This window comes from Kogia breviceps, chromosome 11, assembly GCF_026419965.1.
Source record: "Kogia breviceps isolate mKogBre1 chromosome 11, mKogBre1 haplotype 1, whole genome shotgun sequence".
NCBI classification, from domain to species: Eukaryota; Metazoa; Chordata; class Mammalia; order Artiodactyla; family Physeteridae; genus Kogia; species Kogia breviceps.
Window position 1 is genome coordinate 42,725,142 of NC_081320.1, and position 72,089 is coordinate 42,797,230.

The 72,089-nt window shown below is 46.6% G+C and overlaps 1 long non-coding RNA gene across 1 annotated transcript; it reads right to left on the reverse strand.

Annotated features, from left to right (window-relative positions):
* Positions 1-27,470: 27,470 nt before the first annotated feature.
* Positions 27,471-44,701, reverse strand: LOC136792074 (uncharacterized). Its single transcript, XR_010835241.1, has 3 exons — positions 44,610-44,701; positions 33,941-34,025; positions 27,471-27,528 (listed from the first exon to the last, which is right to left on the reverse strand). It is a non-coding gene; the product is annotated as an uncharacterized lncRNA (long non-coding RNA).
* Between the last annotated feature and the right edge of the window lie 27,388 nt (positions 44,702-72,089).

A 72,089-nucleotide genomic window follows, 5' to 3' on the forward strand; every position in this document is an offset into this window, starting at 1 on the left:
CCAGGGAGCCATGAACATACAGCCCACCCACCAGGGGAGGTGGGTTGACTCTCCTCAACCTCAGGCTGGTGTCTGGAAACATGCTGTCTATCCAAGACCAGAAATAAAGATGCAGCCCAATAACAAAACTGAGTCCCCACCCTGTTCCCTGTGTAGGTATGAAGTTCAGAACAACTCCATCCAAATGGAGAAGACCCCTAGACAAACTTGTTCACATAATATCTTGTTCACAGCTCTGAATCCCATGGTTCAGAGCTGGGGCTAAGGTAACCACAAAGTAGCCCTATAGGGAAGGGCATTGGGGAGAACACCCCCATGAAATACAAACTCTCAAAACAGATTATTCACTGAAAGAATAGAAGTTGAATGTGTAATTTTCAAACATGTGGAGACAAAAATGAACAAAAATTGATTCAACATAAAGTAGGAATGGAGGGGAAGTAAAGAACCAAAGGCAAATCATGATAAATAGAAATAAAATGATATTGCAGAAATAATTTTAAGTATATTGATATTCATAATAAATGAACCTGAGTGGGTTAAACCTTTATTTAAAAAAACAAAATTTCACAGTGTTTTGTTCATATGTATGCTATTTATGAAAGAAGCATCTAAAACTGAGACAGAAGGGTTCGAAATGAAGATATACAAAACACACACATGCACACACAGATGTAAAATGCTATCCAAAAGGGGACTAGTGAAATATCAGTTAATAGAAGAAAACATTAATTTTATAGAAATAAAAAAGAACATTTCAGAACATTTCCTAGTCTAAAAATGAATTATCCATTAAAACGATGTAACTATAATGCCTATGTACACAACTAACAATACAGACTCAAAATATGTAATTGACAGTATTGAAAGAAGTTGACAAATCCACAATCAGAATAGTCCACTTTCTCAGAAATGAATAGATCATACACTCAAAAATTGCCAAGATTATGAAATATTTGAATGATAAAATTATAGAAGATTTGATATAATAGAGCCATGTAGTACTTTGCACCCAATAAATAGAAACACATAACTTTCAAGTACACATGGGTCATTGTGATATTTGATCTGAACTGTATGTCAAAGCTAGTCTGACCAAATTCCAAAGACTTGGTATGATAGAGACCACATGTTCTGACTGCCACATAATAAAACTCAAAATAAATCATTGAAAGAGGGCACCCCCAGAAGCCCATATATTTAGAAACAAACAAGCAAAACGATTCCACTGCCAAATGATTTATAGGTTGAAGAGGAAATCATAATAAAAATTATGAACATTTTAGCAATGAACAATAATGAGAACATAACATATCAAAATTTGTGAAGCTGTCCCTAGAGAGAAATGTCTAGATCAATTGGTATTTATTAGAAATCAAGGAAGATTTAAAATAAATAAACTGAAGATTCACATCAAGAAGTTGAAAATTAGATAATTGAGCAAACCAAAAGGAAGAAAAAAGAGAATAATAAAGATGAAAGCCAAAAAATAATAAAATAAAGATAAATAACAAGAAATAGAAAGGACTAATGAAATAAGAAGTGGTTGTTTAAAAGCAAAAAGAGCAAGCCTCCAGTAAGGCTAAAAAATGTATTATACATTGTAATGGTAATAATATTGTTTCAATATTGTGATATTGTTACAATCAAGCAAACATAATTTCAAATACAGTAGAGTTATTTGGGGGGCTTCCAGTAGATACTTCTGTATTAATCATGTCTTTTTATTATCTATATTTCCTGATGCTTTGATATCTGGGGTCTTGTTTACCCCTGAGAGACTGCCCCTCAAAATTCCTAGAGATAGTGAAGGACTCACCTGCAGGCACCCTTCATATGCAAACCAACCAATTTAGAGCCCACACTCAATCTACTTCCTTTATCTACCTGCCCTGATCACCTCAGGGCAGGTACCAGACAACTAGGGACAGCACTTATGCCCAAGAGCCTGCTGAAATTATTCAAACTAGCCATTCCTAAGCCTTCTTACTCTACCTTGCCTATTCTCTCAGAACCACAAAAAAGTCTCTTGCCCATGCTCTTGCCTCACCTCTTCTGCCCCTAACTGACACTGTGCTTCCCCATGTGGCCCTGCTGGTGCAGCATGTTCCCTCCTCTTGGGAACTGTGAGGAACAAACTACCTTTTCAATGATAATCATCTCCTGATCTGTTGACCTTGCCATACCTGAAAAACAATAAAATTTACATTTTAAATAAATTTCCTTATCACTAATCCAGAAGGAGAAAGCAGAGAAGGTGGATCAAGTGGAAAATGTAAGAGATGAACAACATCTTTAATCTTAGGAACAAAAGGTCCGAGGGAGGACCAAGCATTATTAATAAAGGAAGAACCACACTTAAATATCTCCTGGTGAAATTTAAATGTCAAGGATAAAGTTCAAAATCCTTTAAGTTTTTGAGGGAAATAAATTTACATGTCAGGGTGAAGAGGATTGAATTGAAACCAGACTTCTCCTCTACAAACCTAAAAACACAAAGAAATATAAGGAACATAGTAATATCTACAAAGTTCCACGAGGGAAAAAAAGCCTACATTCTAAGACAGGAAAGCTATAATTCATTTGTGAGGTCAATTAAGAATATTTTTCAAACATTTAAGCATTCAAATGTATACCACACACTCAACCATCTAGAAAAATTTGTTCAAAGTAATGGCTCAGCTGAGCAAGAAACAAAGTAAAATTTAGGGTTAATTTATTTAAAGTCAATATTAACATGATTTTTAAAATAATAGAAATGTCCAAAATAATTACTGAAATAGAAAGTACATAAATATAAGAAATAAATTCATAATAATCTTTTTCTAAAATGTCATTATATCAAGAAAAATGGGAGGTAGAAGTAGGGAGAAATTTAAAAAGCATGAAATCATCCTACACAAATAAATACATACTATGTTCTTTTTGAGGTTGGTAAAGATGCAGTGTATTTTATATATATATATATATGGGGGTGTGAGATTAAAGGAACCAGAGGTAGACTAAAAATGGAAAGCATGACTTTCTAATTTCTAAATATAAAGAAATTTGCGAAGCAAACTTAAGCACATGGGAAAATGAAAAATAAAAATATAAGGAAGCATGAAGAGCAGAAAGCATTATTATCATACGAGATAAATGATCAAATATCCTGACTCCAGAGCTATGGGACTAAAATGACACTGGGAATTTCATGCTGGGGACTCTCCCTGTCTCTCATCACTGGGTCTACTTTAGTTTCCCCATTTGCAATAATCCATGTCCTCTGTTTCTCAGTGTACCTGTAGGAAGATGGCCATGGCAAGGGCAGCAAGTCAGTGTATATCTCCCTTTGATCCAGAGAGTGGCAAAATTGAGTGAAAATTCTTAGTCCCGGTTTCCAACACTCAGGGAGGATTCTGCTTGGCCCAGCATGGGTCAAGTGCCCATCTGGAGCAAACAAGTGTAGCCAGGGACAGCGTCTTACAGAACTCCACACGAAGTGGACCACCTTCCAGGAGACGGGTGGACAATCTGCTAAGTGTTCACTACCCAAGAACAAACAAAAAGAAAGCAATATTTATATCAGAAAATGTAGAATTCACAGCAATAAAAAGCACTAAAATGGGGGAAAATGTATCCTATATTGGTAAATTGTACAAACTAAATGAGAATATAAGAACCATGAATCTATGTATTCTGAATATAGCATCAAACATACAAGGACAGAAAGTTTAGAAATTAATGAGAAACTGAAAAAAACACAGTCATAATAGAAGGTTTAATATGCCTCACCATTTCTTTGAGATCAAATAGACAGAAATTAATAAGAATATAGAAGAGTTAAACATAATTATTAAAATTTTGACTTAGCCATGCACCACAACTACTGAGCCTGTGCTCTAGAGCCCGTGAGTCACAACTACTGAAGCCCACACTCCTAGAGCCCATGCTCTACAACAAGAGAAGCTACTGCAATGAGAAGCCCGCACACTGCAATGAAGAGTAGCCCCCACTCACCACAGCTAGAGAAAACCCACACGCAGCAATGAAGACCCAATGCAGCCATAAATAAATAAATAAATTTATTTTTTTTAAAAAAGAAACATATAAGATGAAGCCACTCTGGAGGGGATAAAACTTGTCTTAATAGCCCTAGAGTCAAACAGGAAATCACAACTACAGTTAATGATTGTTTCAGAAAAAATAGGGAGTTATAACAAAGAAGAAGCACAAAGCTCTAAAGAACAGAATACAGATAGTCTTTCATTTTTCTCATTAAACAGAAGAAAGAAATTTATTGAAACAAGTATTCAACTCAAAAGGCAAGCAAAAGACCAAAAAAGTGAACCTATGAAATGCTAAGAATTTGAAGATAATGAATTAGAAGATGATATATTAAAAATAATAAAAACTATAGATCTGAGAAATTCAAGAGCTGAATCTTTGAAAAGACTATAATTAGGATAATAAGAGTGATCATTTATTGGGTATTCAGCTAATGGCTAAGTACCATGCTAAACACTTTAAACACCCCACACATTCATCTCACGATCTCACCATGGGGTAGGAAGGATAGATATTCCCATCAGAATCGGGAAAATAATATCAATATATTACTACCATCCAATCCACAGATACAATTCGAGTTTTGCCTACTGCCTCAATATCCGTATGTAAGTGGATTCAATCCAGGATCATGTGTCGCATTTAGCTGTCATTTCTCTTTAGTTTCCTTCAATCTGGAACAATTCTTCAGTCTTTTCTTGACTCTTTTGACCTTGACACTTTTGAAGATACAGGCCAGCTGTTTTGTTGAAAATCCCTCAATTTCAGCTTGTCTGACGTTTCCTCATGTTACATATTTTGAATAAGAACATCTCATGCTGTGGCTCCTCATTGCCGCCTATCAGGAGTCACATGATTTCAATTTGACCTGGATCACTGAATTAAGGGAATATCTTCCACTGTCAAGTGACCCTTCTTCTCTTTGTAATCAATCAGTACTTTATGGGGTAGTACTTTGAGATTATATAAGTAACCAGTTCCGCATCCACTGCTATAACATACAGCAATGTTTCTTGGCTGAATCACTTATTACTAAGATGGTTGTCAAATGGTGATTTTTGAATTTTTTTTAATTTTATTGAAGTATAGTTGATCTACAATGTTGTGTTAATTTCTGCTGTGCAGCAAAGTGATTCAGTTATATTATACACACACATACTTTCTTTTTCATATTCTTTCCCATTATGGTTTATCACAGGATATTGATTATAGTTCCTTGTGCTAAACAGTAGGACCTTGTTTATCAAATGATAATTTTTTTTTTTTTTTTGGTTTTTTTTTTTTTTCTTTTTGCGGTATGCGGGCCTCTCACTGCTGTGGCCTCTCCCGCTGCGGAGCACAGGCTCCGGACGCACAGGCTCAGCGACCATGGCTCACGGGCTTAGTTGCTCCGCGGCATGTGGGATCTTCCCGGACCAGGGCACGAACCCGTGTCTCCTGCATCGGCAGGCGGACTCTCAACCACTGCGCCACCAGGGAAGCCCTATCAAATGATAATTTTTGAATTCCACCATTCCTTCTACTATAAATTAGTTGACATTCTACTCTTAAGGAAAGGTTTTTTTCTCTTTTTCCACTTGCATATTCTTGTATTTATTTATATCAATGTCAAATCTTGGATTCCTATTTTATTCAATGGTAAAAATCTGTTACTATTTTGTCAAATTATCCCAGATCTGGCTAGTGAGAGTCCTTTCAAACTGGTTTCTATGTCTTTTTTGACCTGTACTCATCACTCTCTGAGCACTTCTTTTCTGGCACAACAGGATGTTCCAGGCTCATCTTGTAATTTTCCTGCCCCAGTCCTGGAATCCACCATTTCTTCAAAACTCCCTGTTCTTTGAGTGGAGAAAGGTATTGGGTTGGCCAAAAAGTTCGTCTGGGTTTTTCTGTAACATCTTACAGAAAAACCCGAAAGATCTTTTTGGCCATCCCAATACTTCAAAACAAAGATCTAGGTATGAGGTGCCCCAGGTGTGTTCACTGCTATTAGGGCACAGGGCACAGAGTTGAGAAATCCATCTATATCCCTATCTATCTATGTATCTATCTATCTCTCTATCTACCATCTATCTATCTGTGGTAGGCAGCCTCAAGATTGCCCCCAGGTATTCAAGTTCTTGTGTAATCCCTTCCTTTCAAACATAGACTGGACTTAGTGACTCATTTATAACAAACAGAATATGGCAGAATTTCAAGTTCAAGTGTACATTACAAAAAGACTGTGACTTTTATCTTGGGCATTCTCTCTTACTCTCTCACTCACTTACTCTAAAGGAAGACAGCTGCCCTAATTGAGAAGCACACATAGCAAAGGACTGAGGATGCTTCTGATCATCTGCCACTGAGGAAGTGAATCATTCCAGCAACCACCATTCCAGCAGGTCTTCCTCTAACAGAGCCTTCAGATGAGACTACAACCCTGGCAGCCTTGTGAGAACTTGAGGCAGAAGCACTCCGCTAAGCCACTCCTGCATTCCTGATACACAGAAATTATGAGATAATACGTATGACCTATTGTTTTAAACCAGTAAGGTTTGGGATAATTTATTACACAGCAATAGAAAACTAAATACACACACACACACACATTTCTATATCTATTCTATATATTGAAAACCATGAGTTCACACCACACCTCCAATTCCAATTCAACACCACAGGATTAATTCTAGCTTTCTTCTTTTCGGTAACTGTGACTCCCTTCTCAGACAGTGAGAACCTGAATCACTTTAATATACTTATTTATTGGGTCAATTCCTCACCCCCATTTATAACCAATTTCCTCTCACCATCACTGCCACCCAATGTTGGCTTCCTCCACCTGCTTGGACCTCGACACCCCAACTTAGAGTTATGGACACCACCTGCCTTGTATGGACCCCAATCTTGTCCAGCCCTCCCCAATGACTTCTGAAAGAATTATTCAAGAAGGTAGAAAGGGAAAGAGGAGAAAAGTCTGAGAAGAAAACGATATAGAATATCAAAATCGATTTTTTTTTAATAGAGAAATAAGCTTCAAAGAACCTGAGAAACTATTAAAGCCTTACCCACCAAAAGGTGTTAGGCCCAGACATTCCAGCTCTCAAGGAATAGATCATTCCTGCACTATATAAACTGTTCCAAGACCAGAGAAAAAATTAGGTAGTATCGCAAATCATTTCACTAACCCAGTAAAACTCTGATATCAAAACCTGACTAAAGAAATTAAAATAAATAAATAATAATAATAAATTGAATTCAGCAATACATTTTAAGAGTAGTGCATGACCAACTAGATTTAACTCCAGGAATCCAGGGGTGGATCAACACTAGGAAATCTTTTCACTCTAAACTAATAGATAAAAGGAGTTATATGGAGATAGAAGTTGACATCATATGGATTTTTTTAAAACTCAGACTCATTTCCAGAAAGTCAAGACTTTTTTGGTTGCAGGTAACAGAATCCAAGTCAAGTTTACACACATAGGGCTATCTCATGGAAGTCAGTGAATCAGAACCAAAAAGAATAAATGTTGGGAAGGAAAAGGCAAAACTGTCTTTCATATCTGTCCATTAAGAATAAATACTCTAAAGTCAATAACTTTCCTATAAACCAACAATAACCAGCTTGAAAAACCAATGGGGAAAAATTCCATTTACAACATCAATGAAAGACTATAAAGTACCTAGAGGATAGATGCTAGTGATGTACAAATACTGAAGAAATGTAGAATAATTTATGTGAGATTATAAAAAGGAGACGAGTAAAAGGAGAGACGTGTTTTGTTAGTGGGTAAGAAGATGCATATTGTAAAAATGTCCATCTGCCTTAAATAAATCTATAATTTCAATGCAATCCCAATGGGACTGTTTTCAAAATTTGACAATACAATTCTAAAATTGAGGTGGAAGACTTAATGGAAGCCAGGAACAACTTGGGATGTTGCCTACCACATATTAAGCACTACTGAGTGCTTACATTGTATTGAATTAAGTGTTTCACATGCATTATGGCTTTTATTTTCTCCTCCTCAAAACTCCAAGAAGTACAATAACCTGCAACTTAGAGATGTTTAAAAAGTTCATCAGTAACAGAGAGGTAAAAAATATCAGGAGTTTTATTTGAACCCAAGGCTCATTACTTCAGAACTTAAAAGTTTAACTACTATACTAATTAAATATCTTACAAAGCTTAGAGTAATTTAAATGACCGTGTACAGAAAGAGGGCTCAATTGAACAAACTAATAGGAAGAAATATATATATATATACCTATCTTATTCCTAACATAAGAAAAGAATTACAGATTTATTTTTTCTTTCACTTCATTTCTTCCATGATTTATTATGATGAACAATATAAGGGAGAAATTGTTTATTGTATTACTTTTCTTTTCAAAGAAAGAGTTATTGAATATATTTATCAATTCTAGTATTTGTCTTTTTGTAATTCATTTTTTCTTTATTACTTTTCCCTCCTTATTTCCTTTGGTGTGTTTTGTTCTTTTTTAGTTTTGAGTTGAATGCCAATGTTTTTATTTCACAACGAAGCATTCTTGCCCATTCATTTTTCCAGCTGAACTTTGTATTCTCTTTAAGTTCTGAAAAACTCCTATGAGAATGTTTATCAGAATTTTATTAAAGGTATAAATTAATTTGTGGTGAAACGAGATTTTTACGTATTGAATCTTCCCAGCAAGAAGCATGTCTCTCCATTTATTCAAGTCCTCTTTTGTAAATTTCAGTACTGTTTCAGAGTTCTATTCCTATGAGTCCTGCACAGTTTTCAATAGTTTTCAGTAGTCACTAATTAGTAGAGAAATGCAAATCAAAACTACAATGAGGTATCACCTCATGCCAGTTAGAATGGACATCATCAGAAACTCTACAAACAACAAATGCTGGAAAGGGTGTGGAGAAAAGGGAACCCTCTTGCACTGTTGGTGGGAATGTAAATTGATACAGCCACTATGGAGAACTGTATGGAGATTCCTTCAAAAACTAAAAATAGAATTACCATATGACCCAGCAATCCCACTACTGGGCATATACCCTGAGAAAACCATAATTCAAAAAGACACATGCACCCCAGTGTTCATTGTAGCCCTATTTACAATAGCCAGGTCATGGAAGCAACCTAAAGGCCCATTGACAGAGGAATAGAAAAAGAAGATGTGGTATGTATATACAATGGAATATTACTCAGCCATAAAAAGGAACAAAACTGGGTCATTTGTAGAGACGTGGATGGGCCTAGAGACTGTCATACAAAGTGAAGTAAGTCAGAAAGAAAAAAACATGTGTCGTATATTAACGCATATATGTGGAATCTAGAAAAATGGTACATATGAACCAGTTTGTAAGGCAGAAATAGAGACACAGATATAGAGAACAAACATATGGACACCATGGGGGGAAAGTAGGGGGGCAGTGGTAGTGAGATGAATTGGGAGATTGGGATTGACATATATACACTAATAAGTATAAAATAGATAACTAATAAGAAACTGCTGTATTAAAAAATTAATTAATTTAATGTAATTTTTTAAAAACCCTACAGATAACATACTTACTGGTGAAAGACTGAGTGCTTTTTCCCTATGATCAGAAACAAGGCAAGAATGTCTGCTCTCACTATTTTTGTTCACTGTTGTACTAGAAGTCCTAGTCCCTGCAATAAGGCAAGAATAGAAGGCATATAGTTTAGAAATAAATGGTCTTTATTTGAAGATTATATGATTGTCTATGTAGAAAATTACATGGAATCTACCAAGAAAAAAACTATAATGTGTGAGTTAAGTAATGTTTCCAGATACAAATTCAACACACAAAAATCAATTGCATGTCTACATACTAATAATGAACATATGGGAACTGAAATTAAAAACATAATACCATTTACAATGATTCCAAAGAAAATTAAATACTTAGGTATACATTTACCAAAGCATGTACAGGGTCTTTGTACTAAATATTACAAAATGCTGATGAACTAAATCAAAGAAAATCTAAATAAATTTAAAGACATACAGTGTTCATGAATTAGATGATTCAACATAATAAAGATATCAGTTCTATTCAAATTGATTTATAGATTTAATACAATTCTTATCAAAATCCCAGTAAGATTTTTTTGTAGACATAGACAAGCTTATTCTAAAGTTTGTGTGGAAGACACAGGCCCTAGAACAGCTAAAACAACCTTGAGAAAGAAGAATGAAGTGTGAGAATCACTCACTCAATTCTGGGCTAAACATCTTCAAATAATTCTTTTTAAATGAAGAATGTGGATCATAGACTCTTACCCACAAAACTGAAAAATGGAACCATTTCCATGCTTTCTTTTGGCAGTTAGTGTTGCAGATGGGAAGTCTGAAGTCATCCTAACTTGCAGATAATCTTTTTTTTAAGTTCTTGATTCTTGTATAATATCTTTTTCTTATTAAATATAATTAGTTCCATGATATGTCTAGATGAGATCTCTTTTTATTATCTTGCCTAAAATATAGTAAAACACTTATGGACACATACTTGGATTCCCTTTTGGCTTCTAAGAAGCCAAAAAATTTTTTTGTTTTGACTGATCATTGCCTCTTCCAGTTATCCCGGTTTTCCTGCCACAGAAACACCTATTATTCTTTTTTCATATCCTGTACAAGTCAAGGATCTTAATTTCAAGCAATCCATACTAACTCTTGCTGCTTTAGTCATAAAAGAATTTATTAAACGGATATTGGGAATCTTACAAAAACATCAAGAAGACCAAGACCCAGGCTCAGAAAATGGGCAGCACAGAATGAGGTTCAGCAGCAAGCCAGAGTGACAGCCAAGTTAGACCACAGAACACATCCAGTGAGGGCTACAGAGATGCTACCACTGAACCCTGGGGGCTGCTCACAGCATTACCACTCTAGCACTGGACCCCAGACACTGCAGCTTGTGCCATGGCTTCTGCTGTCCTGGACCCAGTGCTGCCACCCTCAGATTGAGTTTTCCTCAATCTCTTCATCTTTGTGCTACAAGTTTCCATTTCAAAGTTCCAGATGTGTGTGCCTCACTGGCTGGCATAGGTCACATGCTGGTACCTTAGCAAGCAGCCTGAGAAAATGGGATTCTCGCCTTTTCTGATTCTACGTGTGAGACAGTTCTGCCATAAAGACACTTAACATGGGGAATTTCACAAACAGAGACAGGAAGTTCCACTAGGACCTTGTTTCTCTGTCCTCCATCTTCTCACTCATTATTTACATCTCTATATGCATTCGTGCATTTGGGGAGAACTACTCCACAAGTCTGTGTTCCACATCACTATTACAATTTTCCATAATGTCAGTTTTGCTCCTCACCTTCTTTAGTGTGGAGATATATATATATATATATATATATATATATATATATATATATATATATATATATATATATATATATATTTATTTATTTATTTATTTATTTATTTATTTAAGTTTAATTTTCATCCTTCCTTTGAACTTACAATTCCTGGGAGAGTTGACTACAAAGATGGCCGTCAACAATTTCTCCTGAACCTGTATGCACAATTATCTCCTCCCATCAAGAGGTGGAGACTATTTCCCTCCTCTTCAACATGAGATGTCTTGTGACTTGACATAACCAATAGAATGAAGGAGGAGTCCTATTATAAGACTTCCACACTTCACTCTTAAGAAGATTGACAGCTTCCACTTTCTCACTTTGGCGATCCAGCTGCCATATAATGAAACTCAAACCACATGAGAGAGAGGGGCCCCACAATTCTCTAGTCACCAGGTGCCAGATGCGTGAAGTGAAGCCACCTTGAACATTCCAGCTCCAGCTCACTTCCTAGCTGAATGTTACCACCTCATGGAGCAGACCCCACACCCTGTGGAGCAAAAGAATTGTCTAGCAGACCCTGCCCTAATTCCTTCCCACAGAATTGTGAGCAAATAAAATGGTGTGATTTAAGCCACTAAGTTTTAGGGTAGTTCATTTTGAGCAAAAGGTAACTTGACATGCTCCCACACCTTACCTGGTTTGTTTTTCTTCTTATTTTGTCGTTTGCTCATCTCATCTTATTTCCTCTTGGTCTTATCTCTCCTTATGATTGTCTTTAGCTGTTCATAGAGGCCACAATTCTTTGCAACTTAGTGAGGGTTCCAAACAATTTTCTAAAATTGAATTCTAGGTACTCTATGCACTTTTGAATCATCAAGATAAATTTTTCTTTCTAATGTTCTGCAGTTAATCTTTTTTTAATAGATCGTTGACTCTTTTCCATTTTTGTCCATTTTTGGCATAAAAGAGATATATTAAAATTTTGTTTTAACAACCAACAGAATGTGTAGAATTCCCCTGGTCCTCCTACTGTTTCTTTGAAATTAGCTGAGTCCCCTTCTCAGCTCTATAGCAACAGGACTGTTCAGGATTCTATATACTACAGAGATCTCAGCCCAACTCCCAGGGTCTGTTTCCCAGGCTTTATTGTAATACGTGGCTGCTGTGTTGCAAGGTGAAGTCTTGTTCTACTATCTGGCTTCCTGGAACTTTGAAACTATGATGCCCAGCATGCCTTGCCAGGTATGTTAAGTCTCTGTCCTCACCCACAGGTGTGCCCACATGGGGGTAGTACACCTCCTTGAATGCAAAGCACCACCTTTGAGGTCACCCTATATTGCCCTGTTGTTTAGCAGCAGTTACAGTCTCCAAATGAATGTATTATAGAAATGTTTGTAGGAAGGCAGAGCAAGCAGTACCACAGAGTAGTGGGACAGCTTCCTAGGTTTTTAATTAACTTGGTCTCAGAGTATTTTAGGGCAACCGGAGGAGGAGAAAAGTAGTGTTCTGCTTTATATTAAGAGAAGCACGAGTATGCCACTTGTTTCTGGGTTTTTATACAGCTTTATCAGTATTATGTTTAATAAGAATTCCTTCTATAATATGATAATATGTTGTTCATCAGCCTTGGTTTTCAAAGATGTTATATATTTTCATCCCTTTCTAAGTTTTTCTAAGACTTTTAGAAGGAAAGTGATAGAGGCCACATAAGGAACTGCAAACCCTGCCTCTATGAAAACGATTAGCAGTCCAGAATGCGTGTCTGATAGAAGTCCATATCACATCTGTTGGAGGAAAGGCATGAGTGGGAGTAATTCTAGGAAGACATTGTGCAGAAGGAATTCTAATTCCATTTTCTCAAAGGATGCAGGTGGACTATGGAGAAAAGGATTGTAAGGAAAATGTCCTGGATTAGAGAGAGAAGCTGGTTTGATGAAAAAGGTTTTCTAGTTGCAGTCAAAATACTGGATCCTCAAAAATTTATGGATCATCATAGTGCCAAATTTTAGGCTTGACCAATATCAGAGTAGAGATCTTGAATGCTACAATTTGAATGTTGAGGTCAATATCATGAGTTAAATTTCCAAATTATATATGATCCTGAATCCAAGTACAGAGATGGTAGAAGTAAGGAGCCAGCTAATACAGAGCATTGAGTGAAAATCCTCAGATTGAATCATGCAATGTAGCCCCAAGTTCTCTTCACCCACTGTTCTGGTTCTCCATTGCCACATAACAACTACCCCAAATTTACCGGCTTAAGACAACAAGCATTTTATTGCTTACAATTCTGTAGACTGACTGCATCCAGCTAGACAGTTCTTCCATGCCACAGGATATTGACTGGCTGCTGTAGTCATCTGAGGGTTCATCTGGGCTGGAACATCCAAAATGGTCAACTCACGTGTCTGGTGCCTTGGTTGGTCACATTGGAAGGCTGGGCTAACCTGGGCTGCTGGGATGGCAGCCATGCTCTTTCTCCATGTAGTCTCAGGGCTGCCTTCTCTATACTTGGTCTCTCTTCTTGGCCTCTCCATGTAGTCTCTCTGCATGACCTTTCCAGCCGGGTGGCTAGACTTATTACATGGTGTCTCAGGGCTCCTAAAAGTACAAAACTGGAAGCATCCAAGCCCTCTTAAGACTTAGTCTTAGAACTGTCACAGCAACACTTCCACTATATTTTACTGGTTAAAGCAGTCACAAAGCCAATCCAGATTTAAGGTGGAAAAAACTCCACCTTTTGAGAGGAGAATGGCAAAAACTCAGTGACTATCTTTAATACACCACATTCACCAAGGTCCAGAACACTAGCAGCCATTGTATAATACAACTGAGGCTCTCCCTCACACTCTAAGGAGAATGGAGAGAGGAAAATGGAAGATTTTTTTTCCGGGGGAGAAACTGAGTTACCTTAAAGAAAAGACACACAGATTTTCTGGAGGTTCACAACAAAAGACTGTGAGCTACCTGATTACCTGTCTACAAGCTCCACCTCCTTTCCCAGCTTTTGGTCTGCTTTTTAGTCCTCACCTCTAAATATGAATGGATAATCACGGATTGGCAGACATCTGAGGGAAATTCCACACATGATAAATAGAGATAAACAAGAGAGAATGCAAAAGAAACAGAGGTGACAAGAAAAACAATGAAAAGGCTCAAAAAATACATAATTAATATTTTCAGGGAGATTTTTTAAAATATTGCACCTGGGAAATAAGAAGAGAATCTATAAAGAAGAACAATCAGAAAATTTTCAAGAGCTCCTGACAATTAAGTATATGAGCCAAAAAAATCAATAGGAGAATTAGAGGATAACATTAAGAAAGATAAAGTAGAACAAAATGACAAGGACATAGACAACATAATAGATATTCAAATATTAAAGAATAAATTCAGGAGACCCAGTTTCCAACCTCTAAGAGCTTCTAAGGTGAAGAAAGAAGATGGCATCAAAGTAATTATAGAAAGAAAATTGAAATAAAGTTGAAAGACAGATAAAGAGAGGGAGAGAGAGATAAAGAGGAAGGAAGAAGGAAGGAAGGAAGGAAGGAAGGAAGGAAGGAAGGAAGGAAGGAAGGAAGGAAGGAAGGAAGGAAGGAAGGAAGGAAGGAAGGGAGAGAGAGAGAGGGAGGGAGGGAGGGAGGAAGGAAAAGGAACACACAAAATTTTCTCAGAATTGAAGATCAAGGGTCTCCAGATTCAAATCCAGTTTAAAGCAAGGAAGTAAATCAAGAAAGAGTAGACATGATATGGAATCAAATCAACAAGGAATAAACATAAGTGAGGGAGCAAATGGAATGCAAGAATGTTAGAGAGGGGAAGGGGCAGGATGAGGCTATGCAACAGCCATGGAGAGAAGTGAGTCCAGACAGAGAAGTAGATCTCAGAGCACAAGTAGACATGACTCTAAAGGGGAGAAAATGAAAATAGTGAATTATCTGGTACGTTTGACTAATTGGAAAATTGTATTGAGAGGTATTTTACAGAACAATGGAACAGTGTGAAATTCCTTAGTCAGAGGATCAAAGGAAACAAAACAGATGAAAAACTGAGGCAATTATTAACTCCAGGAAACAATAAAAGTTGAACAGTAATGGAGATATGATCAGACTATACCATTTGTGTCAACAGTGAGCAAAATTTATAGCCATAATAATGAAACTCTGAAAATGATTTTAACTAAGAATTGAGATATAATGATATTAGGAGAATAGGGGATACAGAAGAGAGTGTATAAATGAGCTTATGTTTTTATCTATCATAATAGAAAGTCAATAATGTCTGAAGTTAATGGATAAAGAAAAGGCAATGCATTATTTTAGTTAGAAATATGGATATAAATACCAAAGGAAACACTAAAGAAAGTTTTAAATGTTTCCTTCTGGGAAGTAGGATGGGAGGGGGGTGATGGGCACAATCTCGATTAGTCTTAATAGAACTTCCTCCTACAGCATCTGAATAACCTGCTCCTTACCCCATACAACTTCCCTTTCCCAGCCAGGTACCCCCTTGCAACCCATTTCCGCTCTGTCACAAATCCTCTTCCGTATTAAACCTCCCCTTCCCCCCTCCCCCACTAGGCTCAAACACTGCCCAGACAACCTCCTTTACTCTTTACTCTCTGTTTGCACTTATAATTAAGTCTTTGAGACAGCAAGTTTGTTGTCTGCAAGTCCCAGGAAAAAAAATGCAAATGAGAAATTATAAAAAACTAAGGATCTGGGATCAGTAAGGTCAGATGAAAATGTTTTGAAAAGATTGTTAATCTAGCTTGGATAGCCATGTTTACCAGTTCCCCCTCCTTCCCAAATCCATCCTTCAAGTCTCACCTCCTCCATGAAATCCTCCTAATTCCCCAATCCACAGGGATATCTCCTTTTTAGGACAGTAGTACCTTCAGACTTACCAACTCCCAGCCCATCAAATACATCTCTGAGTGTTTCTCCAGTCAGCTACAGAAGAGAAAGCACTCTGCGACTATGCCTTCTCCATTTATTTAGGTCACAGCCCACAGCCAGGAGCAGTGACAGCTGTTATAGGCCCCCAACAGGGACTAAATTTGTTAACCTGCTTGATTCAACTCTCAGCGAATGCCTAGAGTCTGCTCACATTTTCTTCTCTTCCCAGATGAATTGTGAGCTGGTATGGAGGCCAGTGCCTGGCTCTTCATGTCTGTTTTTAGTAGGTATCCATAACGGTCTATTGAATGAATGAATTTAATAACTGCATATTTTAAGTGATGTTAGCACAGCAAAGCTGGATTAAATTACACTAAGATAGTGATTCTGTGTGTGATCTCTGGACCAGCAACATCCCATAACCTGGGAACTTGTTAGAAATGCAAATCCTCAGACCCCATCTAGGACCTCCTGAATTAGAAACACTGGAGGCAGGGCAATCTATGTTCTGACAACCCCTTCAGGTAATTCTGATGCAAGCTCAGAATCTGAGAAGGTTTGAGAAGCACTGCACCAATGGTTCCTCTCATGCTTAAGGCTGTATCTTGCCCTGCATTTTCTCATATAAAGATGTTAGTGTGCTAGGTCAGTTAACCACAGCCAGAAGTAAAACCAGCAGAGGCTCAGTCTGGACTGATGGAGGCCCCCCGCTTCCCTATGGCAGGACTTTAAGCAGACCGTTTATTCTAATGAAAGGTGATCTGAATCTTTAAAGTCCTGTTAAGAATCATCTCAGGCAGGAACACTGGGCTTCAACTACAGTAAAAGTTCTACAGGTTAGCTGAGAGGAGGGTGGCTGGACCAGAGTAACCAAAGGAAGACGGAGAAGGTCAGATTCCTTTTCAGAACTGCCTGGTGCTCTGAGTACCTCACCCCTCCTCCTCGACCACCCTTCCTTTCATCTTCATCCTCCAGGGCAGAGCCCAGCCAGCTCCAGAAGCAGATTTACAGCTCACAGCCATGAATAATGCAGTGGCCCAGCTCTCCAGGCAGAAGCTTCTGGGTGGCTATAAATCACTCAGACACTGTGCCAGCCTGCTTAATCAGCTGTCCCCAGGGCACCTCAGCAGAGGGAAAGAGGGCACCCTGGTTGCATTCAGCACCCCCATTAATAAGGTCCCAGGCTACAGCAGCCAACACCTCCCTGCTAGCCTCACAGCCTCCACACTGTGGCCCCATAGAGGAGACACTTCCCTATAAGGGGACAGGATAAGGACATAGAAGAGAGAAGAGACACAGCCCTTGACCCAAGAAGCTCCAGCATACACACATACACACACACACACACACACACACACACACACACACACACACACACACAGCGCTTCTGCCCCAGAGCTCTGGGCCACAGTGAGAGGTTGTGCGTGCTGTGCATTCATTGTATAAGGGTCCCAGCAGGAGGGGGGCTAAAATCCAGCCCAGCCATTACCCGCTGAGCCCTGCACTCTGGCTCAGGGCTGTGCTCAGGTACCTTTTTCTGATTCATTCACAAGTATGGTCTTTGCTGCAGTGCTGGGCATACACCTGCATTCCCAATTCCTTCCTGGCTCCACTTTCCCTAGTTCATGACACTGGCCCTACTCCCTTCTAGAACCCCAGTCTCCCCAGCTGCTTTCTCACTCCTTGTGTAGGGGAGCCCTGCCCCCCACCCCCATGACCTACCCTTCCCAGGTGCTGATTTCTTCATGCTATCTGCCCTGCATTCCCCAGCTCTGCGCTGCTCAGAATGGGAAGCCCATAACTAAAGGTGACCACACACTGCTATAGTTACAGATGCAAGGAGTTGGGACAGGACTTTCCCTGAGATAGCCTGAGGCAGGGTCATTCCCAAATTCCCTGAAGTACAGGACACGGCAGCTCCTTGCTGTGAATAACCAGACAATAGATGATCCCCAGCTGAAAGCAGAGTGTTTGGGTTTCCTCCAGTGCGTTTGCCTTCCAAATGCTGTGAATTTCCCACCAAGACCCCTCAGTCAAGCCTTAACCATAATCTAGCAGAAAGAGAAAGGCCTTCTCAAGTTAAGGGATGATTCTCAACCCACTGGAACTCTGATTCATAAATCTTTTAACGATTCTTATTCTCCACTGGAGAGAATATTGCTCATAATAAAAGGCTATGTTTGGGGAGGGGTATGCACAGGGGAGCAGGCATCTGAAAATAGGGTGAGGAATTTTAGAAATGTACGAAGTTCCCGAACCATGTCTCCTATCACATGACCCATTTGGTGTCTCCGGAAATCCCACATGGAAAATTGGACCAAAACAGGGAGACACAGCTTCCCCAGGGAGGCGGGAAGGCTGGAAGTCGGCCAGCTGAGCCTCCCTGGGAATGGCAGTGCCCTTGGACTTGCGGTTTAATGAATAAGCCAGGTCACCGGTTCTGGGAGGAGCCCCAGAGGTCTCATAGGTCATAGGGGCAGCCCACCCTAACCATAGCAGCCCAGCTCCTGCATTGGCCAAGCTCCCTCCCCCAGGCACCACTGACTCCAAGCATTATATGGCTCAGCACCCAGAGCCACTAATCACTCAGTTCATCATCCCCCTTGGAGAGGCCCAGGCAACCAGAAGTCCCCAAGTTAACCAACACCCATAGGCTCCATGAGAAATGATCCCCCTTCCCTGATGGAGAAAATGCAACCCCTGCCCTTGGCGGGGGAAGGGGGTCTGTCCTTGGCCACGCTGGTGGTCACCACAACTAGGCACTCAACACATATCCTTTGCCACAACAGACCAGGACACAACAGAGGAGCCAGGCCTATGCTCCTTTCTCTATGAGTCAAACAGTCATGTAGTCAGTCATTCAACACATGCAGCTGAAGTCTGTGTGCTGGGCACTGGTAGTGCACGGTGTACACAAGTCAATAATAAGGGCTACCACTTGATGAGCATTGCTGGGTCCCAGGCAATGTTTTAAGCACTCTGTATGTGTCAGCCCATGTAAGCCTGACAACAGCCTTTCATATCCACCTTATTTTACTAGAAACTGAGGCACAGAGAGGTTAAGTAATTTGCCCAAGGCCACACAGCAAAGTGACAGAACAGGTTTCAAATCCAAACCACCTCATTCCAGGGTTCAAGCTCTGGTTAGCAGCCTACACTATTCCTCCACTAACAGATCTCCTCTTTCAAAAGCTCACCATCTAGGACTGAGCAGGGCAAGGAACCAAATAATTGGAATAAGGAGCCCTCTGAGCTAAGGCTGCTAACTCAGTAGGGCCCTGCTGTCTTAACTGGGCATCAAAGTAAGAGTCTGCCTTCCCCTAAAGGGAGCAGCCTATGAAAAATCTCAGAGGAATAAGAGTTTGGCATTTCCAGAAAATGGCGAGACACTCTCCACGGCTGTGAGCCATGGGCCTGGCGAGGCAGGTGAGGCTGGAGTGTGAGGGGCCTTCCATGCCAGATTGGGGCATGTGGGCTCTGTCTCGTGGGCAGCGGGGAGCCACTGAAGGTTTTATGTAGGGCAGGGACAAAACCTTTGTCCAGAGGGAGGCCCTAGCACAAGGGACGGGGGCCATCTGTGGCCAGCCTGTGTCTGAAGACCTAGTGGCCAGCTCTGCAGGGCCGGGCCTGGCCTCCACTCGCCCTGGGCCCGGGGAGCTGGCCGGCTGTCTCCAGATGATTGAGCTGGCAGTGGCTCTGCAGTCCAGGGAGGCCCCGGCCAGCAAAGTGCAGTCTTCCCTCTTTCCCTTTTGGCACTGGGTGGGCCTATTGATGTTTATCAGCCCATGTTTATTATTCTTAACGCTGCTCAGGAAGTTCCTCCCAGCTGGGGAGGGTGAGGCAGGCCAATGGGGAGAGCACAGGGACAGGACCTTGGCCTCACTGCCACCCAAGATTTGTGTCAGAGCTGGAAGGCTCACAGCTCAGCCAGCTCAGCAGCCTCATTGACAGATAAAGAAGTTGAGGCCAGAGACCAGGGGAGAGTTGCCCAAGATCACAAGCAAATTCGATGCACAAGATTATCTGCAAAAGAGAACTGAACGTGAACTCAGATGTCTCAGTCCCTACGGCCCCTGGATCTGGGCTTTGTCTTTGCTCAGCAAACATTTAGCACATGTATGATGTGTGAGTGGGCTCCTATTATCCAGGAGGCATCCAGCGTTGCAGGGGGGGGCTGAAATGGGGCTAGAAAGCGGGTAGGAAGGGTGCTCTGAGCAGAGAAAACCACTTGGGTGAGAACCTGGAACATGTAGATGGCTCTGGAGCTGAATGCACCTGAAACACAGGGAGCCGTGGGTCAAGACAAAAAACGCAGCTGAAAAACCAACCGTGCCGACTTCTCTCCCCAAGAGGTTTCCCGTGCATGGGAAGAGTCATCAGCTGCCCTTTTTCCTCCAAATAACACTCAAGCTCATCCCTGCTGCCCCTAACCCCACTGTTAGAAATGCATCTCTCTGATTCCCACTCCCTCACAAATGAGATGAAACTGACTAGGGAGGGAGGGGAAGGTGTGAATCCAGTTCTGTCTACTCACCAGGAGACATTGTGTCCAGAGAGTGGGTTTGATGCAGCAGGGGCAGAAGCTCGGAATGGGGACCTTGTTTGTAGGAGGTCACGTCCCTCCGGAATCTAAGGCGGTGAGGCTGAGGGCTTCAGCCAGGGCCCCAGCCTGAGCGGCCCTTCTAGGCTAAATCTAACCCTCCTCCCTTCCCCACATCTGAGGCTCCGGGGGCGAGGCGCTGCCCCCCCTGAGCCCAGTGCAGTGCTGCTCCAGCACCAGTGCTAAGCGGGATCCGGGGAGGACAGGGCACCCTCCTGGCCTCTGTCCCCCGTCTCCTCCCAGGCTGTCTCTTCCCTGAGCCTTCCCAGAGGCTTCCCCCTTCCAGAGAGCCCTTCCCACGTGGGCCTCCTGATTCTGAGAACAGTTGGGTGGTGAGGACTCAAGACTCAAGCTCAGGAGTTACATTGTGTTTATTCCACTTGTTTCTCTTTTTATTGGAGCCTCTGGCTGGGTGCATTCTCCTCTCTGAGAAGGATGGGCCTGTACTAATCCACACTAGGCTCTTCCTGGCCCTCGCTGAGCCTGCCAGAAACTGGGACAGGATCGGGGAGGCACTTGATGACCTTGTGCCTTGAATCAGTCCCAAGAAGTTGACTCTAAGCCCTGGGGTTCTGAGACCCAAATCCATCAACCTCAAGGCTGAGGTCTCATTGCCCCCCAGTAGACCCTGAGTACCAGGGGCTTGATGGGAGGCAGAAAAGAAACAAGCAGACCAGGAACGTGGTGAGGGTCTAGGAGGCTGTTGAGGCATCCGCTGGATGAGAGGGAGCCTGACCAGCCCAGGGCTCCTGGGACATGAGGAAGAAGGCAGAGGCAAGATGCAACAACCGGGGCCACAGGCCACAGAGTTCACCAAGGAGCCCTGGGCTTGCAGGGCTGCCTCTCCCACAAGCACTGTGGCCTGTGGACCAAACCCTTGTCTCCAAGGGCCTCGTCTGGATGATGAAGGTGTTGGTTGGTCCAGAAGATTCCCATAAGGTTTCCCAGGTCTGACAATCAGGATTCTGTTTTGTTTTAATCTCATGCTCTGTGATTGCACTGCTCAGTGGTAGAAGGTGTTTCCAACCTCAGTGTCTCAAAACCAGGGCCTTGGAAGCCCACATTAGTAAATACTCATGACCCTCATGCAGTGTCTGAAATGGCCAGTGCAGCCCAGGGTAGAAGGGTGGCGTCTCCCTAACAGCTGAGGTAGGAAAGATCAAACAGCCAAGCCACACATGGAGCTTCTGTTAGTCATCTGTTCTCAAGGCCAGTTGTAGTGAAGGCCATCGGCTTTGAAGGCCAGAAGAAGGCAATGGAAGTAGGGCAAAGCTCAGAGTGGGGAGGCAGGCTCAGCACGAATGCCTGTGTGGGCCATGGACTGTCACAAAGGCAGCATTGATCCATCACTGCATTCATCTCTTCAGCCGTTCATCACTCACTCTCTGAGGTCCCCCTGGCTGCAGTTATATACCAGGGTCTGTGCAGAGAGGGAAGATTAGGTGAGTAAGACCATCTCTACCCGGAGGAATGCAGGGCCAGGCTGGGGACACAGATGTGCAGCGCAGTTAAGGACCACCAAAGAAAGCTTCAGGAGGCTGAGTTTGGTGTCTGTCCAGCGGAAGTGGCTCTGAGGAAGCAGCATGCAGAAAGAGGGGCCAGCCCTGGGCCTTGGTGTGTGGGTAGGTGTTGGGCAGGTGAACAAGGTCCCGAGGCCTCAATGGCGCAGCACCCCCAGACCTGCATCCCAGGGAGCTGGGAGCCATGCTGGAGGGAATGGACTTTAGCCAGAGGCCACAGAAAGGCTGGAAGCACAACTTTCTCAGACTTGTGCCATCAGGTAAAGAACGGTAGTGCCCTGAGCAGGTGCAATGAGGAGGGAAGAGATGGTAGACGGAGCAGGCACTGGGCTTGACCACTGCTGCAGCGAGGGGAGATGAGGGGTATCACCCTACACACCTGTTTTTCTGGTCTGAGCAACTAGGGAGGCAGTGTTGTACACACCGGAGTGGGTTTAGGGGAAGATGCCAAGTTCAGCTTTCCCTGAATCACACACGGCCGTGTTTCCTTCAAGCATAAAAGGTTTTGTCGACAATTTGTAAATGATGTATTGCACCTCCCTGTCTGCATTCATTATCCTTTGGATTCTTAGTCCTATATACCCAGAGACAGAGAGAGGCACGGAGATGGGGAGAGGGCCCCAAGCGAGAGTGATCGGAGAGGAACGAGTCTGCCCTTCTCTCTCCTCTGCCCCCGGACTATGCCTCTCACGAGGGTGAGCCAGTCCTGGGGCCTGCACGGAGGCCTACACTCATTCTCCCACCTCATTCTGACAGCAGCCCTTGAAGCCTTGCGAAACGGAGGCCCCATGAGGGACCGTAACTTGCCAGAGGTCACACTTCCAGGTGGTAAATGTTTCCTGATGCTCGCAGTGTAGGGGCCACCGAGGCTCCCTTCTCTGCCTCCCTCACTTTGTGGCTGTCAGAAGCATCAGAACGTGGAGGGGGCGCCCAGCAGGGCCTGGGACACGGCAAGGGCTCATCTTGGTCTATGGAACTAGGTGGCCAGGGATGCCTCTGGTGGATGCATTGGTTGGAGGTGGGGGTCTCCACTCCACATGAAAGGTTGAGGATATGAAAAAAAATGTCAGGTCTGCATCCCTGTGGAAGTGCCTCCTGACCTTTTCTAACGTGGCGTGGTTTGAGTTTTCTGGAAGCCAAGTCCCCCAACTAATGGTTCCACTCTCTTTTCTAATAAATACGTGGCCCTGGGCCCAGGTCTCTTCTCTGCTTTGTCATGAGGGACCCATTATTTATGACTTGGGGATGAGTCACAGGCCTTGGCAAGGAGCTCACAGCTCTGGGCCCAGTGTATTTTTCCACTCAGTAGCAAGCGAAGGAGGATGCTTATAAATTCTCCTGTTGAAATGACTGGGTAGGTATCTTCACAAGGATGCTCCTTCTGGCTTGACCATAAATCTTCTACTCGTTGAACGTTCCTGGTGGTCTTTGGCTGCCACCAGGGAGAGTGGGTGAGGGCTCTTATGGACTCTGGACTCAGCTGCCAGTCCAGATCCCGGGCCACACAAACAACTACATGCCTCAAAAAGTGCCACATATTCTGTGGGGGGTTTCCCAAGGCACCTTGAGCACCATGATTTCAGGGAGATGAAGGGGTCAGGACAGTGAATCCCAGAGAGATAAGGATAAAGCATGGGAGAAACAAGCAATAGGATAGAGGGGCTTCTGGGTCTCTCCAGGACCCCCAGGGCCTGGTCTGCATTCCTCACCGGACACTCCTGACTCTATGTTGGGGCCAACCTTCACCTCCCCCAAGCCTGCATGGACACTCTGCATTTACTCCCACCTCCCTGTTTGCTCCAGCTCTTCTCCCTTCTCCCAACCCCTCCCCTCGGAGCCCTTACTCAAGCACTGTGCTCTGAGCCATCAGACCATGTTGTGATGATTTCTTACTTCCTATTCATTTGCCTTATTAGTAGATTTTGAGCTCTTGAGCAGGAGGTCTTATGTCTCTTTTCATCACTTACATGATAACCAGGCACTTGATTTGGGGGACAGGTGGGAGAGGTTCAAGAATTATAGTAGGAGCTAGGATTTTTACCCTCTTTGCAAGCTAGCAAGTTTGCCTGACACTGCTTCATGGATGCTGGCAAAAGACACAAGACTCCTGGGTCAGAGACAAAGGACAGTTTCTTACTCACAGTGATAGCAGTATCCAGATCATCAGCATTTGAGCCAGTTTTGAGAATCCTCATTCCTACCGGGTGAGGCAAAGAGGGTCAGGTGATTCCTGCACACACCATAGGTTGCATTACAGGAGTGGACCCCTGAGTTTAAGGAGCCTGACTCTTTTATAATAGGCAGTAAGCATGCCTAAACTTGACCCCGAGGAAGACATTCTCTTTGTTGTACTGAACAGTAAACAAAGCTGCCCTCTGCTCCAGAGGGAGACACCTTCTCTGTCTTCCTAGACTGTTAACCATGCAAACAACCTTGAAAAAGTCATCAAGAACAAAGCAAGCCCGGGTCTGTCCTGGCAAAAAGTGCATGAGAGACCCATGGAGCATTATCTCCTAATAAGAGACTCAATCCATTTTTATTCATCTCATAGTAACCATCTCTGGCATTGTCCAAAAACCCTATGATCTTCAAATCTGAATTGCACGTCAGAGTCTTGGTGAGGTTGAGGGAAAGAGTAAGGGATATACCCCATTTGTAAAAGCACATTGTAGCAGTCTCTTTTCGTGCCCTGCCATCATCCTCAGCAGTCGTCTGACAGACTGAAGACTGTCTGCTACAGATGTTCTGCCTATACACAGGACAAGCGTGAGGTGCTGGAGGCTTAGTGCTCCTGGAAGCAGTCCTCAGCCAAAGAAAGATGGAGAAGTGGTGGATTGGTACCCCAGCTTCCTTCCCCTTACCTGGAATGACTCTGTCTCCCAAGTTCCCATTGAAACTGAGCCCCAGTTGCCCACACTGAGAGCTACTCGAGGGCACACTATCGGCTTCTTCCCTTCCCTTTCTCATTTCTCCACTCCCAGTAGTGTCTGGGATCACTTCCCTACTTGCACTCAAATCCTTGTCTCAGGACTGCTTCTAGGGGATCCCACCCAAAGATACTTAATTAACCTTATAATACACTATGTTCAAAAAAATGAAACATGTTCTGTCCTCACAGTACAAGACACAGAAAGTAAAGCTTACCACACTCAGCTTGACTCCTGGAGATACGCAAAAGATAGCAATGACGCCTTCTGAGAGAGGGGCAGATCAATGGAGAGAAGGGAAACATGGGATTAAAGAGGCCAAGATACCTTAATCTAGACCCTGAGAACACAGCAATTAAGAACACAGGAACTAAAAACGATCTCAGCCAATACAAAAGGGAGACAAGTAAGGACTGTTGGCAAAGGCGGTATTTGCCTGTAGTCTTCCCTTCTGCAGAGCTCTCCCTGCATGATCAAACTCCAAGTCTACTGCTTCTTAGTCCAGACTCTTCCCTTGCAGAAATCTCAATCACACACAGGCGTGAGTATCTGAGAGTAGCTGTGAATGGGATCCCTGGGGTACTGACTTTACAACAAGCCTCAAAGCCTTGAGCTAAAGTGAGGAATACCCAAGAAGGGCAATGGGGTGGGAGTCAAGAGCATCAGCACGACGTGGGGAGCTTGTCCAAACCACACACTTAATAATTTGGAAACATCCCAAGAGTGGGCTGAAAGTCTCCAGTTCAGCCACATCCCTGCAGAATTTCCATTCTGCTCAGGACCACTTGCCAGACTTCCTCCTCAACACAGGCACTGGAAATTCTCCCCTCCAATCCTTGACAAGTGGGTAGAAGCATATGAGGAAACTACTAACATTAATTAGCATTTATCATTATTGCTTATTATCATTATTAGCCCTCGAGTTAGAACAGCTCTTTAACTTTTCAAAGCTTTATCACTTTGACCATATGTCATTTGAGCCTCTTCTTTCCTCCCAGCCCCCATTAAGAGAATTTTTAAAATAATATCATCCTCATTTTACAAACAATGAAACTTTGGCTTATAAAAGGAAAATTGGTGGAAATTCTCTTCATTTACAGATGAGGAAACTGAGGCTCAGAGATCCTTGGCTTGCCCAAGGTCACACAACACATTGGTGTCACAGAGAATAAGATGAACAGTTTGTTATATAATACTAATAAGTAGTAGCTATCACTATTTGGGTATATACAGTCTGCCAGGTCCTGCACCCTGAATACCTTCAGCTCACAATCTTTGTTAGTTCTCAGGAAAACCTTGCCAGGCCGGTGCTCTTATTATGCACACTGAATGTATGAGGATGTCACACTCAGTGTGGTTCATGTCTGTGAGTGGTCCTGGCTGGGTGGCATGGGGTGCACAGAGTTAGGTTTCCTGGCCCACAGCTCCCTCCAAACATGAGGCCAATCAGACCCAACAGCCTGATGTCTAGGCCGGTGACATCAGGGCTTAGGGAAAGGGGCTGGGGGGCAGCCAAACTCTGGCTGGTAGTCTCCATGCAGACAGCTCTCCATGTGCTAAGCCACATGGGAGCAGGAGTGAAAAAGAGTGTGCTTATTCCTCCCTGCTGAGGACACCCTGCCGATGGGCCTGAGGCTGGTCTTTGTACACCATTTCTGGGCCCTTGGTTGGCCTTGGAGACTATTGGACTCAGTCCTTGCAGCTTCAATTCCAGTGCAGGCAGCTCCACCAGAAAGGGCCCCAGTGACTGCCCATCCCAGTAGCTCCCAGAAAAGCAGAGAACAGTGCCTCCTTCATCCCCATAAAAGCCCCCGCTGTTCATCCACAACCATCTGGCCATCCCTTTCTACAGATCTGCTCCACGGTCTCTTCCCAGGGAGACATGTTGCTCTCCTCCCAGGCTTGGCCCATGGTTCAGAATGTATGCCCAGGCCAACCTCTCCACTTTGTTTCAGGAACGGTTTGGTGTGAATGCCAGGCAAAGTCTCAGGTCACTGGTAATGAAAGTCTGATGCTAGCGTCCCTTTCCCTGAGCCCCAACACTTGCCCTCTGGCAGTGACCCTTGAAGCCTCCTCAATATCCAGATGTCTGGTGTCCTGCAGCCTGGCTGGTATCCAGTCACACAACAGCGGCATTAATGGACCATGTAGGCATGGAGACTTCTGCTGGGCACGATGGACTTCAGTTTACTTAACTCGGTTATAAACAAAAGCAATAATTAGCCTGGGTGAGGGAGGAAAGGAAAAAGAAATAAATCAAGCCCAGGCTGAAGAAACACCTGCAGAAAGAACTCCTCAGGCCAGGGCAACAGCAGCTGTAGTAAACAAACCACGAGCGACCTTGACTCACAGACTATTAATTTGCTGATTGTTGATGGGTTTACATAGCCTAAAATGAGAAGAAACCATAGTCAGGCAGCAGCCCAATCACCCTGTATGGGAGCATTTAGTCATTGAAATAGCAAAGGTGGACCAGTCCTGGTCTAGGGCTTTGGGCATGGGTGGGGGCATTGCCATCATGGGGGCACCAAGTGGGGGCTGTACCCTCTACAGACTGGGAGACAGATGCAGACAGGTCAGATCTGCACTCAGAGAGCTCCAGTAGTAAGCAGAACCAGACAGGGAGATGTATGGGTCAGAACTTTTGGTTGCAACTTGAACCAATTTAGGAAAAAAAGATAAATATTTCCTCAGAGAATTCAGCCAAGTCATGACAAGAGCAAGGATGCAACTGGGCTTCAGAAAACCTTCAGGTACCCCCAGGTTTTTCTCTCCCTCTCTCTATCTGCCTACATCTCCCATCTCCATCTCTCATCTCCATCTCCATCTCCATCTCTCATCCCCCTCTCCATCTCCATCTCCATCTCACATTTCCCATCTCCATCTCCCACCTTCTTCTCCATCTCCATCTCTATATCCATATCCATCTCCCATCTCCATCTCCATCACCATCTCTCATCTCCCTCTGCATCTCCATCTCCATCTCTCATTTCCCATCTCCATCTCCCATCTCCATCTCCATCTCTCATCTCCCTCTCCTTCTCCATCTCCATCTCTCATTTCCCATCTCCATCTCCCATCTCCCTCTCCATCTCCAACTCCCATCTCCATCTCCATCTCCATCTCCCATCTCCATCTCCATCCCCATCTCCCATCTCCATCTCCATCTCCCATCTCCATCTCCAACTCTCATCTCCATCTCCACCTCATTCTCCGATCTCCATCTCTCATCTCTATCTCCACCTCTCATCTCCCTCTCCATGTCCATCTCTCATCTCCATCTCCATGTCCATTTCCATCTCCATCTCTCATCCATGGCTATCTGGGTGTTAGTTTCCTTCTATTACTGCACAATGGCTTCCTTCACACAAAGAAAAATGGTATCCAACATCTTCCAAGTTTTCCATCATACTAATTCTACCTCATTCCTCTCAGTTTTTGTTTTAAAAAAACATATCAGTGATATGAAATTGAGTGAGGTGGTTGGTCCTGAACCAATGAACCAGAACCAGAAGTGTAAGGAGCTATGTTTGACTCAGCTTGGGAAAGTCCCAATGATGACCATAAAGGCAGGGTTGCCAAAGACCAGGCCAGTCCCCTCTCTTCAGCCTTGTGGGTGGTAGGGACAGCAGGGAAGGGAGAGAACTCCAGGTGGAATGAGGGGGCTGGATATTAACACCACAGCTAGACACTGCAGTCTGTTGACAGTCACAATAAAGAACCATAATAGCAGCATGAGCAGCAGGAGTGCAAAGCAAATAATATGTGACTGAGTTGGGTAGATTAAAGAAGGTGGCACCAAGGTCACTGAAGAAGAGAGGAAGGTCATTCCAAGCTGAGAGGAGCAAATGGCAAAAGATATGGGGCCCTGAGAGGATGAAGATATGACAAGAGATGGCATGTCTGGGTGATGGGGTGGGGGTTGGGCCTGAAAAACCTGAAGGTGCTTTGACTTTATTATATAGTCATTGAAGAGCCAATGGTGGTTTTTTAGCCAGGGTGACATGATCATTCATTCACGCAACAAACACTCCCGGGATGCTGGCTGTTTTCTAGGCCTCATGCCGGGTTCTGGGGAGAGAGAGAAGGAAAATGCACGTTCCTGCTCTCAGAGAGCTCCTGGGCAGGTGAGAAAGAGATGCAGAAATGGATGATTACAGTGCCGGCCCTGGAACAGACAGAGGCTGTGCCATAGAGGCCAGGGCTGGAGTTATGACCTAGTGCCCCCAAAAGGCATGGAAGGGGGCGAGAAAAAGCTTCCCAGAGGGATCAACACTTGGCCCAAGTCCTGGGGACTGAGCAGGTGTCTGCCACATGGTTGGGGAGATGGAGAGAGTGAGATAGGTGGGAAACCCAGGCTGAGGAACAGGATGTGCAGTGTTCAGAGGTCACAGAGTCATTTGGAATAGCAAAGCAGGAATAAGAAGAAGAGGGGCCTGGGCTAGAAGGGGAAGCAGCAAGTATCTGGGTGTGCACCGTGGTCGTGGGGAGCCATAGAAGATGTGTAAGCAGGGGATGCACATGTAAGGAAGAGTCTGGCTTTACTATAGACCTGGAGAGGCAAGTCCAAATGGGAGGCAAGCTAGGAGGCAGTTGTGAGGCCCTCAGAGAAGTGATGAGACCTGGACTGAGGCAGTGGGATGGAGTGGAAGGGAAGGCTTTGAGGGAGCTCAAGGGATGGATTACATGGAGAGTGATGGAAAGAGCCTGGGAGGAGTGGGGGGCCATACTGGGAGCAAGGGCCCTGTGAGGAAAAGAAAGTTTGGGAAGAAAACCATGAGTTAGGTTTGATTTTGAAGTGTTAGTGGACCTCCTAAAGGAATTACCCCATTGTGAGGTGTAGAGTCAGGAGGTACTTCTGCATGAAAGACATAGACGTGGGAAATCTTACATCGGGAAGGCGGGGTTTGAATCCATGGGGTGCTTTACGTCTCTATGGAAAACACATAGAGAGAGAAGAAAGTGGGCCTGAAAAGGTAGCACCAACATTTAAAGGGGCAGAGAGAGGAAAAGTGCCCATGAAAAATATTAACGAGGACCCATCAGAGATAGTTGTCCCCCAATATCTGTTCTCCCTTCCTTATATGCAAGGGAATTTCTGCCTGGCTAGAGATCACAGTCCCCAGCTTGGTATGGCCATGCGCTATGTTCTGGCCAGTCAATTATGAGCTGAAGTGACATTGCACTCCCCACGCATCTGGAGCAGCCATCCAGGACCAAGAAATTGAAGTGGGACATGGAAGATGGCATAACAAACAGGAACAGGATCCTGAAACCATCACACTGCCACACCCGCCATGCACCCAGCCTTTTCCTTGAGAGAGAAGTAAATTTCCATGTTGCCTAAGCCACTGTATTTGGGGATCCTTTGTCTCAGAGGATGGTCAAGGAGGAGGGTGGTCAGTGTAATCAGACATCACGGAGGTCAAAGGAGAGAGGTCAGAGAAGGACTTGGCCATGAGGCCACTGGTGACACAGTGAACACAGACACAGTGAGATAGAGGGGCCTGAGTCCAAGTGGATTAGGCTGAGCTGTGAATGTCAAGTTGAGTGGAGAAGCAGGTGTAGACAAGTTCAAGAGGGTAGGCTGAGGGTGAGAGCCAAGACTACCAGCAGTGTAGAGACAATGGGAAGTGGTGTGCAGAGCTAGTAGAGGGGTGGGTAGCAAGGGAAGGGGTCCAGGGAAGCCCCTTAGCTGTGGGAATGCTCTTGAGGAAAAGTAAGTCCTGGGCTAGAGCATGGTGGCTGGGTTAGGCAGACCAGGATTATACATGAGGTGTGGTTGGTGGATACACCCTGTCCACAGGGTCCACAAAACACCCCAAGATCATGAAGGAGACCAGGAGAAAGTAAAGAATGGCCAAGGCAAGGTGAGGTGGGGGAATCAATGGCCACTTGCAACTAGACAGCAGGGAGGCCTGCACAAGGGTGGGACTGGAGTGTTTCATGGCAGGCTTGGGAAGGAGAAAGGTAAGCCAAGTTCCCATTGTCAGCACAAAGGGCAGATCTGAGGTCTGCCCACAAGTGCCTATCTCAGGTCACAGATTTCATGAAGCCATCAGTCAGTGTACAGTCTCTGGCTCCATCTGGGCTGATGTTTGCTGGGCAGGCAGAGTCAAGGGCTCAGGGCAGATCAGGTGCCCAATGGAGGAGGGAGGAAGGCAGAAGGGAAGCTAGGCCAAGAGAAAGAAGAAGGAGAGACCCATCTCTTGGTCCTGGACTTTCCATCCCTGGAACAGGAAGAGTGGGGACTGGAAAGGTCTGGGTCAAGAGGAGGTGACGAGTAGACGGCTGGGGACACGCTGGGCCTGAGGCTCCCCTGGAGAGTAGCCGGGAGACAGAGGGTCTCAGGCTCTGGTTCTCACGTCTCCAGGCCTGAGGAGAGCATGGCTGGAATGCACCACAAGCCAGCGTCCATCCCCCCGGGGCAGTCAGTGGGGAATCTCCAGCCCTGAAGTCATCACCACCCGAGGAGCCTGGACCCCGCCATGGAAAAAGGGTCCCGCAGGGGCGCCCGGCGCCGACCGGCAAGGATGAGCTCATAGCTGCTTGTGCCTCTTCCCCTCTTTTCCAGGCATCTCAGATTTCTGGATGTCAGGCGCATCTGACAGACAGGAGGAGAGGACAAGAAGGCGACTGGGATACAGACCCGAAGTGGGATGTAGGGCCCAGCGATGTTCCCCTCCACTCCAGTGCTGCTCCTGCTTGCCTGGCTCTGTCCTAGACCAGATCGAAAGCGGTCACCTTCCCTCCTCACTTCCCATTAAGGCACCAAAGGAGCCTTAATGACCAGTCCCCTAAGAAAACACACCTGTGTTACCTGGAGAAGTGACAGCACCTCTGTCTTCTCCCATCAGCCCAGACTACTTATCACATATCTGCTTTGGAAACAAGAGTCCTGGACCCAAAAGGATTAGGAAACATAGCAGAAGAGGTAGTCAGGGTGGCAGGAGCCTGGTGGGGCTGGGGGCATCATGGGAGGAGGCAAGGAGCCGCCACATGATGCTGCAGACAGAGCACTGTGCCAGGAGTCAGAGCATATGGCCCCAGCTCCCACTCCACCACTTCACAGCCCTTTGACCCTGGTGAAGTCGCTTTCTGTCCCAGGGCCTTGGTTTGCCCCTGACCTTAGAGTGTTTTGAGGCTCATTTGAAAGCACCGAGTGGGCTTTGAAACCTCACAGCTCTTTGCACTCAAGGGGAGCACATTACTGATGCAGGTAAAGTATACTTTTCTTATGGCTACCACACTGCCCAAACCCCTGGGCACCATTCACCCTGAGGCCTGTAAGCCTGTAAGCCTGTGCTGTGAATGGTGTTCTTGGGAGTGGTGCAGACCCGAACTGATGGCTGGGAAAATGGCTGTCCAGGAGGTTCCCTGCTTGGGGAATGGGGCCACCCTGGTCACCTGACCACTGGGTGTCTGGGAGCCAGGTCCCTGTAGGAGAACAGTCCTGCTTAGGACATTCTAGTCTAAACAAGGTCATGCTTCCCAGAAGGAGGCTACAGGAGGAAGCTGGCCCATTGCATCTCACAAAATTAGGACAAGATCAGACAGACTGCAGTTAGTGAGACAGTCAATGAGACTACAGAAGAGACAGGGACAGCTCTGGCACCTGGGAGACTAAATCAGACCTCGCTAGAGGACTACCCAGAACCCCTGATAGGTTATTAACAGTGAAGCCCAGATTTCCTGTCTGTACAGGAAACATCAGACCATCAGGGTCACTGCCATTGTCAATCACAGATGTAATAGGCCAGAGTGGCCTTGGAGGTTGAACATTCAGGCCTGACCCCTCTCCAGGTCATTGTCTCTACTGTGGGAGCCTGAGGGACAAGAGGCTCTACGTTCAGGGGCAGCCAATCTCACAGATGGACAGCTCTCCCTGGCATCCAGAATTGGAGGTCTTGTGGTGAGAAGTGTCATTTCACCTGCAGGGAGAATTTTCCAAGGGAAGAAAGGAAATGAGCTGCCAGTTATTGAGTCCTTGATCTGTGCTAGGACTTTACCTGCCATGTGTTGGACATATAGCAGGTACTCAATGAATAAGGTACTGAATGATTGAATGAATGGATGAACAGCAAGGGGAAAAAACCCTAAATCATATGACACCATGACTAACTGCAGTGATTTTGCCTCCTAAGGGAGTGATATAGTGATATAATATCTGCCTCTTCTAAGCAGATGCTTCAGGGTAAAGCAAAGTCCCTTGAAGAACCATGTGGTTTGCAAAGCTGCCCTCAGGGAAGAGAGATTGGGAGGCAAAGGGAAGTCGTTTGCTCAGCATAGGTAAACAAAAACTTGACAGCTCTGGAGAGAACCCAAGGGTGCAGGAAAGAGTACCTGGGAATTGGGAGAGTGCTGGAGCTGGGCAACATGGTGACCAATGAGAATGAGTAGTAGAGGTGGCAGATGGACTTTTCAGAAGCGTAAGGGCTAGAGATCACTCTTTAAGCTATCAATTGGGCTGTGCTTGCAGGGATCCAACCTCTAAAACATGACCCCCACAGTATAAGTAAAAGCTGTCTCATGTATGGCCCTGGTGGGGTGGTGTATCCATCAAATAAACTAAAGACCAACAAGCTGTTGAAGAAAGGTGTGGAGGTAGGGATTGACATACGGGTAAAAATACTTACCTTTGCTCATTTGCTCCTGTTCACAAGTCTGTGTGAGTTCAGTAGTCAATACGTCTAGCCATCAGAACTCTGGAAAAGGAACATGCTGCCTCACAGCATGGAAAGTGCTCCATCATTAGAGGTTTCCAAACAGAGTTCTCCCAATCTTCCCAACCCTGACAGTCCACATTTATGTGAAAATGGTCAAGCAAGTCCTTCCATTCATTGAGCCAACATCTTCCTACCTATCTCTTCCTCCCTTCTCAAGCAATACTGAGAAAAATTTTTGACCTTTATTCACACTCAAGTCCTTTAAAGATTTAAGGAGAGCCGTCATGAAGAGAACATTAGCTCTCTTCCCTTCCAAAACTTTCTCTCTCCTGATTTAGGCAAACATCAGGACTACACCTCCCAGCCTCCCTTGCAGTTAGGTACAATCACATGACTAAGTGATGTCCAATGATACTTGAGCAGAAGTGATGTGCAGCACTTCCTGGCCTGGTCCATAAAAACGTTCTTTGTTCTTTCCTGTCCTGCTGACCAGAAGTTTGATACCCAGGGCAATCAGAAGCCACGTATTAAGGATGGCAGTGGGTTTCCTGGTGTGAAGAGAGTCAATGTACAAGATGAGGATAGAGTGTGCAGCATCCCAGTAAGCATCCAAGCTTATTTGGCTGTGGTTTAGGTTGCAAAATACCTCAGCAAGTCATTCAAAGTCCTCCCTGCTCTGGCTCTAGCCAACCTTTCCGGCCTTATATTCTGCTGCTTCTCTCTATGAATCTTGTGCTCCAAACAACTTTCCCAGATTCTGTTGAACTTCTGGGAAGCCAGAAATACCATGGAAACCGAGGAGCAATGGCAAGCAGGTTTGAGGACTTTGCCATGCTGTGTCCTGCCTCTAGCTCCTGGTGTTTCCTCCCTTTAAATTGCTTTCCCCTCATCCCGGAGCCCCTCCACATTGACCAAGTCCTTCCTCCATGACCGTACCAGCCTCCCATGCTGCTTCCATTGCCCTTACTACCTCCTGCATTCTGAGCAAACAGCTGCTATCAGTCATTAAATAATTCACCAGTATTCCAGTTCTTCTCTTTCCAGTCCCCTCAGAAGATTGCACTTCCCTGCTGCTTTGGAAATTAGTCTTCCTTTGGCCATTAAAATGTAGGCAGACATGATAGGTGTCACTTCTGAGCAGAAGCTTGAAAACCCAAAACATGCTTCACCATATTCTCTTTTCCCTCTGCCACAACACTGGCAAAGTTACAGATGCTTGCCGAAAGCTGTAGAAATTTTGGAGTCTTTCATAACCACCCCCTAACCTAGCCCAAGCTGACCAGTACAGAAATAATGTATGATTCACCACATTCTCTTCTTACTGCCACGGTGATCCTAAAAGCACACAGAATTGGATCCTTCATCAGCATAGTCCATGGGTGACTATGAGAGCAGAACCACCTTCATAGTGTTAGAATTAAACTCTTGTTGTGTGAACTCCCTAAGGTATGGGGGCTATTCGTTATTACAGCATAACCCAGCCTATCCATACTATTGTCTTTAGATGTCATACCTATGTGGCTGTCTTATGATCTTGAGTAATATTCCCATACTGATCATACTGTGTCTGTCATTGCTACGTCCAGCATCACTGCCTCCATTACCAATACCACCATCCTCACTGTTATGAAATCCGACATCTTGACATCTCACCATTGTCACTATCACTTCCACTTTCATTGCCATAATTGTCAGTGTCAGCCACATTACTATCACCTCTTTTTGTATCACTCCCATCACTGCCATGAATCCCACTATTACCATCTCTCTCATCTCCACCACTATCACCACCATATCACTTCCACTATCACTTCTAATATCCCCTCCTCTAACATCTCCATCTTATCACCTCTGTCATCACTATGCAATAACTTTCATCATTCCACTGTAATAATTTTCACCATTACTTGCAAGATCATCACCTGCACTGTCACTAGCATCATCACGGCCTCTATCACTTCTCCTGTCACTCCTCTATTATGCTCATTACAAAATTCCCACTGTCACTGTCAATTTCTCTACCTCTATCAGCTCCATCATCACACTATTGCCACCACCTTCACTGCCATCCTCACTGGTAGATTCTAGGGGACATTCACAGCTCTCCCCTTCCTGTTTGCTGTAGCCTCAAGAAGGAGTGCCACAGTGTTACTCAGGTCTAAGAATATCTTACGATGCACTGTGCTAGTTTAGGCACTAGTAGGCCTGACTGTGTAGCCCACATGGGTGCAGTATGAGGACTACAGCCTGTTCCCCCAGGGAGAAAGCCCAATCATCTCTCCTTTATGGCTTGAACCTTGTCTTCCCACTCCTCTCTTTCTCTCCCATGTGGCAGCCACATGGTCCTGGAAAGGCCTGAGCAATGGAGCAAATGCAAGATGTTTCTATGTTTCTTGAGCTCCCTTTTGTGGCTTTCTGGTGAGTGTGGACACATCCAAGACTCGGGTTTGGACCTAGAGGCGGTAGATGGAGCAGGTCTTTCAGCTGATTTTGGTTCCAAGCCATTTGGACTGACTTAGTTGGTCAAGAAGTTCTCCACATAATCTAACATGGCTCACTAGAGTTTTCATTTTTATATTCTATTTAAATCTTTATTTTTTTTATCAAAGTCATACATGTACATATTTTTGAAAGCAAAATGTTCTACAAGGTTTATAATAAAAACCATAAGACTTCTGCTCTAATCCTGCTCACTTCTGAGTCCTCCTTTCCTGAGGCAAGCACTTTAAATTGTTTTAACTCTTTCTTCTAGTGTTTATTTCCATGTTTATAAATGACATGGTAATACTGGTACTTCTGGCATTTTTCAGTTTTAAGCTTTATCTACTGATCTTCTACAATGGAAAATGAGGAATCAACTCTCTTACAACACCACACACACGCACACACACACACACACACACACACACACACACACACATTTGCACAGCAATATTGTTATTGATCACAAAAATATCCAGGCTTTGCATTACTATTACTAAATTACTATCATTCACAGTTGAGCCACTTCTCCTTGTACAACTTTTTGGTTCTCTTGAAATTAATAATTACCTTGTTTTTCTATTTGCTCAATTTTCTACATGTCATTTACTAATTCATCCTTGAATTCTCCAATGGAATTGAAAATTTCCTTTGAATGTTCACAACTGTCAGTTTTACTTTCTTCTTGGAGACCTCCCACCTGGAGTCCTCCATCCTCATGGCCAATATGGACTGACTGTCTTCTGCATGTTTTGTACGACTGTCATCCTGACTCTACTTCACCATCATTCTCAGACTTCTCTTTATGTCTATCCTGATTGCTAGATCCTTTGTCTCCTTCCCCTTCCTTGGTTTACTTCTTAATTAAGGTGGATGACATTCCTCAATATCCTCCTGGAAAACAGTGCTTGGGAGGTAATTTTTAAAGATCATTCATGCCTCAAAATATCTTTATTTTTATTGTCATACTCAATTGTTAGTTGGGCTGGGTATAGTAATCTAGTGTGGAAATGATTTCCCTCAGAATTTGGAAGCATTGTTCATTTCCTTCTACTTTGTATAGCAGTTGTTGAGATCTTTGATACAATACTGATTCCCAATAATTTGTAAATAATCTTTTTTCCCCACTTGGAAACTTTTAGCTTTTATTTTCAGTGTTTTGCAATTTCACTGCAATGTGCTTTGGGTTGAGTTATTTTTGTTTTTAAATTCAGTTTGCTATGTACTCATAGAAGATTTTCAGTCTATAAACTCATGTTCTGCAGTTCTAGGAAGTTTTCTTATATTACTTCTTTAGTAATTTTTACCTCTTTCCTTTATTTTATTTATTTATTCTCTAGAACTTACATTTTTAGATGATGTTCCTAGACTGATCCTCATTTCTGTCAATTTCCATCTCTTTCGTATTTTTGTTCTCCTTTTTTGGGAATTCGTCCTGACTTTATCTTCCAACCCTTATTTTGAGTTTTGGTTTTTTTTTTTTTTTTTTTTTGTGGTACGTGGGCCTCTCACCGCTGTGGCCTCTCCCGTTGTGGAGCACAGGCTCCGGACGCGCAGGCTCAGTGGCCACGGCTCACGGACCCAGCCGCTCCTCGGCATGTGGGACCCTCCCAGACCGGGGCACGAACCCGCGTCCCCTGCATCGGCAGGTGGACCCTCAAGCACTGTGCCACCAGGGAAGCCCTTGAGTTTTAATAAAATATGGATGTTATATTTATATTCCCAAGAACTTTCTTTTTTTTGCTCCTTTTTAAAAAATTACCTCCAATTCTCATTTAAAGTAAGCATCACCTTTTTAATATTATTCTTAAAATGTTAATCATAATTTCCGTGCTTTCTTCTTCATTGTTTCCTGTATGTTCCTTTTTTCTCAGTTTGTTTTGATCTCTGCCTTTCATGTTGAAGGCCTTCCTGAAATATCAAGTAATTCTTAGCTGTCCATTCATATTGAAGTGTGAGGCACTAAAATTCTGATAAAAAATGTTGGAAGAAGAGGGAAAGTTGTTGACATGTGGGTTTCACCGAAAGGTAATTGAGTGGGACTTGCTGTTTCACTGGAAGACCAAATATCAAAAACTATAGGCCTTTTTTTCTTCAGAAAATAAGTTTTCCCTGGAAAGTATACTCCAATAGCTTCCCTGTGTGATATTAACCTGGCTTCCAGTGTCCTGGGGATTGATAAGGAAGAGAACAGAGAGCCTCACCGTTCAGGAAGCAGGTTTCTTTACAGATTGGCTCCTCATCTCTCCCCCTGTTTTACCTGATGCCTCAATGTTCAGAACATTTCATGTTCAACATCTCAGAACATAAACCTTCTGTATTCTGCCAGCATGGGAGGGAATGATTATCTGGTTGCATAGGGTAGGGAATAAGCCTGAGGTGGGGAGGTTCTTACTGTTGTTTTTTTTAACTTGTAACCAATCCTCCCATTTTTTTCACCCTCATTCTGAATTCCTGCCTTCAGAAGTAACTGGTACTTCCAATTTCCAGGCTTTTCTGGGATTCTGTGGCTAGAAATGTTTTGCTACCTATTTGCTCCTGCCATTTACCCCCACAACCTTGCAGGTCTGGGTGTCAGTTTCCTGTGATCTGCTAAGTCAGGTACCACTCATCCATCCACTTTCTAATATCCAAATTCTTGACGTCTCTTCTCTGCTGCCATTTCTTCTCCCATTCTCTTTTTCCTTGTGGGTTTATTAATTTTTTAAAATTCTATTGATGACGTTTTAGTGAGGCTTCTGGAAGTAGCCAAGATAAACATGTGTGTTCAATCAGCAATGATTAAGAAGTCTAATGTTCTCTATTAGAATTTAGGGTGAAAGTAACAGTTAATCATAAAACATTCTTTCACCTTGCTCTGCCTGCATCCTCTGGGCCTTTATCTCCTGGAGTCGATAACTGGTTGAAAGTAGTCCTGATCACAAATCACCATATCTCACCATGACTCCAAATCAAGTGGAACACAATTATCCTAAACAATACAAACATCATCACCTCTATCATGGACTTTATTACCACCATCACCATCACTGTTATCCTTACCTTGACTGCATCATAGCCTCCATTACCATCTCCACTACTGCTCCCACCAATACCATAGCCACCATCTCCATCGATACTCTTTGTGGTGTGTCCATCACCACCATCACTTCTGACAACACCACCACACCTTCCACCATCATTATCTCATCATCATGAGTACCATCAACTCCAATGTTACCACTTCCATGATTTTCACCAAGATTTTCATCATCTCCTCAAGTATTATCACCTCTGGAAAGTATTTTTAAACTATATATTGAATATATTCTTCCTTTTGGGTTGCAATGGTGATCTTCAGTACATGAATAAGGAGTAATTTCTACCGTTGAACACACAGCATTCTTATTCTGAAAAGGGAGGGGTGGGAAAGAACCTACTGGTTTCTCCAGCTCAAGCTGCATACATGGGAATGGATGATGTCGAAAGGAAACATTCATTGAGCCTTTTCTATGTAATAGACATCATACTAGGCACATGAGTTAAAGTATTTTCTCTGGTAAGAATCATTGCCCCAGTTTTACAAGGAGGAAACTGAGATTCCCAGATGCTAAATAACATACTCAAGGCCACACAGTTAATGAGTGTTGGAGCCAAGATTCCAACCCTGTGTGACTTCAAAGTCCATATTCTTTCCATTACACCATGCTGGCAAGAAATCTCAGGAGCTTGGTTTAAGCACAATGGGTTATGACTCTGAGCAAATAGAGCCATTGTCATGGTCCCTGATCTCAGGGAGATCTGATCTGATGAGGCAGGAAGAAGCCTCTCTCTCAAAGACTGTTATCTGATGAAGAAGATTCAATCCCAGCCTCACAGAGCCTATGCTTTGCCTGCAGGCCTCACTCAAACAATTCTTCACAGTGCCCAAGCCCTGCCACCTCTCCCTGACCTTGGGTTCCCAGAGGGAGAGGGAGGGAGTGTGGACATCCAGTCCTGGGAATGCCTGGGGTTGGGAGAGCTGAGCTATTTTGGGATTGTTTACATTTGGAATCTTCCTGATCTTTGGTCCCAGAAAAACACCCACATGTTGGAAACTCTTCTGAGTTATTCACTACTGGGGTTTTTCTTCATCTCCTTCAGCTTTTTCTTCTTCTTGGATGGAAAAAAAATCTGCTAGTGATTAGTCACAACCTGTGAGGCTCAGCTTTTGACAGCCCCACTGAGAAGAGAGAGACAAAGAGGCTCAGAGAGGGGCCCATGGGCAGATGTTGCTTGGAAGGAAATGTGGTTCACAGCATTGACCTCCCGGGGTGAGGGATGGTCCATTCACCTCTATCTGCCAAGGGACAATTGCTCCCTGGACCATGGCTGTTTCATTCCAACCCTTCATCCCGACTTAACTGGGGAGCACAAGCCAGAGCATGCATTAGAAGGAGGCCTAGGGGTCAGGATGTGGGGAAGCAGGCTAAAAAGAGAGGAGAGGGGAGCAGGTGCCAAGCACAAAGGATGTCTGCCCAATGGGGTCCTTTGGACCATGGTCTCCACTGACAACCCAGAGTGTCCATTTCAGGGTGGAAGTATAAACTGTGATAATCCCATACCCTCTTGGACATCCATATGATCCTTGGCAGGTCTTATTACATGTTTGGGCTCCTGGAAATCCCAGAGTTTGAGCAGGCCTCCTGCTTTTTTTGTGAGAAGGCTAAGGGTCAGTTGAGGCTGAGCACTGTCCACAGAGACAAGGACAAAGGGATATTGTTTGAGCTGAAGAACTAGGGCCTGAAGGTCAGATCTGGATCCAATTTTAAAATCTAAGGATTGTGAAATCCTTAGGGGAGGGCGTAATAAAGGGAATCTGGGAAATATCCCTTGGTGTGGGTCTTTTTAAAGAGGTTCCAAAGCAACAAAGGGAAAATCAATTAATACAATAAGTAACAATACATCAGGATGGCTTAATGTCAGTGGAATGGCAGAGCTGTCCCTAGGTTGTGTGGGACCCCAGGAAAATATATTTTTGCCAAGCTCCTATCTACGTAAACAATTTGAGTCATTCAAAATCAGCATGTCATCACCATTCTGAAAGCCCAGTCTCGTGTGATCCCACATAAAAAATAATTCACCAGCCAGGGGAGAAATCCACTTGCCAGAATGCCTGCCTGGAACTAAGCATGGCTCTGAGGCTCCAGAATGACTGCATAGGCAGGAGTCGCATTGTTTGTTGGGGCATCTGGTCGACCCCACACATGGGGTAGAGGTTCAGAGGGCAGTTGAAGGAAGAGAAAGAGGGACTGGAGCCCACACAAGTCCCAGTTAAAGTTCAGGTTGCCCCACTCAGATGGCACTGCCAGCCTTGTCAGTCCTAACCACAGAAGGGGACCCAAAACTTTTAAAGAATGCACTCCAAGGCACAGGGGCCATCTTTCCCAGGTCTAAGAATGGTACTGAGACTAGAGGCAGTGACATCTCAGCAGGGCACCTTGTACCTCTGTGATGGGGGGAGGAATTATGGGGGGCAGGCTGTGTCTTTTACTAGCTGTGTGACCTCAGGCCACCCTCTGCTCCTCTCTGGTCTCAAGTTCCTCATCCATAAACCAGTAATGGTAATGCCTACCCTACAGAGCTGTTGTGAAGTGTAATAGCCCAGTGTCCTGGTCCTGCCTCTGCCTTCAAAGGGTGGAGCTGCCCATGGGCAGTGTGGTCCAGGTCTAGAATCTTGACCCTGCCTTCCAGCGTCCCCAAGGTGGGGCTGTGCTGGCCAACATCACTTCTCCTTGCCCCAGGTACTAGCTCTGAGGAGGAGCTCATCTCTTGAGAAGAGGAGTCTCAAGGCCAGGCCCCTGGTGTGGGAGGGCAGAAGGCCGAGGTACAAGCGTGTTATCCAAAACAAGCAGTTGAGGCCAGCAGGGTTCAAGCTGTGGACCTGACAGGAGGGGAGGAAGGCCCAGGCTGGGTCACCCAAGAGAGGGTCTTGAGGATGTTATGCCAGCAGAGACACTGCCAGCTTGGACTGAAGGGGACAGAGAGGGTGAAATAAGAGAAGGCAGAATGACAATGAAAGCAAAGACTGGAATGCCACAGCCATGAGCCAAGGAATGTGAACAATCATCCATCCTGGGAAAGGTGAGGGGATGGACTCTCCCCTCTGGGGGCTTTGCATCCAGGAGCTCAGGAAGTCTTTGGGCTGAGAGTCATTCTGGTCTTGTCTTAGGAAAAGAATGTGGCAGCTGAGCCCTCAGAGAAAAATATGTAAGTCTCCCTTTTGATTCAGTCCTGTGTGTGACTGAATCCTAGTGGCTGCTTAGTACAAGTCCACATTCCCATCCCCAAAGTGTCCCCTGAGTGAGCTGAGGAGCACCCATGGTCTGGGGTCAGGTGAAGGGTGAAGATCAGGGCTTGAATAAGCTAAGCAGGCCCTCTCTGACTCCCTCTTTATCTCCCTATTGACCGCTCCTCTTAATACTACACTAAGTGGCCTCCTGGAAAATCCCCTCTGGTGTCACGTGTTGTTACCTGGGGAACCAGACTGACAGCTCCTAGGACCCTCAGGTCAGTCAAAACAAGCTAGAACAGCCCCCAGAGATAAAGGCAAGGGAACCCTTGGCAATGACCCAGCAAAGGCTCCACAAGAGCCTGTCATGAAGGTGGTCCAAGTGCTTGCCATCCCCAGAGCGCTATCCTGCCAGGGGGCTAGCCTGGCCATTTGCCCACTCTCCTCACTGCAGAGCCCTCTGAATCCTCAGGCTGGGAGGCAGCCCCCTGCTCAATCGCCACCTTCATTTGGGAGTGCCTCACTCCTTCATCTATGGCTACTTTTTTTGAAGCAAACTGTAGTCTGTCAGAGGATTTTGTTTTCTTACTTGCAAATTTGAATGAAAAGTCTTACTAAGATATAAAAATCAATTCCATTGAATTACAGTGCACATGTAATGCAACAACATGAAAAGAAAGAAGAGACGCCCCTGTACTTTGATGGAATAAGGGCTGAAACCTCGGGTGCAATGACATGCCTGGAAATACAGTCCCATCCTGGTAACAGAATGTGGGACAGGTTCTGGCCCCACCTGAAGAGGAGAAAGATCTAGGTGCCTGTTGGGTCCAGAGATCTGGAATGAGGGGAGAAGGGATCTCCATAATCGTGTCCCAGATGTCATCTAAGCCTGAGATTTGCCAAAGTGGGGGAAGTATGGGAAAGACCACTAAGAAATCAGGACAGAGGAAAGAAATACATGTGAGGGAAAGACTGAGGCCCAAAGTATGAAGGGTGCGTCCACAGCACCGGGGGGCCTTGGCCTAGTTTGGTGACATCAGGATGCTGGCACCACTCAGGTCAACCAATGCTCTTCTGCTCAGAATATCTTACCATTTATTAACAATCTCCTTTTAGATCACTCTCATAACTAACAACTCCAGGGAGGGAGGCTGTGCATTATTTCTGCCATTTTACAGATAGAATAGCTAGGGTGAAGGGATGACATTTTGTCCTTCCTTGCTGACCCACTTCTTCCTGGAGCCCTCAGGGGCTGGTCCCAGCCTCATAAGTTGGTGGAACCCCATATTCGCCCCTCACCACCACTGGCTGGGGTAAAGGGGAGCCAGAGCTGACAGAGCCAGGTCAAAGAGGGTGGCTCTCAACAGGACAAGAGGGGCCACCCATCACCAGGAAGTAGCCCACCTCTCCTGGCCAGATGCCTTCCCCCACCTTCATCAGCTAAACTTCTTAGGCCAGGGTCTCTAGCTTGGACCTGTTGTCCAGTAGCACTGGCACCTTGGGAACCAGCCCTCACTCTGTCAGAGAAAGATTAGCCTCATCTCGAGTACCTGTGCCCCCATGCGCCCACTTCATTCTGTTTACGCCACTTCGTGCTAGAATCATGCCTGCCCAGCCTCCACCCTTAGAGAGTTTCCTAAAGGCAAACTCTGGGTCTCTCTCCCCTCTACTTCTATATAATTACTCCCAAGACTGCTTCTTGCTTATTCTTTTCTTTTTAGTACCCTGCTATCTCCCCCGCAGAAAACTTGTTGATACTTTCTCCTCCCAGACACCCATCTGTCTAACTTGGATTTTCCTCCATAGACTGATAGAGATTCACCACGTGTTTGCCATTCCACGAATGGGTCTGAGTCTCCCTGTTTGCCGGATGGAGAAAGCGAGTCTCAGAGAGGTTGGGTAACTTGCCTGTCAGGAAGTAGTCCTGGACCTCTGGCCTCCCAGTCTGGGGTCCTTTCCCCCAGACAACCTCGCCATGGCCTCCTGGTGTTCACCCCAGAAAAATCCAGGAGCCGGGACAAGAACTGGGACAAAGAGGAGGACACTGGGGCCCAGGCCTTGACCCCAAGTTCCTATTTATAATCCTTGTTCCGGAGACAGCCACTTAAACACACATTCCTGATAACTGAATAATCTTTGGCACCAAGCAAAAAATAGCCTGTGGCCCAGACCACAATTGCACAGCAGGGGCAGTGTGAGCAGGGGCGACGTGGGGCTGGATGGTGCAGGACAGGCTACCGAGGGGGGAGAGCAGTAGCAGGCGGGGCCTGGCTTGGGACAAGTGAGTGGGACTGCAAATATAGCCAGTTAAATATAGCCTTGCTGACCTGGACATGGGGCCAGCCTCCTCTGCAGGGAGTGTTTCCCAAATCAGCTTGGATCTCCTTTTCCCAAAGGAAGTGAGAGCCAGAGGCCTGGAGGGGAGGAGCTGGAGGGACCTTGATGGCAGTAGTGCTCAAGGCACTGGAGAAATCTGCAAACACACTGGGGACCAAAAGCAGTAGCCCTGCTGACATCTTCAGGAAGTGCCAGTCTGATGGGGAGGAGTGGCCATGCCCTGAGCCAGAAAACAGAGGGTTTCTCATTCCCCAAAACAGCTGCTTAAGACCCCCTGCATCTTCCCAACTCCGGAAGGACTGATGCTGAGGCCTCTTTTTCCAGAAGGCTCAGGCCAGGGCAGAAATGGAAGTGAGAGACATGGAAAGTTCTGGAGTCCAGAGCCCTGAGGGAGCTCAGAAGGAAGCAGGAGGCCTGACTCAGGTGGAGGCCTCAGAAAAGCAGCCATGGCTCCTCCTTGCCTCAGGGTCTCCCTAGAGCAGGATCTTGGACCAGTAGGCCCCAGGTTGATGCCAAGGTGACATTCTTGGCTGCTGGGGGTGACATTCTTGGCAAACGTTTCTCTGCTCCTAACAGTTCCCTTCCACCACCCTTCAGTTGCTCCGCTGAAGCAGGAACTTGGTTCTGAGATCTAAATTTGAGGGAGTCAGTGTGCCCACCTTTCAAGAGTTCACAGACGATAGTAAATAGGGCAACAACGCCAGATCTGAGGCCCTCCTATCTGCATGGAGGCATCACTGACATTCTGGGAGGTTCAGGCAGCGTCTCATTCAGGGTTGGGGATAAGCCTCCTCACTGGTCCACTACTGTAAGCCACCTGAAGAAGTCTTGCCTCAGTCCCTGCTGCCACCGTTCCCTGAAAACCCCCTCCATGCCCAGATGTCCCCAAGCTCCGAAAGTCGCCAAGCCTGCAGTAGGCCAAACTGTACTGCTTTCCTTCTGATCCTCCTTGGCCTTGAGTCATCAGGGCCCCACAAAGAAACAAAAAGAACATCCCTGTCCCTGTTACTGTGCTGTGGATCCCAACGTATCACTGCTTGTGCTCCAAATCCCACAAAGTTCAGCAATTTTCTCTCTGTCAAGTGTGTGGTCTACACTTAGCACACTTTGCTTGCCCTTCCAATTTGGAGGAATCCTCCTAGAGTGTGGTCTTGTGGGAAGAAATGCCACACCCATCACTTCAGAAGATGAGGGTGCCAGGGCCAAGTATTCTGTGCAGCTCAACAGGGAGAATGCCAAGAGGAACCCCTCAGCTCCCCATCAAGGCTGCAGCCATCAAGGGTGCTACAAGAGTGTGGGGAAGGGGCTGGCCATGCAGGCCCGAGGCAACCCACTCTGGGCTCCCAGTGTGGGGTGCTGACCCTTCATTTCACAAAGATACCCAAGAGCCCCCCACCAACTAGCCAGGTGGTTTGCTAGTTACTGTGGCTGTGAGTAAACGAGGCCCAGGAGCTACTCTGGAAATGGCTCACGGTCAGGTGTGCCAGAAGTGATGATGGAGGCCAGCTGAGACAGTGGGGATGGGGGATCAGGAAGGCCTCTGGAGGCCAGGGAGGCAGAGGGGGCAAGGGATTCCAGACAGGGATCCTGTGTATAAAAGGCCCAGAGTGAGAGGAGGATGTGGAAGAGGGGCATTGTGGCTGGTGCTGAGAATGAGAGGGGAGAGAGACAGGAGATGCAGGATGCTGGAGGAGGGAGAGGGGGCCAGATCATGCCTTGGACTCCATGTTAAGGAGAATCTTCCTGAGGGCAATAGGGAGCCATTGAAGGGTTTTAATGAGGGGGCGGTAACCTGATCTATTTCTAGGTCAGAAATGTCCTTTGGCCACAGTATGGAGAGTGGATGGGGTGGGGGTAGGGGGTAGATGGGATGCGGGCAGACCAGTTAGGAGGCACTAGCAGATGTCCAGGGGAGCAATGGTGTTAGCCTGAAGATGGGAGGAGGGGGTGGAGAGAGCTGGGCAGTCCTGAGATGTATTTAGGAAATAGAAATCATAAGATATGGTGAATACTTGGATGTGGGAAGGAGAGGCAGAGAGAAGTAAAACATTCAGTCATTCATTCATTTATACATTCACTTATCAGCTATACAATGAACATCTAACACATGACGTTCTTTGCTAAGCCCTGGGGATACAGTAGCGAGCGAGACAACAGGTCTCTGCTCTCGGGGTTTACATTCTAGATGCATAGGAACGATGCAAAATAAACACATAAACAAATTCAAAATCATTTTAGGGGCTTCCCTGGTGGCGCAGTGGTTGAGAGTCCGCCTGCCAATGCAGGGGACGCGGGTTCGTGCCTCAGTCCGGGAAGATCCCACGTGCCGCGGAGCGGCTGGGCCCGTGAGCCATGGCCGCTGAGCCTGCACGTCCGGAGCCTGTGCTCCGCAACGGGAGAGGCCACAACAGTGAGAGGCCCGCATACCGCAAAAAAAACCACAACAACTCATTTTATGTAGTGGCAAATGCTATGAAGGTAATAAAACAGGATAAATAATACAGAGTGGTTTGGGGAAAGGTACTGCTTTAGACAGGATGTTCATTGAAGCCATTTCCAGAGAAGAGAATCAAAATGCAAAGGCTCAGAGTGGAGAAGAATTTGCAGTTGTTTTTTGTTTGTTTGTTTGTTTTGCGGTACGCGGGCCCCTCACTGCTGTGGTCTCTCCCGTTGCGGGGCACAGGCTCCGGACGTGCAGGCTCAGCGGCCATGGCTCACGGGCCCAGCCGCTCCGCAGCATGTGGGATCTTCCCGGACAGGGGCACGAACCCGCGTCCCCTGAATCGGCAGGCGGACTCTCAACCACTGCGCCACCAGGGAAGCCCGAATTTACAGTTTTTGAAGAAAAGAAGAAAGACCAGTATAACTGGGGTGTAGTAAGTGAGGAGAAGCTTGGAGAAAGTGAGTTTGGAGTGTTAGGCAGCTGCCAGATCTTGTAGGCCACAGTGAGGCATTTCCATTTTATTCTAAGTGAATTGGGGAGTCACTGAAAGGTTTTTTTTTTTTTTTTTTTTTTTTTTTTTTGCGGTATGCGGGCCTCTCACTGTTGTGGCCTCTCCCGTTGCGGAGCACAGGCTCCGGACGCGCAGGCCTAGCGGCCATGGCTCACGGGCTTAGTTGCTCCGCGGCATGTGGGATCTTCCCGGACCGGGGCACGAACCCGTGACCCCTGCATCGGCAGGCGGATTCTCAACCACTGCGCCACCAGGGAAGCCCCTGAAAGGTTTTTAAATAAGCAGAGGAGGGACATGATCTGATTTATGCTTTTTTGAAAGATTATTTTAACTGTTTTATGGAAAGAAAAAAAGTGGCTGTATTAGTTTTCTATGGATGTTGTAACAAAAACCACAAACTGAGTGGTTTAAGCAATATAAATTGATTATCTCAGTTCTGGAAGCTAGAAGTCTGAGATCAAGGTGTCAGCAGGGCTAGTTCCTTCTGAGGGCTTGAGAGAGAATCTGTTTCATGACTTTCCCCTAGATTCTGGTGGGTTGTTGGTAATTTTTCACTTTCCTTGGCTTGTAGAAGCATCAACCCAATCTCTGCCTTCATTTCACGAGGCAATCTCCCTATGTGCGTGTCTTTGTCCTGACTTCCCCTTTTTATTAAGGATAGCAGTCCTATTGGGTTAGGGCCCACCCTAGTGACCTCATCTTAGCCTAATTAATTATATCTGCAAAGACTCCACTTCCAAATAAGGTCACATTTGAGGTACTGGGGTTAGGAGTTCAACATATGAATTTGGAGGTGGACACAATTCAACTCATGACATTGGCATTCACTCCTATGCTTGGTAAGTATAATTTGATACTAGGGATCTTAGGCAGTTACACTGTTGAGTATCCAGTGAAGAACTAGTGGATGGTGATGCTTTGTTGAGGTGGTAATACTGAGGAGCCAGCGTGTGAGGAAATGACAAGTTCAGCTTTGAACATGATGATTTTGAGGTGTCTGCAAAAGATTCAAGAGGAATATCCAGTAGGCAACTGAACATATGTTGTGGAGCACAGGAGAGGAATTGGGGCTCGAGGTGTTGATTTGGGGGCCATGAGAATCTCAGGCAGTAAAGTCAAGGAAATGCATGAGGTCATTGGGAGACATGATGTAGAGAGAAAATAAAACCAACATGTAGGGGCTCTTTGCTAAGGAACACTGACAATTTAGGCCCGGGCTAAGGTGACTCCAAAGTAGACTGAACAGGGGCAGCAGAGACAGGTGGAAAATTGGGAAAGAGTGATACCATGTGAGCCAGAGGAAGGCAGAGTTTCAAAAAGGAACAAATTGACTTCTACTTCTGGTACTGATGGGCTAAGTTATTTGGATCAATCCTCCTACTGAGGACAACTGAAAATGATAGGTGATTACTTTTAAAAACATAATCTTAAGAGCACAGAAGAGCTCACAAGGAAATGGAAATTACCAGGCTAAATCTAGAAGGAGGAGATTGCCCAGAAAGGTAAGGGAACCCCCCAACCCTGAAGGCACTTGACAATCTGTAAGACAAAGCTTCAAAACCAAGCTGTGATTTTTCACACCTCTCATGAAAAGGAGGAGAGCATAGAAAGCCCAGGGTTTTCCCAAATTCTGACAGACCACTCCCACATTAAGCTGGAATCATGAAAAACTATACCCTCAAGGGTGAATTGAAAGTAAAATGGCCACTCACTTTCTCTTCCCCCAGCATCCATGCACACATGTGTATACACACACACACACACACACACACACACACACACACACAAACACACACATAATCCTGCCTCCCAGGATTATGCAAAAGTTAGTTTGATGTAGAAGAGATCTGGGGAGAAGAAAAGGAAAGAAAAGAAGGAGGTAAGGTAGGGAAGGAGGTAGGGAGAAGAAAGAGAGAACAAGGAAACCCATCCCTGAGAGTTTGCAAAACAAATACAGGTCGTTCACTGGAATCACTGACCAAATTTGTGTCACTGGGGAAGTCCAAGAAATCTCAAGTTGTGAGATTTTATGTAATTGGGGTCATAATTTTAATCAGTTTTTTACTATTATAGTATTTAAAATACAGCATTTTTAATCTAATTAAGTGTGTTTACATAAGATGTCAAAAACCTAAGGATATAAGTCATGGATATACTTACCAAAGAAAAGCTGCAGTAACAGACAAGAGAGACTTTAAGAAAAAGGCATTACTAAGATAAGGCTATTTATTCACAATCAAAAAATTTTAGTTCACCAGAAAGGTATAATGAATTTAAACTATGTGTACCTAATAACATAGCCTCAAAAGTGTATAAAGTAAAAATTATGAGAACTTCCAAAAAACTGACAAATCCACAATCGCAGTCGGAGATTTTAACACATTTTGTTACTTGATACAACAGAAAGAAAAAATCAATAGTGATGTAGAAATTTTGAAAAACACTATTAACAAACTATACCTAATGGACATATACAGAAAATAGCGCCCAGCAACTACAGAAGAGACATTTTTCTTCAAACACAGTTGGAAGATTTATACAAGTTGATCATATACTGGGTTCCAATGCATATCTCAATAAATGTAAAAGAAAAAAGAACATGCTCTCTAGTCCCAATGCAATTAAATGAGAAATTTGTAACAAAAGAGATAACAGAAAAATACTGTTATGTTTGGAAGTTAAGAAACACATTTGTATATAACCTAAATGTCAAAGAGTATATAATATGAAAACTAGAAATTATTTTGGACTATGCAATAATGAAAATATTATATATGAAAAATTGTGATGCAACAAAAGCAGAAAGAAGAAAATTTACTGCCCTGATATGTTAGAAAATTTACTGCTTGTTCCTTGATATATTAGAAAAGGAAAGAAGTTGGAAAATAATGAACTAGGCATCAATTTCAATGTTAGAAGAACACCAGAACAAACCCAAATATAATAAAAGGAAATACAAAAATAAGAACAGACAAGGTTGCCCACTCTCACCACTCTTATTCAACATAGTTTTGGAAGTTCTAGCCACAGCAATCAGAGAAGAAAAAGAAAGAAAAGGAATCCAAATCGGAAAAGAAGAAGTAAAGCTGTCACTGTTTGCAGATGACATGATACTATACATAGAGAATCCTAAAGATGTTACCAGAAACTACTAGAGCTAATCAATGAATTTGGTAAAGTAGCAGCATACAAAATTAATGCACAGAAATCTCTGGCATACTTATAGAGAATCCTAAGGATGCTACCAGAAAACTACTAGAGCTAATCAATGAATTTGGTAAAGCAGCAGGATACAAAATTAATGCACAGAAATCTCTGGCATTCTTATACACTAATGATGAAAAATCTAAGAGTGAAATTAAGAAAATACTCCCATTTACCATTGCAACAAAAAGAATAAAATACCTAGGAATAAACCTACCTAAGGAGACAAAGACCTGCATGCAGAAAATTATAAGACACTGATGAAAGAAATTAAACATGATACAAATAGATGGAGAGATGTAACATGTTCTTGGATTGGAAGAATCAACATTGTAAAAATGACTCTACTATCCAAAGCAATCTACAGATTCAATGCAATCCCTATCAAACTACCACTGGCATTTTTTACAGAACTAGAACAAAAAATTTCACAATTTGTATGGAAACACAAAAGACCCCGAATAGCCAAAGCAATCTTGAGAACGGAAAATGGAGCTGGAGGAATCAGGCTCCCTGACTTCAGACTATACTACAAACCTACAGTAATCAAGACAGTATAGTACTGGCACAAAAACAGAAATATAGATCAATGGAATATGATAGAAAGCCCAGAGATAAACCCACATACATATGGTGGTCACCTTATCTTTGATAAAGGAGGCAAGAATATACAGTGGAGAAAAGACAGCCTCTTCAATAAGTGGTGCTGGGAAAACTGGATAGGTACATGTAAAAGTATGAAATTAGAACACTCCCTAACACCATACACAAAAATAAACTCAAAATGGGTTAAAGACCTAAATGTAAGGCCAGACACTATAAAACTCTTAGAGGAAAACATAGGCAGAACACTCTATGACATAAATCACAGCAAGATCCTTTTTGACCCACCTCCTAGAGAAATGGAAATAAAAACAAAAATAAACAAATGGGACCTAATGAAACTTCAAAGCTTTTGCACAGCAAAGGATACCATAAACAAGACCAAAAGACAACCCTCAGAATGGGAGAAAATAGTTGCAAATGAAGCAACATACAAAGGATTAATCTCCAAAATTTATAAGCAACTCATGCAGCTCAATAGCAAAAAAAAACAAACAACACAATTCAAAAATGGGCAGAAGACCTAAATAGACATTTCTCCAAAGAAGATATACAGATTGCCAACAAACACATGAAAGAATGCTCAACATCATTAATCATTAGAGAAATGCAAATCAAAACTACAATGAGATATCATCTCACACCAGTCAGAATGGCCATAATCAAAAATCTAGAAACAATAAATGCTGGAGCGGGTGTGGAGAAAAGGGAACCCTCTTGCACTGCTGGTGGGAATGTAAATTGGTACAGCCACTATGGAGAACAGTATGGAGGTTCCTTAAAAAACTACAAATAGAACTACCATACGACCCAGCAATCCCACTACTGGGCATATACCCTGAGAAAACCATAATTCAAAAAGAGTCATGTACCAAAATGTTCATTGCAGCTCTATTGACAATAGCCAGGACATGCAAGCAACCTAAGTGTCCATCAACAGATGAATGGATAAAGAAGATGTGGCACATATATACAATGGAATATTACTCAGCCATAAAAAGAAATGAAACTGAGTTATTTGTAGTGAGGTGGATGGACCTGGAGTCTGTCATGCAGAGTGAAGTAGGTCAGAGGGAGAGGGGCAGATACCGTATGCTAAAACATGTATATGGAATCTAAGAAAAAAAATGTCATGAAGAGACTAGGGGGAGGACAGGTATAAAACACAGACCTACTAGAGCATGGACTTGGGGATATGGGGGGTGGCGGTGGGCTGTGATTAAGTGAGGGAGTGGCATGGACATGTATACACTGCCAAACATAGGGTGGATGGCTGGTGGGGGGCAGCCGCATGGTACAGGGAGATCAGTTAGGTGGTTTGTGGTTGCCTGGAGGGGTGGGTTGGGGAGGGTTGGAGGGAGGGAGACATGGGAGGGAGGAGATGTGGGAATGTGTGTATGTGTATAGCTGATTCGCTTTGTTGTAGGGCAGAAGCTAACACACCATTGTGGGGCAATTATACTCCAATAAATATAATTTAAAAATTAAAAATAAAAATAAGAACAGAAAATAATGAAATCAAAAACAAACATATAATAGAGAGGTTCAGCAAAGCCAAAATTTGAATCTTTGAAAGGACTAATAAAATTGACAAACTGCTAGTGAATAAAGTTGTATACTACTGAGAGGTCAAGTAAAATGACCTGTGGGGGCACTGACCATGATGCCAGCCAGCTGACTGTCTACCTTCCTTGCCAGGTGTCCTCCTCACCCCAGGCAAGACCTCAGGGTCTCTGCCTTTCCAGGTGGAGGTCTGTGCCTTTCAGTTCCAGGCTCAGGGCTGAAGGATCTTGGTTAATCTCAGACACAGACTTGCATTAACTCAATTCACATAAGCTAGAGTACAAACCACATGCCAGATCATTCTTCTATAGCAAGGACTGTCCCTTCTTCAGGCTTAAACTTCACCCTCTACTCCAGGGCACCCTTTCCCAGGGTTGGGGTAGGGAACAGAATAGCAGAATAGTTAAGTACATGGGGTCAGGAACCAGGCTACCTGGGTTCAAGTCCTAGTCCTTCATTTTAACTTAAGCGCTCTGAGTTTCGGTATCCTCATTTACAAATTTGGGATAATAACAGATCATGGTGAAGATAGTGAGTTAATACACGTAAAGAACTTAGAACAGTGCCTGGAATACACTAAGCACCCCATAAATGTTAATAATAACAATTCTACTACCTGAGATGACAAATTCTTACTCAGATGACTGCTTTGTGAATGTGGAACTAGAAAAGGGGTGTGGAATGGTTTGGAGGGAAATTTTACTGTGCTCAGGGGAAGCCTAGTAAAATATCTCAACTCCACAAGAGACAGCCCTCCCCCATTTCCTGAGCCTCTCTTCCCTGAACATGGCTGGAAAGCAACAAACAGCTCTTATTCCTCTGATCTTTTTCATTCTAATCTCACCATTCCAACCCACCCACTCTCCTGTAAATGAGCTAAGCACCAATGTGCTAAGTACAGTGATGATAGCTGTGAACTCAAAGGAGTTTCTTAGTGCCTCTGCCTCAATTTCACATCAATTTCACCATCTACAGGGCTGGGTTGCTTGCTGTTCCAGTTATCTATTGCTGCATAACAGACCACATCAAACCTAATGGCTTAAAACAGGGGTCAGCAAACTATGATCCACTTTGTGTTTTTGTACAGCCTAAAGGCTGAGAATGGTTTCTTATATTTTTAGAGTTGGGAAAATATCAAAAAAATAATAAAGTTTTACTGGAACACAACCACACCCATTCATTTATGTATTGTCTGTGGCTGATTTTGCAGGACAAGAGAGTAGAATCATTGCAATAGCGACCTAATGACCCACAGAGCCTAAAATATTTACTATCTTGTCCTTTACAGAACTTTGCCAACCCTGGCTTAAACTATCAACAGCCATTTATTTTGCTCACAAATCTGCAATTTGAGCAGCGCTCAGTGGGGACAAGTTATCTCTGCTCCTTCCAGGATCACGTGGGGTGGCTTGAGGCACAGAGTTGGGGTAAGAGCACCTGAAGTCCTGCTCACTCACCTGTCTGGCGGCTGGTAGGGGCTGTCGGTTGGGACCTCAGCTGGAACCGTTGGTCAGACCGCCACCGTGTGACCTCTCCATGTGGTTGTTTGTCTTCCTCACAGCATGGTGGCTGGGTTCCAGAAGCAAATGTCCCAAAACACAGGAAGTGGAAGCTGCCAGTTTCTTAAGACCTGGTCCCAGAAACTGGCACAGCATCATTTCCACCATATTCTTTTGGCCAGGCTGCCACAGAGCCCAGATTCAAGGGCAGCGGACACAGACCCCCACCTATCATTGGAAACAGTGTCAGAGAATTTGGCGGCCATGTTTTTAATCCACCACAGTTGTTGTGAGGATTTGGGGGCACATGGCAGGGGCTCAGTAAAGAGTAGCTCTTATTATTAACTGTTAATCAGCATCAGCATCACCATCATTTCTGATTATGCTTTAAGGAAGTCTTTGCTCCCTAGGTGTCTACTGACATAGATTTGGATTTCAAGTGGTCTAGAGTAGAGTGTGGACATCCCTGTTTTTCAGAAGCTCCTCAGGTAATTCTAATGTGCAGATTGAGTTGAAGACCACTGGGTATGGGAACAATTCTAGCCTTTGCTGTCAGCCCACATACGGTAAATCCACTTCTCTAGCCCTCTGTGTGAGGACTTGAGGGTGAGAATCCGGTTCAACTCTGAATTTCCTGCAGAGCCCAGGCCAGACAGCGTCCTCAGGTGATGGCAGTAGGGTCATATGCACCTGAGGGTCTCAGGATTCCAGCCCTCCAGTTGGGTCACCCTATTTCCTGCAAGCTTGTTTTGACACGGGGCTGACACAGAGCAGAGGCGCCTGGCCTTTTCCTAGCTTTCGCAGCCCCTTCCTTTCCTTGCTTCCACTTCTGGAATGGGCAGCTTCCAGGACAAAACATTGAAAGAGGCAGGGCAAAGAATCTGTTTGGTTGCCCCTTTCCTTGGGCAAAGGAGCAGCACTGAGTGGGTTCGCTGGTTGTTCTAAGGGATGAGGAATGGGTCTGAATGAGATGAAGCTTGTCACTCAGACTTGCTGGAGGCCCCCAAAGCCCATGACCAGCTGGGTCACATCTGAAGAGCCCTTGCCATGGGCCACATTCCCCGTCAAAGGCTGGCCTCCAGATGCCAAGCTCCAAAGTCAGGGCGACCATCTGCCATGGCCCCCATAAGACCTCCCAGACTGCAGCCACATGCAGGAGTCCCTGCAACCTTCCAGTTGTGGAGCACTTGGACTGACAGATCTGCTGCTCCCACCCCAGGCCTCACCACAGACTTTGGAACTTGGAGCTACTAATGTTGGGATAACATAATGTCTCCCCTGGAGGAGGGGCCAGGCAACCTTTCAACAGCTGGGCCTTTGGGAGGTCACAGGACTCACTGCAAGTCTCATCCACGTCAATTACATTGAGGATAAACTGCTTCCCAGTCACACTCAGCCCTAATTCTGGTCACATCAGTGTAACCTCAGACTGACCCTGACACTGACTCAGACTGATTCCAGCCCTGGCCATATGACCAACCTCTGACACTGGCCACAAAACTGACCCTGTCCTAAGACTAACCCTGACCCCAGCTGCAAAACCAATGCTGACCATGTCCACAGACTGACTTCTGACCTATGAATAGGGCTAGTGGAATACACCAAACCAAAGCACAGCCTCACAGGTGTAGCTGAGTCTGATTATACTTGAGTGACAGCCATGTGGGCCGGGAGGAGGAGGGTCCGTCCTGTGTAAACTCAAAGTCCCCTGCAGCAAACAGGTCCTGAGTGACTGCTCCTAGGCAAGACAGCTCAGAAGCACCTTCTGGAACACCAGAAAGGACCAAGCAATTGCGAAGTACACCAGCCTGCTTGGCTTGGCCTCTGGACCTTGTCCTGTAGTTCCCCACCAGGCAGGCTTTCTTCTCCTTTCTGCTTACTCTATTCCTACCACATCCAGTCCACCCGCCCGAGAAGGCCAGTCTGACTGTTCCGTGTAGGTTTTCAAACAGCTTTGATGGATATGATCCTCACGTGAAGCGTCCTCTAAAAGGGTCATGGGGGAGCATCTCTTCCCAACCTTCCAATCCAAAAGTAGACACAGAGCTGTCCCTTGCTTCCCCCAACAAAATTCAGTGGAAACCAGTCTGGAATTGTTTAAATAAGATTTCACCATCTTCTTGCATACATCGTTGCTGGGGAGAAGTCTGGTATCAATTTGATTTGGGTTCCTTTTTGTAGGTACTCTGTTCATTCTCCACCTGAGTCAGGAGGAGAGGGGGTATGGGACAGAAGGGGCAAGGAGAAGTTCGTCCCTTGGGACGCTGCATGGACAATGGAGTGGAAGCCTGGTTGAGGGTGCCTTGGTCATGCCATCCCCCAACCCCATCTGCTGCACCTATGCTCCAAGCCCCACTCACTCTTCCTTCCCCAGTGTTCCTGAGCCTCAAGTCCCTGAGAACCAGGATGTTCTCCACACACACAGCCCCAATTCTGAGAGCTCTGGACCTTCCCTCTCTCATAGCAGGGAGCCATTCCCCATCCCCGCATGGCTGACCAGGGGACATTGCACATGTGAGTACCTGCTATGCAGGGTGTGTGCATACTTGTATGCATACATGTGGCTGTACCTACATGTATGTATGAATGTGTGTGTGATTGTGCACGTTTGTACACGTGTACATATACGTGGATGTGGATGAGCATGTAAGAGGTGTCTAGAAGTGAGTGTGTGTATGTTTGATATGCATGTGGGTGTGCATGGATTATATGGGTATTGCAAATGTATTACATATGAGGTGTGTCTACATGTGTGCTTTTGTATATGTGTATGTTTTTGAGAATATGTTGCTCTTCCACCCCCAACCAGCAATGTGCTCCTTGGAGAGGTACCCTGCTCACCTGTGTTTCCTGCACAATCCTTGGACTAGATGTGGCAGATTCCTGGCAAAGCTCCAGGGCTTGGGTTCAGTGGGACAAGATCCCAGGCCTTCTGAGGCTGTGGCCAGTAGCCTTGACAAAGCCAGGAACCTGTCAATAGTTCAGTGCCCATGGGTAGCTTAGAGGAACAAGGATACCAGGAGCCTCTGGGGTGGACTTGTGCCTCAAAGTTGTTCCCCCAACACCAAGACTAAGTTCATGGGCTGTTACTGCAAGCACACACCACCTGCAGCTAACGTCCTTCTATCCCAAAATCCTGCTCCCAGGCTCCAGGCCCCTCAGCCTGCAAAGCACTAGCCCCTGCTTCCTACCTGAGCACTAACTCCCAGCTCCACCTGCCCCACTCCACCCTCCACACACACCCTCCCAGAGAACAGGAAGAGAGAACACCTTCAGGAAGTTCACATTTCCACAGCCGGGATTCTGAGCAAGCCTGAAGGGAAAAACCAAAGTGCAGCCTGTGAAAAGATCCTACTCCCCTGGGTACTACTTCAACATCCATCTCAGCCCGGTCCATCCATGAAGAGGAATTTGAGGCTTCAGGAACTTTTCTTGGTTCTACTATACCCTGCAGCTAGGAAAGATTGTTAGAGGGTGAACTGAGGTCTCTCTAACTGGCTCTCAAGGCCTGTAAGGAGTCTAGGACCCCAGCACACAGGTTCACACATCAATCCACACTACCCTTCCCACCAGGTGGAGGGAGAAGCAGGAACTGAGGCATCCTGGGAAGGGCATGAGGCATCCTGAGAAGGGCATGAGGCATCTTGGGAGGAGCATATAATTTGCATCAAGTCCCAGCTGAACTACTTATCAGCTTTATGACCTTTGGTGAATTTTTCTTTAGTTTTCTTATATAAACAAGAATAACTGACTAGATAATTTAAAATCCAAACTGGAACACTCTTAACAGTGAAAAAAGGTCCTATTAATAATTATACCCAGAAAACAGGTGTGAACCCCAAAATTCCATGCGAATGGGGATATGAGATCACCCTATGTCATCTACAAAAGTGTTGATGATGATGATGAAGGATTTCCAAAGGGAAGAGCCGTGGTAGATTTTCAGACATTTCATTTTGGCCATGGGCCAGGATCTGAGGGAAAAAGGGCTGCAGGCAGTCCCTCTGCTTCCCAGCCTCTCTGCCCTGGGGCCTCCTGCCCTCTCCTCGCCCTGCTCACCTTCAAATGCCCCCACTCTCTGACTCTGCAGCAGTGCTGATGCCTTTAGCAGTCACCCAGGTTTATCTCCAGGGGAGTGCTAAGTTCAAAGATCAGATAAATTTTCTGGCAGATGTCGGGCTGGTGGCCGACTGCCAGAGGTGGGAATGGCCCTGCAGGCGCAGGTTCAGCTGGGTGATTCTGACTCCTCAGCATGGGGTGAGGGGCCTTGGGAAGGAGAAATGTACATTGTGGCAGGAGGAGATTCTCTGATGAGCTGGATTTGGGTTCGTCTTCCAGATCAGAAGAGGAAAGGAAGATGGAGGACAGGGCAAGGAGCTAGAAAAGGAAGGGGGAGAAGGAGCCAGGGGAAAATAAATCTGGAGAAGAACCTATTTTAAAAGTCACTCTTTTGGGTTCCAGCTTTCCCCTACCACACCCCAAAACCCAGGCACTAGGCCACAGGGTGTGGTGACAGGGTGTGGTGACAAGGTGTGTGTGGTCGGTGGCAGGAAACCCTTAGGCATCCAGGGCAGCTGGGGGAAAGCAAGGTGGGGAGGGGTGGGCGGGGCCAGGCAGAGGTCACCACAGCCAGTCCCCTGTCTCACTACCATGATTGCCTCTAGACTGGTGTCTTCAAACTGTTTTGATAGTGACACACAATTTATGCCACAACCCAGAACACACAAGGTTTCCCCCCAAAAAATACTTCTTCAGGGCATCCTACATTTTTCAATTCTACTCTTATTTTTTTAATGGTGATTGCAAATCATGGCATCATCTTCACAAACCACTATAGTCATCACCTATGGTGCTGAAAATCACTGCTCCAGACTAGCACTTCTCAAACCTTAATGGGTCTGCCTACAAATCACTTGGGAACTTGCTAAATACAGATTCTGGTTCAATAGGTCGCCAATGGGTCCTGAGATCCTGCATTTCTAACAAGCTCCCAGCATGATGCCGTGCTGCTAATTGTCAGATCTGGGAGTAAAAGGCTCCAGACTACAACTTCCTAGACAGCACCCGTTTCAGCTAAGGGCCCGGGGGATCATGCATGCAAGGTGAAAGGGGAAGATGAAGGTTACTGAGGGTTATCCAACACTCAGCCTCCAGGCAAGGCTACAACGGAAATGTTGCAAAGAGCTGCCCTCCAGGGACCCAGGCTGAACTGTTATGATCTGGGAACCACCTACGTGTTCAGCTGCCAGTGTGAGCCTCCCCCCACTCCCACTCCAAAAAATAATAATAATAAAAGAAGAAGAAAGAAAGAAACTTGTAGATTTGGGGTCCTCACTCAGCATTCTAACAGGCGAGGTCAACAATGTCACAAACTGGGATTACTCACCAGAGATGCAGAATAACCAAGAAAAGCTGTCTGGTTATTGTTCTCTGGCTGGAACAGTAATGCTGACCTTCCCCATAGGTACTCGAGTTAGAGAAAGCTATGCAGCAATTGATTAGCGCAGAGGATCCCAAATAGAGCTTCTGAGAATGCTAGCTTGGCAAGATCAACCAGAAATGAGTTCCAAGGTCAAATGTGTTTGGAAAACACAGTCCTACCTTAGAGCATCCTGTTCACAGTGAAAGGCTGTGAGAAGACCTTCAGTCAAGAGCCCTGTTTAATTTGTTTTAACTCATTTAAGTTTCCAAACTTACTCAACCTTGACACTTTTTTTAACCTATTGTTATGGACTGAAATGTGTCCCTGCAAAATTCATATGTTGTCACTCCCCTAACCCCCAATGTGACTGTATTTGGAGACAGGGCCTTTAAGTAGACAATGAAGGTTTAAATGAGGTCATAAGGATGGAACTGTAATCCCATAGGACTGGTGTTCTTATAAGAAGAGGCAGACACAAGCTCTGTCTTTCTCTCCACCTGCTTGCACAGAGGGAAAGGCCATGTGAGGACCCAGTGAGAAGGTAGCCATCTACAGGCCAGGAAGAAAGCTCTCACCAGAAGCCAACCCTAACAGTATCTTGATCTTGGACTTCTAGCCTCCAGAACTGTGAGAAAATACATTTCAGTTGTTTCAGCCACCCAGTTTGTGGTACTCTGGATGGCAGCCCAAGCAGACCAATATACCCACCTATAAGATGCCATGGAAATCACCTTAGGAATGCAGGATTCAGTTGTGCTTTTCATGCCCTTAATCTTCAAGGAGACTTATGAGTTTCATGTAGACAGAAAATGGACTGTGATCCCCATTTTCAAGGTTAAGAAACTAAAGTCCATGAGCATGAAGTGAGTGGCCCAACATCACACAGCTGGGCAGACCTGGGCACACAGAATGCAAACCCAGCTCTGATTGAATCAGAAGTCAAGAACCCACTGTGCAGAGGCTGCACTTGACGTGGCTGGTATGATACTCCCACTCATGATGATGAATGACGGCTCTCTCCCTAAGCACAAGACTAGGTAGTAAGAAAAATTGTTGTTGATAAAAGAAGGTTTCCCAGAGAAGGTTGATTCTAGAAGGGGGCATGGAATGGTCAGGTTTGAAGTAACCAGGGATGAAACTGAAGAGACCTGTTGGTGACAGGAACTTAAGTACTAGGCTGAGGACCTACTATCAGCCCAGCTGGGCAGTGAGGGGCCCTGTAGGTTCTTGAGCAGCAGGGCCATGACAAGGTCTGTGCTGGTGTAGGTGTGTGGAACAGCCAGGGAGGAGCGTGGATCTGGGAGGCCCAGGGTCCAGGCCAGCAGCAGAGTAATTCTGCAGAGGTGGAACCTAGAAAGAGTAACTTCATCATTCTCCCCCCACGCCTGTCCCCATGACCTTGCCCATGGGGTGGGGATGTAGGGTTCCAGGGGGCTGGTGGGATTTTCCAGGTCTTGACGTTTAGAGCTGGTCCTGGCAGCCAGCCCCTCCAAACTCCTGCTGAGGAAACTGATAATGAGGGGTGGAAGGTGGATGGAAAAACTAGTTAAGGTACTAAACACAACACACACACACACACACACACACACACACACACACACACACACACACGGCCAGGATGGCTGCTGGGTAGGCAGGTTCTCTCTCTGCTTCCCTTCTTCTCTCCCCACGTGTAAGTGAAGCCCGGCTCAATGCTCTCATCTCCATGCATCCTCCCAGACCAGCTTTTTCAGCCCAGAATTGTCATCACATGAGGGGAGGGAGAGAGCCCTAAGGCAAGCTCCAGAGGGACTGGCTGGGCCATCAAACAGGGTACCAGCTGGCCCTCCAAAAGATGGTCAGTTGGCCCCTTTAGGACAATTCTTCCAAGGTCTGGGGAGTCCTAAGCCTCTTCAGAGTGTCTTGGGGGACAAAGGAGTTCTGGGGGCCGGGAAGCCCAGCATCTGCCCCCTCATCATCACTCCCATCCAAACCCAACTTTAACCATCTCTGCTCTGCTTTAATAAATTGGGGTCCTCATACATTCACTTAGTGAAAGGGATCTACATCTTAAAAAACCATCATCCTAGGGGTTGGGTTGGGGGTTTGGGAGAAGAAGTGCCGAGCAGCAGCTGATACTTTCATCCCCCAAGGCAGGATCAGAATTATGACACGGCAGGGCAGGGAGGGAGGGGCATGGCTTCTACCACTGTTTAATGCTCAAGGCAGCGCTACGTGTTAAGGATGGTTTTTCCATTTCACAGGATGCAAACTGAGTCAGGAAGATGTGAACTGACTTGCCTGTTCCCTGGCCACACAACCAGAATCTTCCATCTCCCCAGGGGTGGCAGCAATTCCAGCACCTACTGGTTACTGGAGGGCAGCCTTAAGTAGGCCACCCCTATCCTCCAGGAAACACCACTCACAGTTTATTCTAGAGAGGCAACAGAGCCTGAGGACTGAGAACATAAGGTCACAGGGATTAGAATCCTGTTCCCATCGGAATCAGGGTGAACTTGAACAAGCTGTTCAACTGCTCTGTCAAATGGGGATAAAAAATAGCTCCTATCTTACAGGGTTATTGTGAGATTAAATGAGTTAATATTTGCAAAGTTCTTAACAACAGTGCTTCCTCGTAAGTGTATATAAATGAATGTTAAATGGATTCACTTGATTCTTTGCGGCTGGTACCCCCCTGGAGCTGGTGCAAATCAAATCAGCAGCACGGGAAGGGGGATTTCTGCTAGGGGCAAATCTGAGTTCAAACCTGGCCCATTTTCCGTGACCTTGGATTTGATCCTTTTTCTGCCACTCATTGAATGATGATCTGGGCTGGCAAATCCTGTAAGAAAGCCTGCTGAAATCAAAGTCCAGCTTCCCAAAGCCCCCTTTCTGAGCTATCTGTCTCCCTCACATACCCTTCTTGGCCACTACACTCATATAGATGGCAGCGCCCTGGGCACTGATCAGCCCTCTCGAGGGGGCCCAGTGGGGGAGGGCCTTGGCACAGTTAGGCCACAGAGGAGCAGAGACCAGGCTTCCTTGGCCACGGCAGACGTGGGCATCCTACCCTTTGTCTCCTGCGCTGTGACCACAAATCACCTCCCAGGCTTCCCCGCAGGGGCCCCTCCTATGGCCTCCCACCCTCCCTCAGCTGAAGGGTCTGCCCCTCCTCCCCTGGTCCCAGCTGTTCGAGGCCACAGGGAGGGGCTGGAGTTCAGGGCCCTGGCTGGAGGCCCCTATGTCTTCCAGGTGTGTGGGAGGCCCAGCTGGATGGGCAGGTGTGGGGCGGGCCGGAGCAGCTGCAGCGTGTCTGGAAGGCATTTGGGCAGCTAATGAGCATGGGATCTAATTAAAACACTGGAGGAGGAATCTGGAACCAAGCCATGTGAAGCAGGAAGTGCAGACCACGGGCCTGCCTGGACCTGGGCTAAGAGGGGGGAGCGCCTGAGGAGCAGGGGCCAAGGGGGTCCACAACTGTAGCCCTGACTCCACCCTTCCCAGCCCCACCCCCTCCTCCTCCGGGGCCTAAATCACTTGGATTCTAAAGTGGCTGGGGACACCAACACCACGGTCCCACTCCTCTCCACAGAGAATCAGCTCTGGGCCGAGGGCTGGGGACTGCGGAGCGGGTTAGGGATGAAGACCAGGACTCAGCTCAGCTAAGTCCAAGGTGCTTCCAAGGACTGGAGATGAGAGTGCAGGGTCCCACTAAACAGAAAGTCAGGGAAGTTTCACCAGCCGGATACCATAAAAGCGGGTATCTGAGTGAAGCCACACTGAGAATATCAGCCTCCGCCATTATCACCCATCACTACCATCACTTTGTCACTGTCAGCACTGCAGCCAGAACCACAATCGCCAACATCACTGTCCCCATCACTGTCAACCCTCTGGACGCTGGTCATTGGCCCACAACGCCCTTGAGAACTCCCCCTCCATTGAATCAACGTCATTACTCCCCCCCTGGGCCCTGGCCCCGTGCCCAGCCTCCTGCTCCTGGTCTAGCAGCCCCCAGCTTCCTTAGGCACAGTCCAGCCTTAACACATGCTCTCACCCCTCACCCCGCCCCTGCCGGGGCCCTGGCCATGTATCATGGGACCCCAGAGGGGTTCAGGAGAGGGTCAGGTGATGTGGACCCCCAGTGTCCATACCCTGGGGCTTCTGCTGGGCACACACCCAGACAGACATGGCTCTCGGCATTGCCCTTCCTGAAGGCCCCTGTGTACCTCAAATCTGGATTTCCCTGTAGTCTGGTGGCCCCTGTGTACCTCAAATCTGGATTTCCCTGTAGTCTGGACCAAAGAAGTTCCCGTGGAGGAGATGTTTGCAGGTAATTGGCTCAGGACCCCAGTGGTCTGGGTGAGGGGCTGTCTGGTTTCCTCCCACACATAATCCCACCCCCGCCCCACCTCGAGGCTGACCTCCTCCCTCCCCCACGTCCCTGCCCCGCTACCATCCCTTCCCATCTGCTCCCAATAACTCCAACTCCCATCTCCCAGCATGCCTTTCACCTCCCGGCCCTGCGGGAGGCCGCGGAGACACGCCACCTCCGTTCTGGTCCCTGACTCAGGGTGTTAACGAGGAACAGGTTTTCACCCCAGCCGTGGGCCGGGCCCTGAGACGGCAGTTTCCTCCCTCCTGCCTCCTCCTTTATTCTTCAAATGGCCCAATTTCCCCCACAGATGCTGGGGGTTGAAAGGCGAGAGGCAGGTGGAGAAAGTGAAGGCTTCTTTCTGGAGTGGAGGTGACAGGAGGAGAAGGTGGGAGCCTGGAGAGGAGAGGGGGGGACACTTCCTCGGGAGGCGTAAGGGGCAGCGAAGGAGGTGGCTGACGAGGCTGCGGTCCAGAGGTGAGAGGTCAGGTCAAGCAGAGGACAGGGTCACGGTCATGGTCGGGGGCAGACCTAGAGGAGAGTTGGATGCTGGGTCCCCCGCAACCCAAGACGTCCTGGCCCTCCATCTCAGCTCCTGCCTCACCCCGTCCTCCGCCTCCCACAAGCCCCGGGCCAGGAATGTCTCCCCCTGAAGCCTCCGAGGGAGCTCCGCCTCCAGGAGGACCGATTGCCCCCCCTCCCCCCAGTGCCGAATCCGCCCTTCAGGGCACAGGGACACTTGCTCTCCCGGAGCCACGCGTCCGCTTCTCCGAGGGCAGCATCAGTCTCATTTGTCTGCCCTCCTTGCACAGGCTCCTGTGCCCAGCACACACTCAATAAATTCCCATTGACTGAGTGAATAAACGATTGACGGGACGGCACTCATACAAAGTGGCAGCCTGGGAGACGGAGCAAGGAGCCCCGTGTTCTGCTCTCCCCTACTTGGCTGTGCAGGCTTGGGCAGCTTCCTTGCTGTCTCTGGCCTCATGGGGTTGGACTAGATGAGCTGGGAGTGGGGGTGATGCTGTCTCACCTACATGGTAGGATCTGAGGGGCTGGGGCTGAAAGGCGCACAGGAACTGCTTGGTGAGGACAGAGAAGGCAAACACAGCTGTTGGGGCGCTTCTGGGAAGGGTTTAAGCCGAGCTCTGCAGGTGGCAAGGTGGGGGCGGGGGCGGAAAAGAAGAGCTTCTCCTGCCCCCAAGCAGGCTGCTGCTTGATCCACCCAGCTTCAGGTGTGGACTGAGGCTGGGTCCTCAACCTTGATCCCCAGGAAAGAGAAACTCCCCAAGTGCCCGGCTCATTGGTACAGGTTGTATCAATGTCTGGTGCCATCCGGAAGTTCTCCTTGGTGTCTGACTGCATTCCCTCCTGCTGCCTGACCGGCCAACAGTGCAAATTCAAAGGGTCAGACAAGGACAGAGGATATAGGAAGGCTGCCCTGCTGCTCTTCTCTGTTCCCCACCCCCTGAAAGAAACAGCCCCTACACATATCCCACCACTCGACCACTGTGGGCCCATGAAGACTCCTGAGAACTAGGCATCTTGGTGCTCACTGTCTGTGAGATCATAGAAAATATATATTGGTTTCTGCCCCCAGTTCCTGGCACAGGGCTCCTGAAACCCTTATAAATTCTTAAGTGATAAGAGAACTGGGAGCATCTTTTGTTCTAATGAGGAAACTCTGAGTGAGCCGCTGGAAGACTCCTGAACCGGGCTGGTCAACAGAAAGACCAAACCATGATCAGAGGCTTGGCATCTTCAGCCTCATTTCTCATCTTCCAGAGAGGGAAGAGGGACAGGCGATGGAGGTAATAATTGATCATGACTACACGAGGAAGCCGCCATACACTCCCAATGGTACGGGCTTTGGAGAGCTTCCAGGTTGGCTGACACATCCACGTACAGGGAGGATGACACACACCCCAACTCCATGGGGAGAGAAGCTCCTGTGCTTGGGACCCTCCCAGACCTCACCCTGAGTATCGCTTCATCTGGCCGTTCATCTGTATCCTTTATCATATCCTTTAATAAACTAGTCAATGTAAGAAAATATTTCCCTGAGTTCTGTGAGCTGCCCTAGCAAATTCACCTGATCCGAGGAGGGGGTCATGGGAACCTCCAATTTGTAGCCAAACTGGACAGAAGTTGTGGCTAACCTGGGGACCTACTACTGGCAATTGGCATCAGAAGTGGGATGGGAACAGTTTTGAGGGACTGAGCCCTTAACCTGTGGGATCTGACGCTGTCTCCGGGTAGATGGTATCAGAATGGAGTTAAATTATAGGACACCCAGCTGGGGTCGCAGAGAATTGCTTGCTGTGGGGGAGACCTCCACACATTCGGTGAACCAGAAGTGTCAGAAGTGAAGTGTTCTGTGTGAACGGTGAAGGACATTCACAGGAGAGACACTGGGTTTTCCCCTACCCCAGAGGTAGACTGAACTGAGTTCTTCCAACACCCTCTCCAACATTCGCTGCACGTCACACCCAGCAGAGTCAGGTCTTGTGCCCACGGTGCTTCGTTAAGGGACACTGTCTGCTGAGAAGGCAGGCCTGGGTGGACACCACAGCTGAGGCCCCTACCTGCTCACCTGGCTGGACACAGTCATTTTGCAAAGGGAAAAACATCCGTGCCCAGACCTTGCCCTGGTCCCCCAAGGCCCTCTCCCCACCATCTCTCCATCCTCCCTTCTCTCCTCCTCAAGATCCCACACCCTCCTACATTCCTGGTGGAAGGACTCCACTTGTCACCCCACTGGGAGGGTCCTCCTGGATCCCAGGGCCCACACTGCATACTCTGAGCTTCAGACCCTGGGGCAAACAACTTCCATGGCCACCAGAGGGCCATGCAGAGGGCCACGCAGAGGGCGCCCAGGATTCTGTGTGCTGAGAACACCGTGAGAAGCTTCCCAAGGCCCGGCTGCCTCTGGCCCAGGGTGCCCTTGCCAAGCCAAAGTAGGAAGCAAGAGGTAAGTCAGCGTCCCACAGCCGGGCTCTCCATGCAGGGAGGGTGTCTCCAGGGCAGAGCACCAACTCCACGTGGGGGGATGGATTCCAGGGCTCACCTCCTGTGCCATGTGTCTTGGCCCAGGGAGCATGCTATAGCTCCTCAGAGGGTGAGGGGAGCCTCACCCTCAGGAAGGCCTCTTCTCTGGGTGACTCCTGGGGGTCAGTTTAAACCAGCGGCCTTGAGAGGGCACAAGTGCCCCCGCAAAGGAGTGGTGCTGTGGTGGGGGTGAAAGGATGCTTTCTCAGAACTCCTGTAAACCCAACCCCTCCGGTGGGTCACCTCCTCCAAGAAGCCTCCCTTCATGGGGAAGGAATTCCCTCCTGTGTTTTGTGGTCCCTTGACCCCGAAGGGCAAAAGGGCAGATACTGCCTCCCACCTACGTTCACGGCGGGCAGGAGGCAGGTAACCCCACACCCAGTCACTGGTGTTCCTCTTCCCATAAGGCCCCAGTGAGCATCCCTCACCCCTACCCACCCCCAGGAAATTCCGTGGGTCTCAGGGCCTCAAGCAGGGGTTCTGGCCCTTTGGGGCTTGCCACGCTCCCAGCCTCCTCTGCGCTCTGCCATCAGCCCCCGGCACGCGGACCCTGGCCCACGGGCTGCTCTGTAGCAGAAACACCAGTGTTCATGATATTCTGGTGCTACCACCCGCCGCTGTACTCCCTGGAGTCCTCAGAAGAGTTCTCCCAAGGCCCCCCACGGGCCAGCCCACACTCCCACAGGACCAGCACAGCTGCCTTCCTCTCCATCTCCCGTCCTCTCCTGCTGGGACCCAGCCAGGCCCAAGCTCTTCTCCCTGGACAGCTCCCAAGGGAATCAGGACCCACCCAGGGGCCCCACGCCCTGCTCTTGATCAGACTCTCCCACGCCCACCTGAACGCCCTCGAGTCTCAGCTGGGACCAACCCTGCCACCCACGTGTCTCTCTGGTCTTTGCCATTGGTTCTAAGGGTCTCCAAGGACAGGGGCTACGTCTCTACCATTTGACCGGGCACTTACTAAAGGACTCTGCCTCCCCCATCAGAATACGCGCTCTCTAAGGATGGTGGCTGTGTCTTCTCCATTAATCTCGGAGCTTTGCCCGCTCAGGGGTTGGCGACCTGAGGCTCCCTGAAAGCAAGGATTGTGAGTCCCACATTGGCCTGGGGGCTCACAAGGGGCAAAGACAGTGTCTGTCCCTGGATGGTTTGTGTCCTGGAGCTGTCATGCCTCTTTCTCCAATCTATGGGCTCCCTAAAGGAGAGGATGTGCATCTCCCATCAGATCTGTGGCTCCCTCATCAGACTGTGGCTCCTAATGGAACAGGCCTGGCCACATAATTCATGGGGCCCCGTACAAAATTAAGATATAGCACCCCTTTTTAAAAAATTATTAAGAATTTCAAGGCAGGGCTTCCCTGGTGGCGCAGTGGTTGAGAATCCACCTGCCGATGCAGGGGACACGGGTTCGTGCCCCGGTCCAGGAAGATCCCACATGCCGCGGAGCAGCTGGGCCCATGAACCATGGCCGCTGAGCCTGCGCGTCCAGAGCCTGTGCTCCGCAACGGGAGAGGCCACAACAGTGAGGGGCCCGCGTACCAAAAAAAAAAAAAAAGAATTTTAAGGCAGTGAGAGCAGAGCACTAAACCAAGCTTTGGGGCCTTCTCAGCAGGGGGTCCCAGGCACAGGTCACCTGCCCATGGAGCTGGCCCTGCAAGGGAGGGACTATGCCCCTCATCCATCGAGGTAAACGCCAAGCAGCTGAGAGGCCAGACAGGCACAAAGCCAAAGACAAGGGGACGAGGCCTGGAGGTGAGCAGGGCAGGCCCCAGGCCCAGAGGCGGGACAGACACACAGGGTCACCTCTGGGAACAATGGGGCATTCACCAGTAGCCAGGCTCCTCCGTGGGGCCCGCGGCCAGGCTCAGCTCTGCGATTCGTGCTCCACTGAGCGAGCGCTGGCAGGAGCTCAAGTGGGAGAAAGTTGAGGCTGCAGAGGTGACCGTGGTGGAAACATCTATTTTTACCCTGGCGGGTGGGGAGGCAGGTCAGCGGTGGCTTTGAGTGTGTCTCAAAGCCACCACCAGGGCCAGTGAGGACCTGGGCTGGGTCAGCCGTGAGGGAGTAGGGAGGGGGGTGGGCAGCCCAGGGCAGCTGAGAACCACGCAGGGAGCCCACCAAGCAGCACCAGTCAAGCCTGCCTCGGGCCCAGTAACAGGAGAACCTGTGTGGAAGTGGCCCTCCTATCTTGGCTCTAGCCTCCCTGCCATGTGACAGGGCCTGGTCCTCACCCCCATGCCCACTCCTACTTAAGGACCACCACCTGCCTCCCCCCAGGTCCCTGAGGATGCTCTGGGCCATCACAGCTGGGAGGGTAGAAGGAGAAAACAAGGGTTTCAGCTAACTTACCCTGACGGGGCAGACCTGTTCAGTCACCCTCGGTTGGCAGTGGAAAGTGGGTTTTTCTTTAAATAAGGAGACGGGAGAAGAGTGGTTGCAAAGCCAGTGAGCAAAGCACCGACAGGGGAATTTGCGACTCTGTGCCAGCCTGGCACACTGCCTCGGTGGCCCCCACCCAGCTCCTGGGTGAGGCTGGCTAGTCCCCACTGGTGCCCCCAGCAGCCCGCCTGCAAGGTGGATGCTGTGTGCTGAGGTGTTTATGTTACATAAACCCAACCACGCTCAAGACAATTTGCGGCTCCCCCGAGCAAGGAAAATTCAAGCACCTTTTTATGCCGGGCTAGGCTGGGCTCCCAGCCACAAACCCTGGATCCACTTCTGACTCCTGGGTTCCCCAGGGCCACTGCCAGCATGGGGGTGGAGGAGGGTCACCCCCGCTTGGCTCGCCTCTGCCCGCCCTGCTGGGCTACCCTGAGGGAGGCAGGTGATTAGCCCCTCGGGCAGCCTGCCCGAGACTGAGCCAGAGAAGGATGTGGTCCCCTCCAGGGGTGAGGGGACAACAACAAGGCCTAGACATGCCACGCACAGCCCCCAGGAGCCGTGCTCACCCACTCTGGGCTGGTTCCCTCTGCATTTACAAACTGTGCCCTATCCTCAGCACCTTCAGTGCCGCCACCCAAAGGCCACGGGCCCTATTCCTCAAATACCTCCTTGGGACCACAGCAAACACTTCTGTAGGGTTCCAATCACTTGACATTTATTATCTGGTTTAATCCCAGGGCCATTTTCCCTTCCTTCTTCCCTGTCACTCCTTCCAGGTGGGAAGGCTAGGGGCAGAGGTCCTTGGGGGCAGGAGCTGCCTTGGAGACTGGGGCAAGGATGGAGAGGAGAGAGCTGAAGAGGGTGTCCATCACGCATGTCCTACCCAGCCCTGGGGAGGAGGAGTGCCATCTACATCACTGTCCTGAAGGCTGGGGTCTTTAGCAGTGTGCAGTGCACAGCGTGTGCAGCTTTCCGAGGAGTGAGGGGCAGATCTGGGCTCCCCCAGAGGCATCGTCCATTCTTTGTAGGTCTACTGAGCCGCCTTGAGGCCATCCCCTAATGAGTCCTGCCTGTTCTCTGGGGCCTAGCAGATTCGGATTTAACTCATAAAACCACAGCAGCCTGGGCTCAGTCATGGGAAGGATGAAGGGCCTGGCTCCAGGCCCCAGCGTGGGGAGGAGGGGAGAAAGGGGGTTGCAGACAAATGGTTTTTACACTTTGAGTTAATGAGGGTCAGGCAGGGGCACCCACGGGCAGGAGGGGATAAAATGAGAGGAAAAGTGATGGGGGTGCAGGAGGAGGAGGGGAAAGTGCTCTGGGTGAGGGAGGGAACAGAACACTTATACAACCATAAAAACCTCCTACAGACACACACACAAAGCACAGGGCAGCCCCACACAAGCTTCCTGAGCCCTGCTGTGTGCCAGGCCTGGTGCTGGAGGCTGGGGGGCAGGGCTCTCCAAACCCTTTGATATCACTAAAAAATCTGAACACGCACTCTCATTGTATGGCTATTTATCTCTCCATAAATTACATCCATGTACAGCTTCCATGAGTCGATGTCTCAAGGCTCATTCTATGTTTAGGACAAGGTTCACGGGTACAGTCCTAATTTCAACTAGTCCTCTCAATATCTCCGTTTGTGTCACTGACTTCTTGTCAGATCTGATTAAGTCCTTGTTGGTTTGGGGTTGTGTTTGTTTCTTTGTTTGTTTTGCTTCCTAACGAACTTGTCAGGTGAGCCCTTGCTGGGCTGGGAGATGTGTGTATCCCCTCGGTCCGGCATTTCTGCTTTGCATTGCTAGCTTCTCTTCAATCTGCTATTCTTTTCTGTCTACTTTGTTAGCTTATCTTTAGTCAGAGTGTTTACATGGCAAGAATCTTTCTAAGCCCAGTGTCCTTTGTGTGAGGGTTACTGTCGTTAAATCCAGATAATGTAATCTGTCAATTCTCTTAACCAGGCTTACACCAAAAACCGATAAACAAGGGTGACGCTACTAATACCCCATGACATAAAACCCA